The sequence below is a fragment of the Rutidosis leptorrhynchoides genome, chromosome 1 (assembly GCF_046630445.1).
Source record: "Rutidosis leptorrhynchoides isolate AG116_Rl617_1_P2 chromosome 1, CSIRO_AGI_Rlap_v1, whole genome shotgun sequence".
NCBI lineage: Eukaryota > Viridiplantae > Streptophyta > Magnoliopsida > Asterales > Asteraceae > Rutidosis > Rutidosis leptorrhynchoides.
Genome location: NC_092333.1, coordinates 482,149,637 through 482,221,725, shown reverse-complemented (window position 1 = coordinate 482,221,725; position 72,089 = coordinate 482,149,637). Strand labels below are relative to the sequence as shown.

At 33.5% G+C, this 72,089-nt stretch overlaps 2 protein-coding genes across 2 annotated transcripts; one reads left to right on the top strand and one right to left on the bottom strand.

Annotated features, from left to right (window-relative positions):
* Nucleotides 1-30,196: 30,196 nt before the first annotated feature.
* On the top strand, nt 30,197-33,153 carry LOC139875061 (uncharacterized). Its single transcript, XM_071862437.1, has 10 exons — nt 30,197-30,393; nt 30,512-30,658; nt 31,080-31,189; nt 31,472-31,540; nt 31,673-31,788; nt 31,872-31,926; nt 32,033-32,153; nt 32,258-32,305; nt 32,522-32,616; nt 32,865-33,153. Exons 2-10 carry the CDS (start codon nt 30,562-30,564, stop codon nt 32,967-32,969), a joined length of 816 nt encoding a protein of 271 aa, XP_071718538.1. The 5' UTR covers nt 30,197-30,393; nt 30,512-30,561; the 3' UTR covers nt 32,970-33,153.
* A 6,569-nt stretch (nt 33,154-39,722) lies between these two features.
* Nucleotides 39,723-40,646, bottom strand: LOC139840172 (uncharacterized). The gene has a single exon (XM_071830402.1). It carries the CDS (start codon nt 40,644-40,646, stop codon nt 39,723-39,725), a length of 924 nt encoding a protein of 307 aa, XP_071686503.1.
* Nucleotides 40,647-72,089: the final 31,443 nt, after the last annotated feature.

Sequence of the window (72,089 nt, the reverse complement as noted above, 5' to 3'; positions counted from 1 at the left end):
ATATATATATATATATTAGTTTAGTTTTATATTAGTTAGTTTAGGTAATGTAACGGTTATTTACGGGTTTTAAAGTCAAAGTTCTGTCCGTGTAACCCTACGCGATTAATAATCACTGTAAGCTATGTTCTTCCTTTTTAAATTAATGTCTCGTATTTAAGTTATTATTATGCTTATTTGAGCCGAAGTAATCGTGATGTTGGACTAAATATTAAGACGGGGTTATTGGACTTTGGACCATAATTGGGGTTTGGATAAAAGACCGACACTTGTGGAAATTGGACTATGGGTTATTAATGGACTTTATATTTGATTAATATAGAGATTTACAATTTGACGTATTTATAAATACGCACATACGCTCGATCGGGTACGATGGGCGGGATATTTATAAATACTAATAATTGTTCATTTGACCGGAGACGGGGATGAATTAATAGTAAATGGACTCATTAAAACAGGGGTGGATTACATTCAAGGGTAATTGGTGTAATTTTTAACAAAGTATTAAAACCTTGGATTACACGTAGTAGATAACCTGGTGTAATTATTAAACAAAGTATTAAAACCTTGTTACAGTTCAAATCCCTAATTAGTTGGAATATTTGACTTCGAGAATAAGGTTAATTTGTCGAGCATTTTATAATTATGACCGATGAACTATTATGGGAAAAAACCAGATAGGTATCAAATAATCCAGGACAAAGGACAATTAACCCAGGGTAATAAATTAAAATCAAAACGTCAGACATCATGATTACGAAAGTTTAAATAAGCATAATTATTTTATTTCATATTTTATTTTTCGCAATTTTATATATCGTCATTTAAATATCGTTATTTATTTTACGCTTTAAATTAAGTTATATATAATATTTTACATTAGGTTTTTATTGTGACTTAAATTTTAAAATCGACAAACCGGTCATTAAACGGTAAATCCCCTTTTATATTATTACTATATATAATTATATATATTTTATATATTTGTTTAAAATATAGTGTAAAATAAGTCGTCTCCCTGTGGAACGAACCGGACTTACTAAAAACTATACTACTCTACGATTAGGTACACTGCCTATAGTGTTGTAGCAGAGTTTAGGTATATCCCATTTGTAAATAAATAATTAAAACTTGTATAAATTGTATCGTATTTCGTAATATTAATAATAGTATTTCGTATACACCACTGCACACATCAATTTTTTGGCGCCGCTGTCGGGGACTCGGTGAAAAACGCTATATTTTGTTAAAACTATATTTTTGTAAAAATATATTATTTCTTATTTCGTAATAATATTTTGTATTTATAATAAGTGTTAAAAATAAAAGTTATAATTTTATTATTTAGTTGCGAAACATAAAGTACAATATATTAAAGCGTACGAAAAGACGTTCGAAAATCCAGAACCGAGACATAAACCGAGCATCAACGCGCGAGACAACGGACCTAAAATTACAAGTCTACTATGCACAAGAATATAATATAATATATATATATATATATATAATTATATAATTATATATATTATATTATATATTATATTTAAACTCAGCAGCCCACATTTTAATCAAGATAGGAGCTGGAAATGGCGGCCATGTGATCGCATGGCCAGCATGAGTAAAACTCATGCGATCGCATGAGCCCAGATATCTGGCCAAGTCTATAAATTGCAACGTTTTCTGGCCGAATTACACACACCAATTCAATATCTCTCTCCCTCTGTATAATAATATATATATATATATATATATATATATAGATATATATATATATATATATATATATATATATATATATATATATATATATATATATATATATATATATATATATATATTAGTTTAGTTTTATATTAGTTAGTTTAGGTAATGTAACGGTTATTTACAGGTTTTAAAGTCAAAGTTCTGTCCGTGTAACCCTACGCGATTAATAATCACTGTAAGCTATGTTCTTCCTTTTTAAATTAATGTCTCGTATTTAAGTTATTATTATGCTTATTTGAGCCGAAGTAATCGTAATGTTGGACTAAATATTAAGACGGGGTTATTGGACTTTGGACCATAATTGGGGTTTGGATAAAAGACCGACACTTGTGGAAATTTGACTATGGGTTATTAATGGACTTTATATTTGATTAATATAGAGATTTACAATTTGACGTATTTATAAATACGCACATACGCTCGATCGAGTACGATGTGCGGGATATTTATAAATACTAATAATTGTTCATTTGACCAGAGACGGGGATGAATTAATAGTAAATGGATTCATTAAAACAGGGGTGGATTACATTCAAGGGTAATTGGTGTAATTGTTAACAAAGTATTAAAACCTTGGATTACATGTAGTCGATAACCTGGTGTAATTATTAAACAATGTATTAAAACCTTGTTACAGTTCGAATCCCTAATTAGTTGGAATATTTGACTTCGGGAATAAGGTTAATTTGTCGAGCATTTTATAATTATGACTGATGAACTATTATGGGAAAAAACCAGATAGGTATCAAATAATCCAGGACAAAGGACAATTAACCCAGGGTAATAAATTAAAATCAAAACGTCAGACATAATGATTACGGAAGTTTAAATAAGCATAATTATTTTATTTCATATTTTATTTTTCGCAATTTTATATATCGTCATTTAAATATCGTTATTTATTTTACGCTTTAAATTAAGTTATATATAATATTTTGCATTAGGTTTTTATTGTGACTTAAGTTTTAAAATCGATAAACCGGTCATTAAACGGTAAACCCCCTTTTATATTATTACCATATATAATTATATATATTTTATATATTTGTTTAAAATATAGTGTAAAATAAGTCGTCTCCCTATGGAACGAACCGGACTTACTAAAAACTATACTATTCTACGATTAGGTACACTGCCTATAGTGTTGTAGCAGAGTTTAGGTATATCCCATTTGTAAATAAATAATTAAAACTTGTGTAAATTGTATCGTATTTCGTAATATTAATAATAGTATTTCGTATACACCACTGCACACATCAATTTTTTGGCGCCGCTATCGGGGACTTGGTAAAAAACGCTATATTTTGTTAAAACTATATTTTTGTAAAAATATATTATTTCTTATTTCGTAATAATATTTTGTATTTATAATAAGTGTTAAAAATAAAAGTTATAATTTTAATATTTAGTTTATAAAATTATTTCTATTTTAAGTTTTTAAAATATAAGTTATATAAATATTTTCTATAGATTAAAATCAGAAAATTAAAATCAAAAAAATAAAAAGAATTCGGGCCTGGTACTGTAGCAGCCCAACAATCAGATCCAAAATTCTGGGCCATGCAATCGCATGGCCATAACGCATCAAACTCATGCGGTCGCATGAGCTGATGTGACAGATCTGAATCATTTGACCAGCCGAATTAGGGTTGTAATTATATATAATTAATAATAATTAGGGTTTAATTTTTATATTATTTAGTTTTAAGTGTTTCATTATAATTTTTATTATTAAGTTTATTAATTTTATTAATTATATAAAATTAATACTTTTATACAAATAATATAAAAATAATATTTTTATAAAAATTGTATTTTTATAACTTTAGTTTTATTTTTATATTTTGTAGCTTTTATTTGTTTAAATCGTAATTTGTATATTTATCGTTCGTAATTTTTTTTTTTTGAACGGCAAGATTGCATCAGTCCGGACCGAAGCCTAGTCATCATTTGCACACACACGCGCGTTCGGGCAGGAAACCCGAACCATAATCATAGGGATCCGAACCCTTAAACCATCTCGAGGGGCAGGCGGGTCGGACCTTAGTCCCGGATCGAGTCGGTAAAACCTTCCCTTTGGGCTGACCTCAATGGAGCTGATGTGCGAAAAGTGGTATATGAATTATCGTATGGAAAATACCGGTTTTAGAGATTGCTACACACTAACGGGCAGTGTACCCGATCGTGTAGTAGTATAGTAACTGGTTTAGTTCCGTGTATCGTTCCAAGGACAGTTATATCAGTCAAACTAGAATTAGAAACTATATTATGATTAACTAAGTGAATGAAAGTTAAAAGTACAAGTTTTATGTTTTGGTGGCTATTTAACGATTTAGCCAAATCAAAGAAGGTTAAATGTAAAAACAATATTTTTGTCTTTTAAGTTTATGAAATGAGAATAAATGCAAATAAAGCAAGTAAGATAGTTTTGAATTAAATCAAAGAGATGAAATGTTTATCTAGATATTTTACCCTCGGTATTGGATGTATTTTTAGATATTAAGTCCTGATTGAATAATTATGTGTGTAGTTATCTAATAGGTTCACTAAGAGTTCTCTCGGATAAACACGCAAATACAATAACAAGATCAAGGGTTCCCTTTTCACTATGGTTCTTGTATTTGTAATCAAATAACTATAAGCATGCTAATCACCTAAATCGACTCGCCAAGAGTTCTCTTTAGCAAGTACTCAAACTAGAATTACTAAGCGAGGGTTCCCTATTACTTAGACCTTTTCGTTTGTGACTAGTTGATCAACAAGATCAAAGACTTGAATAACAATTGTCTTTGCGTTCGCTCTACACAATTCATTCCTATTTTGTTTAACCGTTTTAATCTAGTTTACCCCCTTGGTCCGGTTTAGCAAACAATCAATCTAAGACAAATTGATTGTAAATCAATATGATACATCAACAAGAGTTCTCTTTATCAACAACATATCAATTAACTAGATACAAATGATTTTAACAACAATAAGCATGGTTCTTAATTCAAGCTTCAATCTATCACGCATAATACATTCAATCAATAAGATTACATCCAATACCTTGGTTATTAATCTAGACAAACATTATAGAAACTAGCCAACAATCATGGTAACAGACAACAATACAATCAAATTATTAACTGAAATCATTGCTGAGAACAAGTAAATAACCTACAAGAACAAGAGTTCTTGGATGAAGAAGGTTTTGATGGATTATGCCTTGATGTTGAGCCTCTTCAAAGAGGTTGGAGTTCTCCAATTTGCTCCTGAAAATCGCCTCTAAACTCTCTGGTTCGTATTCTTTTGAAACAGTCCCAAAACTGATGTTTTAAAGTGGAGAAATTAGGTAAAAAGCAGAAAAAGTCGGGTACACCTACTTCGGGACGTCGTCCTAAAAGGCAGGACGGCGTCCCGGTATAAAGATCAAGACGGCGTCTCGAATGACCATGACGGCGTCCCACTTCAAAGGGCAGGACGGCGTCTAGCTATGTGGGACGGCGTCCTGCTGTACTATTTTTGACTCTTTCGTTTTCTTTTCAATATTATTTCATTTGGACGAAACCTATCATATCGGAAGCCTTGTTTTATTATTTTAGAGTGGTATTTTGACCCTAACTCGTATCGGGATCAACCAATGTCATAAATCATCGAAATTCTTTGCAAATCATTCTTCCGATACAAATTCGCGCATCTTGGCTTATCACTTGTAGATCACCTTCATTATCTTCGATTATAGAGCGTTTTAAGCGATATTGCGATAGATATATATGATGTAATTGAGCAATATCAAAACACCCCACACTTAAACCTTGCTTGTCCTCAAGCAATTCTTTCGTTACAAAGTAGAACAATATCAATCATAATCACACAATATAGATTACATACATTACATGAATCACTCGAAGCACACGAAACACACATGTTGATATAAAACACAACACACACTATATGAAACACACGCTTTAAGTAACACACTCACGCTATATACACAATGGAAACACACACACACATTTTTGGGAGATTTGAGCCAAGTATCCGAAAAATTTGATCCTAGGGAAATCAGGACCTTGATGAAAACGTTTTATGGTTTTGAAAATATCATGCTAGTTTTTAATACTAGACACGTTTTCCGATTTTGTCGGATTTTCTGAATTTTGAAAAATGAGTGCGGGTTTCCCGCTATTGGTCAAGCCAATCCCTCCCACGGTACCTAACATCGCGAGATGTCGGTAGAAAATAATGTGCTTAGGAGGATACACATTACGTCCGGATATCATTGATAATCATGAGGTAATCATCTAATCCGTTAAGTCAATCATAAAGATTGAAGTTCATCAGGCTTAAAAGCTGATATATTACCTTTCTGGAGGTTATCCTTCCGGGGATCTGATAAATCACTAACATTTTGTGTATACATGGTGCCCCCCCCGTTTTACTAGTTAATCCCCCTCATTGAGACAAACCTTGACTACCAGTTTCCCTGTTTGACGTTGAGGCCTGGTAGATTTCCAGTCGATGTTAGTAATGACTTTTCAAGAGTTTTTGTCACCCTACAACTGGTCTGGACTACATCTTCTGAATTGAATCAGTAAGTGTGTCATTCGGAAGACTTTACTTCCTTGAGGATGGAATAGATACATCCTATTGGTCATAATAGGTGGTCGGACACAACATTGTCCTTGTTAGGAGAAACAATGAGGATCGTCCTTAAGGTTTTCGATCTGGCGCGAGATCCGGTTTCCGACCACGCTATACAATCACCGCTCTCTCACGGTTTACACTCGTTTTGGTACAAATGACCTACAAGTTAGCTTAATAAACTAGTAGGATTTTCATTCAAATAATTGAATGATGGAGCAACTTCAAAGACTATTAATAATTTAAAATGTAAACCAACATTTATTTTCTAGATTTTAAGACCATAATGTGTATAACGTGGTTTTTGGGTTTTTAATCGTTTTTAAGGCTACTTGAAAATTTTAAAATTTTTTAAATAAGCTTATAATCAATTAAGTTTATAAAATATCTTTTAAAAATTTATATTTATAACGGAAATTCGGTTGTTAAACCTGATCTTAATCCGTCGATAAATTTTAAAATCAATTTTATAAAATTTAACCTTTTACAAGTTATGTTGCCTTGAACGCCTTAATTTTAGTAAAACGAGTTCCCGATAAATTTCTACTCCCCACCCCACACTTGAGATCATGCAAGGCCCTCATTGCATGAAATCAGAAAAAGGATTAAATTTAGAGGGCAAAGTGATAGGGTGATTGTAGAAATTTCCAATTTTGAACCTGTAAATCGTGGAACATGTAGACGGATGCCGCTGAACTTACTGCCAGCATAAGAGCATCGTCTAGTCCGCGATTATCATCATACACACATCATAATATCAAATGTCGCTGAACTTAATGCCAGTCTTTGAAGTTCAATCATGCTGCACAAATAAACAAACCACACAAAGCATATAAAAATAACGGTGTTTTTACAACCACATCCGTTTATCAAACCACACATTAGTATATTATTACAAACCGAAATTGTATCAAAATACATCACACAAATAAAATAGTCTAAAAACAAAGTACAAAATGATCAAATAGGTACGCAGGCCTAGTTACCGTATGGCCAGGAATAATTACCCGAACCATCTCTGTACGGGCGTCCCTGTGGATATTGCTGCTCAAATCTGTTCCGAGCATCCTGCAACGCAGCAGTATTATCATAAATCGGGTGAGGCGGAGGTGGGTTTTGAGGATCCGTGTAATATTGGGGTGTCAGACGTGTCGTCCCATAGTACTGCTCGGGGTTGGAATAAAACAACTCTGAGTTATGGTTATTCCAATCAATACCATAACTCATCCATCCCTGATCGTGCACTTGAGCAATCTGTCGTTGCTCCATTCGCTGCTGACTATCCCACATTCAATCGTTGTGCATCCTTTGTTCGTTCGGGCTCAACCTCATGTTATTAACACTACCCACCAAACTGTCCCAACTTGATTGGGACGGATGCCACGGAACCTGTTCACCAACATTAGTCTGTGCCTCCATTTCCGCCTCCTCTTCCTGCCACTGCTCTTGCTGAACACCACTGCCACTTGCGTCACCTGCACCAACTGCCACAAAAGGCACCAAATGCCCATTTCTATCTTTCATAATGATTTCAGCATTAATATAAAAAACCTTTTTTAATGGTTTCATTACGCTCGTGTACTCCTGTAATCTACTGAAATCAATGTTAAAATGTCGGGCAATTCGGGTGATGTAGTGGCCTCCCAGAAGTGGCTTCCGTAGCCGTGTCTCAGTCGCAATGGCAAGGAAATAATTACCGATTAGCCCAGGAATGTCGGTATAGGAACCCCGCTTGATTTGATCCATAATCCACAAATCTAATGTTTTCACCTTCTCATTACCCTCAATCCTCGCATTAAACGTGCATGCGATGAGTCGATGAAGCAGCCTATCATCCCGGGCTGCGATTTCGTTGTACCTGTGCTTGCTTGATCTAAAATGTGCAGGCGCAATATTTGGCTTACAAATTCTGCGCCAATAAGAGGTGTCATCAAAAACATGCCGGCCAACGTAATCAGAAGCCCGCAAATATTCACCTAACTGATTATCGGTGAATTCCTCAAAAATTCCCAGAACTCTACAAAGCTGTAAACTGCTTATACCCCTATCTTGGCCCCCGAGACAAAACTGTAGAAACTCATTCGATAAATAATCGCTGACATTGTTAAACCGCATGGTAGAGTAAAATTCTTTAAGCAGCACCGGATAGATTGGTTCATTGATGCTAAAAACCTGTTCCCAAACGTGGGTGACTACTCTACCGTAAGGAATGGCGAGTAAATTAGAAACATGTCGGCGCATGCCCGCCTCCTCCAATGGCCCCCAGATAAAATACCAAGTGGCATTAATCGGCCTGCGGTTAATTCTCTCAAAAGTTTCGGTGTAGTCTTCATCGTTCTGTACCTGTGTTAACCAAACTCGAGGATCATTGAGATCCTCCTCCTCTTCTTCTCCGGAAGAAGATGATGAATGATGTTGTTGTGGTGGTGGTGGTGGTGGTTGTCTTGGTGGAGCCAAACCTGATGGTCTTCCTCTTTTAGCTGGTCCTCCCCTGCTTGATTGTCCCTGCAAAACATTATACACAAAACCAAAAGAACATAGAAACCGTTGTGTTAATGTTAGCTAAAACATAACCGAGTAGCAGGAGAACTTAATCATTCAATTCCTAGTTCAAAAAGTTATTATGATTCATTTAAACAAAAGTGCATGTTACAAGTTTATACCAGAGTCAACCAAACTCGACTTGAATTCATTAACACACTTTCAAAAACGAAAATCACAACTTAACAAAGTAGCACAAACTTAGGACCTAAAGGATTCAAGTATGTTGTGTCATAGGTCATAGCATTTAACCTTGCATACTAATCATATTCATCACAAATCATAGTGCAATTTTCACAATTTTTTTTTATCTCAAATGACCATCTTAACACATACATTATCGCATTCCATTCCCTTATTTGATTCAACATGACCTTACAAATGAAAAACAAGCATACACATTTCATAAATTCATTATAATTCATCATATGCTTAGAAATTTACTAATATTAAAAAAAAAAAATGACCCGGCCAAATTGACATCAACATCACCAACACAATCAAATACTTCACAAGAATCATAAACATCATACATAAACTCAACATCATAAATTAAGCATCCCAAATTCGGATTTAATTTCTACAAACCCTAGAATCATGAACAAACCCTTAAAAACATGTAATCTTTGCAAAATAAACACATTAAGGGCAATTAAAACATCTAAGGCATGTTAATCTTAATAATAATCATGCAAATCAAACACCCCACACTTATCCTTCACCAATTTATAGATATAGACATACAATTCAAGTAATGGATAAAGAAAAGTGTAAAAATGGAGTATCCATACCAAAAAGTTCATGATTTAAAGCTTGAATTTGAAGAGGAAATCGCGAATTTGAAGTAGAAATTAGGGTTTTTGAGAATGGTTCGGGTTTTGGGAGAGAAAAATAGAGAAGAGTGTGTTTTGTGGATAAGAAATGAGTGGGTAAGTGTATAAAACGTATTTTTTTCTGACTCAGGGGGTCGGGACGTCGTCTCGGAATGGAGGACGGCGTCTCGGTTAGTACTTTGGGACGGCGTCGAGCTAATTGAGACGGCGTCTTGATCTTAAAAGTGGGACGGCGTCTAGCTAAATGGGACGGCGTCCCGTAACACTAAAACTCACTGATCTGATTTCTCGAGTCGTTCGCGTTTCGAGGTCATACGTTAATCATTTTGTACCAAACTAAAATTTATCGCGCACACAATACAAACCTAATTACAAATGTGAACCATTTTTTTTATGAGTCGTTCACCAAACTCGTCCCCGTTTTGATTTAGGCGTTTTTCTTGAAGTTTAGGCTAACCTCATCCTCAATTTCCAGGGGACCATCAACGTAGTGTTTGACCCGGTGGCCATTCACTTTAAAAATATCACCTTTCCAGTTTACCATTTCAATCGTTCCATAAGGGTACACCCTTCTCACCACAAATGGTCCCGTCCATCGGGACTTAAGCTTTTCGGGTGATAACTTGAAACGGGAGTTGTAAACAAGGACACGATCTCCTTCCATGAATTCGTTTGGATGTTTCAATCTCTTGTCGTGCCATTGTTTAGTTTTTTCCTTGTAAATTAGAGAGTTGTCATAGGCTTCAAGCCTCAACTCGTCTAATTCATTTAGTTGGGTCAAACGTAACCGACCCGCTTCTTGGTAATCCAAATTGCATGCCCTTAGCGCCCAATGTGCTTTATGTTCAATCTCCAACGGGAGATGGCATGCTTTTCCGTATACCATACGGAAAGGAGTTGTTCCAATCGGTGTTTTGTAGGCCGTGCGAAATGCCCACAATGCATCATATAACTTGTTTGACCACTCTTTTGGATTAGCACCAACGGTCTTTTCTAGTATGCGTTTTAATGACCGGTTGGTGTTTTCTACTTGCCCACTCGTCTGGGGATGATAGGATGTCGAAATTTTATGGATTACTCCATATCTTTTCAACACCTTTTCCATTTGCTTATTGCAAAAGTGGGTGCCCCGGTCACTTATAAGAGCTTTTGGCGTGCCAAACCTAGAGAAAAGCTCCATCAAAAAATTTACCACTACTCGGCCATCATTTGTTGGTAGAGGCTTTGCCTCCGCCCATTTAGAAACATAATCTATGGCCACAAGTATGTAGAGGTAAGAGTGAGATTTTGGAAAGGGGCCCATAAAGTCAATTCCCCAAACATCGAACACCTCGCATACTTGGATGCTTTGTTGAGGCATTTCATCCCGTTTAGTTATTTGACCGGTCCGTTGGCACGCGTCACAAGCCTTACAAACAGCGTAGGCATCTTTGAATATGGTAGGCCAATAGAAACCGGCCTCGTAAACTTTCTTCCCCGTGATTTGGGGACCAAAGTGCCCACCTGTTGGACCAAGGTGACAGTCAAGCAGAATTTCGGTGCATTCCTTCCCCGAAACACACCGACGGATTATCCTATCGGGACACTGTTTAAAGAGATATGGGTGTTCCCAAAAATAGTATTTTAAGTCACTAAAGAATTTCTTTCTTTTCTGGTGTGACATACCGGTTTCTAGGAATCCACCCGCAAGATAGTTGGCAATGTCTACAAACCATGGATCATTAATTTTCTCAACTCTCATGAGATTTTCATCAGGAAAATTATCTTGGATAACGGTCTCATGTAGAACCCCAAGATTCGGGTTCTCAAGTCGAGAAAGGTGATCGGCAGCTAGGTTTTCGGCACCCTTTTTATCTTTTATATCGATGTCGAATTCTTGCAAAAGCAAGACCCAACGTATTAAACGGGGTTTAGCATCTTGCTTAGAAAGCAAGTACTTTAATGCCGAGTGGTCTGTGTAGACAACCGTCTTTGCTAGCACTAAATAGGATCGGAATTTGTCAAACGAAAAGACGATTGCAAGGAGTTCCTTCTCGGTGGTAGTGTAATTAAGTTGGGCTCCTTGCAGTGTCTTACTAGCATAGTAAATGGGCTTGAAATGTTTTTCTATTCTTTGCCCCAAAACGGCACCAATAGCAAAGTCACTGGCGTCACACATAAGTTCGAATGGTATTGACCAATTCGGAGATATGAGAATCGGTGACTGCGTGAGCTTTGCTTTAAGAAGATTAAAGGCGGTAAGACACTCGTCCGTAAAGACAAATGGAGCGTCCTTCTCAAGAAGTTTGTTCATGGGAGTTGCAATTTTGGAAAAATCTTTAATGAACCGCCGGTAAAAACCGGCGTGCCCCAGAAAACTTCTAACACCTTTCACATTCATTGGTGGTGGTAATTTGGCTATTACTTCCACTTTAGCCCGATCCACCTCAAGACATGCACAAGAAATTTTATGACCCAATACAATTCCCTCTTTTACCATAAAATGGCATTTTTCCCAGTTTAGTACAAGATTTGATTCTTCACACCTAATCAACATACGCTCAAGATTTTTAAGACATGAGTTAAAAGAATCACCGAAGACTGAGAAGTCATCCATGAATACTTCCATAAAGTCTTCAATCATGTCATGAAAAATAGCTACCATGCACCTTTGGAAGGTAGCAGGAGCATTGCATAAGCCAAAAGGCATACGCCGATAGGAGAAAGTACCATAAGGACATGTAAAGGTCGTTTTCTCTTGGTCCTCGGGTGCTATAGGGATTTGGAAATATCCCGAGAAACCGTCAAGAAAACAATAAAAATTCTTTCCCGCTAATCTTTCCAACATTTGATCAATGTAAGGAAGGGGAAAATGGTCTTTTCGGGTAGCATCATTTAATTTCCTGTAGTCAATGCATACCCTCCAACCCGTGATAGTCCTGGTAGAAATTAATTGGTCGTCTTCATTTGTGACAACGGTCATGCCACCCTTTTTGGGCACGCATTGGACCGGACTCACCCAAGGACTATCCGAAATTGGATAAATAAGACCCGCATCTAGGAGTTTTACAATCTCCTTCTTAACAACTTCTTGCATATTGGGGTTGAGTCGCCTTTGTCTTTGTACACACGGCTTATAGTTATCTTCCATTAATATCTTATGTGTACAATAAGAGGGACTTATACCCTTGATGTCATGAATTTTCCATGCTAGAGCCGTTTTATGGGCTTTTAACATGGAAACAAGCTTAGATTTCTCACTTACAGAGAGTTCGGATGAAATGATCACCGGGAGAGTAGAACCTTCTTGTAGGTAAGCATATTCCAAGTGACTTGGAAGTGGCTTTAGTTCCAAAATGGGAGGTTCTTCAATCGATGTTTTACATCGGTATTCATTCCCTAAATCCAACTTTCTGTACTCTTCATCATTTGGCTCATACCCGTTAGCCATCAAAGTGGTCAACATCTCCACTTCTTCCACCATTGCTTCATCATCACCTTCCGCAAAAATGCATTCTCCTGTACCGTGCAATTCTGGAAATTCCTGCAATAACTCCGAATACGTGTCTACGGTTTGCAAATAATAACATTGATCATCAGTAGACTCGGGGTATTGCAAGGCATGGTCAACGAAAAAGGTAACCTTCATATCCTTAATACTAAGGGTCAATTTCTGCCCATGAACATCTATCATAGCTCTAGCGGTATTGAGGAAAGGTCGACCTAATATAAGAGGCACACGTGTGTCCTCTTCCATGCCTAGAATTACAAAATCAGCCGGAAATACTAGGGTACCGACTTTTACTAACATATTCTCTAAAATTCCACGAGGGAATTTAACAGAGCGGTCTGCTAGTTGGATTGCCATTCGAGTTGGTTTCAGTTCCCCGGGGTTTAGCTTAACATATAATGAATAAGGCATTAAATTTATGCTAGCCCCTAAATCCGCTAATGCTTTAATGCATTCCAAATCTCCCAGGAGACCTGGTATGGTAAAACTTCCAGGATCAGCTAACTTTTTCGGTATTTTGTTCATCAAAATTGCTGAACAATTTGCATTCACGGTGACAGATGAAAGTTCCTCCATTTTCTTCCGATTAGTAAGTAAGTCTTTTAAAAACTTAGCATACTTGGGCATACCTGAGATTACATCAATGAAAGGCATGTTTATGTTAATTTGTTTAAACATATCTAGGAATTTTGACCTTTCGGCCTCTAGCCTCTCTTGTTGTTGTTTTCTTGGGTATGGGAGCGGTGGTTGATATGGTTTCACTACGGGTTTTTCCCGTTCTTCCTTTTCAACCACTTTTTCCGGCTCCTTAACCGGTTCATCATTTTGGTTCAATGGAACCCTGAAATCAGAATTTTCGGGCATTTTTGGAGCATCGTATGCTAGACCACTCCGTGTGGTGATAACATTTGCGTGCTCGTTTCGTGGGTTTTTACTGGTATCGCCCGGTAAACTACCTGGTTTCCTCTCGCTCAGTAAATTGGCTAAACCACTCATTTGTTTTTCTAAATTTTGAATTGATGCTTGTTGGTTTCTAAATTGATGTTCGTTTTTCTCGTTGGTTTGGTTTATATTTGTGACAAGTTGAGTTTGTGATGTAATTAACTTTTCCAACATACTCTCTAAATTTGACTTTTTCTCTTCCTGTTGGGGTTTTTGGTAAAAACCCGGAGTTTGTTGTTGGAACCCACTACCTGACCCTTGTTGAAAATTGGAAGTTTGACCTTGAGGGTTGTAGGGGTTGTTAAAGTTCCGGTTAAATTGGGCTCTTCCCTGAAACTGGTTATTATTTCTTTGGCTTATGAAAGCCACTTCTTCTTTTTGAGCCATGGTTAACCCGGCATCACAATCTTTTCCTAAGTGGAGACCTCCACAGTATTCACAACCTACTTTCATACTATGGATTTCCTTGGTGATTTTGTCCATGTTTCGGACAACACCATCTATTTTTACACCTAGGGAGCTTAAGTCATCATAAGCACCGGCGCTTTGGACTTGAGCATTTCGAGTAATTGGGCGTTCTTGATGCCACTCGTGAGAATAATCGGCTAGTTTCTCGATTATCTCATAAGCCTCTTGCTCGGTTTTGTCCATAAGAGAACCACCGGCCGCTTGGTCAATTGAAATTCGGGTTGCTACATCACAACCTTTGTAAAAGATTTGGACCTTTTGAAAGGTATCCAAACCATGGTTTGGACAACCTCTTAGCATTTTGGAAAATCGATTCCATGCTTCGTACAGGGTTTCCATCGGCTTTTGACAGAATTGAGTAATTTTGTGTTGGAGTCTCGCGGACTTGGATGCTGGAAAATATTTCTTAAGAAATTTTTCCAACATACCATCCCACGTTTCTATCGTAGCCTCGGCCAATGAATCTAACCAACTTTGTGCTTCCCCTTGGAGTGTCCAAGGGAAAAGTCTTAATAATATGGCCTGGTCAGTTTCTGGTTTAAGTTTAAATAGAAGACATATCTCTTGAAAGAGACGAATATGTTCGTTTGCATCTTCATTCGGACCACCACCAAATTGACACCTGTTATTAATCATTTGAAGAATAGGTCCTTTTATTTCAAAAGTTACCTCACCAGTAGGTGGAGTAATAGCACTACCTTGTCCGGTCCGGGTTGCTTTCATCTTTGCTGCCATTGATTGTCGTGGTACCAACGGTCTTTCTCCTTCCATTTCAAAATTTGGGGGTTGAACGGGTTTACCAAAGTCTGAATATCGAGGCTTGGTCGTACTTGATTCTGAATCAAAGGTTTCTTGCTTTGATGAAGATTCAAAAATTTCAAGTACTTCTTTTGAAATCCTACCAAGCTTTCTATCAGGTTCTGTAAACGGTGTAAGTAATGGAGATTCTGAACTTCGGGTATGTGGCATATGCGACCTATAAACTGTCAATCACACAACTAACAAAAATTATTAAACATACCGATTCTATAAGTTTAAAAATCAAAGATTATTAAAAATTTAAAATAATTAAGAAACTACTTAATCACAAATCAGTTAATAATTCTATTTTGACACAAAACTGTCCCCGGCAGCGGCGCCAAAAACTTGATGTGCGAAAAGTGGTATATGAATTATCGTATGGAAAATACCGGTTTTAGAGATTGCTACACACTAACGGGCAGTGTACCCGATCGTGTAGTAGTATAGTAACTGGTTTAGTTCCGTGTATCGTTCCAAGGACAGTTATATCAGTCAAACTAGAATTAGAAACTATATTATGATTAACTAAGTGAATGAAAGTTAAAAGTACAAGTTTTATGTTTTGGTGGCTATTTAACGATTTAGCCAAATCAAAGAAGGTTAAATGTAAAAACAATATTTTTGTCTTTTAAGTTTATGAAATGAGAATAAATGCAAATAAAGCAAGTAAGATAGTTTTGAATTAAATCAAAGAGATGAAATGTTTATCTAGATATTTTACCCTCGGTATTGGATGTATTTTTAGATATTAAGTCCTGATTGAATAATTATGTGTGTAGTTATCTAATAGGTTCACTAAGAGTTCTCTCGGATAAACACGCAAATACAATAACAAGATCAAAGGTTCCCTTTTCACTATGGTTCTTGTATTTGTAATCAAATAACTATAAGCATGCTAATCACCTAAATCGACTCGCCAAGAGTTCTCTTTAGCAAGTACTCAAACTAGAATTACTAAGCGAGGGTTCCCTATTACTTAGACCTTTTCGTTTGTGACTAGTTGATCAACAAGATCAAAGACTTGAATAACAATTGTCTTTGCGTTCGCTCTACACAATTCATTCCTATTTTGTTTAACCGTTTTAATCTAGTTTACCCCCTTGGTCCGGTTTAGCAAACAATCAATCTAAGACAAATTGATTGTAAATCAATATGATACATCAACAAGAGTTCTCTTTATCAACAACATATCAATTAACTAGATACAAATGATTTTAACAACAATAAGCATGGTTCTTAATTCAAGCTTCAATCTATCACGCATAATACATTCAATCAATAAGATTACATCCAATACCTCGGTTATTAATCTAGACAAACATTATAGAAACTAGCCAACAATCATGGTAACAGACAACAATACAATCAAATTATTAACTGAAATCATTGCTGAGAACAAGTAAATAACCTACAAGAACAAGAGTTCTTGGATGAAGAAGGTTTTGATGGATGATGCCTTGATGTTGAGCCTCTTCAAAGAGGTTGGAGTTCTCCAATTTGCTCCTGAAAATCGCCTCTAAACTCTCTGGTCCGTATTCTTTTGAAACAGTCCCAAAACTGATGTTTTAAAGTGGAGAAATTAGGTAAAAAGCAGAAAAAGTCGGGTACACCTACTTCGGGACGTCGTCCTAAAAGGCAGGACGGCGTCCCGGTATAAAGATCAAGACGGCGTCTCGAATGACCATGACGGCGCCCCACTTCAAAGGGCATGACGGCGTCTAGCTATGTGGGACGGCGTCCTGCTGTACTATTTTTGACTCTTTCGTTTTCTTTTCAATATTATTTCATTTGGACGAAACCTATCATATCGGAAGCCTTGTTTTATTATTTTAGAGTGGTATTTTGACCCTAACTCGTATCGGGATCAACCAATGTCATAAATCATCGAAATTCTTTGCAAATCATTCTTCCGATACAAATTCGCGCATCTTGGCTTATCACTTGTAGATCACCTTCATTATCTTCGATTATAGAGCGTTTTAAGTGATATTGCGATAGATATATATGATGTAATTGAGCAATATCAGGAGCCTATTTCAGTCCATGTTTAATTTGGTCATTCAGAAGCCAGGTTCGAACCCTGGACCTCTTACCCGGCGAGGGTGTTAAACACCACCGCGATACCACTCAGGCAAATGCCTCGGTGGTATTTATCGTTCGTAATTAGTTTTGACTTAGTATTTTGCCGTAGTTTTTCTAGATCTTTAAGTTTTACGGTAAAATCCCTTAAGTACTTTTTCTTTAGATTTAGAATTTAGGCGCTTTAGAATTTTGCGACGCCGTTATAGTGTTTAATGCCTTTTAAGTAATTGTCTTTTTCAGAATAGAATTGCATTCAAGTTTTAATACCCTTTAGGCGCAATTTTTTAGATTTAATTTTTAGACTTTTAAGTTTCGATGTTTTTCTTTCTCATTTTTATTTGTCGACATTTTTCGACGCGCTTTTTCTTTTTCATTTCTACGTCTAGTTTTTAGGACATATAATTTTCTTTAAATTTCTTTAAATTTTGGCAAAAAATTAATGTAAGCGATTAAATTAATAGACATCCAAATTTTCTGGTTCGTAGTAATAGTTGAATTTGTTAGTGGCGAGTTGTGGATTTTTCGATTTAAAGGATCCTGGCTACCTGCTGCATCTATTGACTATTCAAAACGTGGGCAAAAACCAGATAGGTTTCAAATAATCCAGGGCAAAGGACAATTAACCAAGAATAATGAATTAAAATCAAAACGTCAAACATCATGATTACGGAAGTTTAAATAAGCATAATTCTTTTATTGTATTTCTCATCGTACTTTTATTTACTGTCATTTTATTTATTGTCATTTTATTTCTTATCGCAATTTTAATTATCGCAACTTTAATTATTGTCATTTATCTTTACGCTTTATTAAAAATCGACAAACCGGTCATTAAACGGTAAAACTCCCCTTTTATAATATTACTACCTATATATAATTATATTTATTTGTATAAATATAGTTGTTAAAAATATAGTACGTAATCACTAGCTCCCTGTGGAACGAACCGGAGTTACTAAAAACTACACTACTCTACGATTAGGTACACTGCCTATAAGTGTTGTAGCAAGATTTAGGTATATCCCATCTATATAAATAATTAAAACTTGTGTAAATTATACCGTATTTCGTATTAAAAATAATAGTATATTTCGTACACCTCCGCTGCATCATCAGTCGTCAAGTGTACTTTGACGGGTCGTTAAACACACACATACACACACACACACACACACAAAGCTACTATCAACAAAGCTCAATCCAAGTGAAGCGGAATTCAAGTTTGAATGACCTATACAACATACATACATATGCATATCACATATCACTTCCTACATCATTTGATCGATCAATACCATCTCATACATGTGCTTAACCCCTTTAACCCTCACAACCCAGTTTGGTGCTTAACCCCTTTAACCCACACAACCCAATTTGGTTAATCTTTAATCCTTTACACGCATTGTCTCACAAATTTCAATTTTAGACAGCCTGGATCACTTGTCAAACTTTGCAAGTTTGACCGATTTTTACTCTTAATAAACACATGAAACTAATCATTTTAAAAAATAAACTCGCGTAGCTTAATAAGGAGTACAACCTCATTAAAATCCCTCTTATGGTTGATTTTATACTACACCTTTTACATACTACCATTTTCAGGACAGTCAATAATATTCTGTTCATTTGATCCATTTACACTCAGTTTTAGGAAACAAGACCATATTCATTGGAAATGAGACACATAGAGATTTCTAATGAGTATTTACACACATCTAAATTAGACTTACGGTGTAGGAGTTATGACCGTTTGAATAGGACACATAAAATCTATCCAAAGTGTATATTACACTAAAACATCACCAACTCAAAAGAAAACAATTTCCAAGCCTTCCATTACTCAAAATGAAACGACCCTCAAATTGGTCCCAAGAGATGCATGAGCCGTGTTCTCATCACCACCCGAGAGACAATCGTCCATACAAGCTAAAGTAGTGGACTAACAGGGTATCTCTATGTATCAACTAAAAACCATGGTGGGAGATATTAATTAGCCACAACTATAAGCTTATAAGGGACTCACAATATATTTCCTAATTTGATGTGGGATGAGTTGTTACAAACTCTCCCACATAAATTCCAGACTTCCTCGTCAAGTCGAATCATAATCCCAAATGTCCGAGGTCAATATGGGATTCGCCTAAACTCATTGTCGTCGATGAGGGTTGCCCAACTATCCGAACGAAACATGAGTGGCTCTGATACCAACTTAAACGACCCTCAAATCGACCCCAAGAGATGCATGAGCAGCGTGGATATCACAACCCGAGAGACAATCACCCTTTACAAGCAAAAGACTAGACTAACCGGGTATCACCATGTATCAACTCAAAATCATGGTGGGAGATATTAATTAGTTAATACTATAAGATTATAAGGGACTCATAATATCTTTCCTAATTCGATGTTTAACTGGTTATTACAAACTCTTTCACTTAAATTCTTGACGTCCTCATCAGACCAAATCATAATCCCAAGATCACTCATGTTCGCAGTCGATGTGGAATTCACCTAAACTCATCGTCCTCGATGAGGTTTTCCAACCATACCGAATGACACATGAGTGGATCTGATACCAACTTAAACAGCCCTTAAATCGGACCAAGAGATACACAAGCCACATGCACGTCACAACCCAAGAGATAATTGTCCCTTACAAGCTAAAGCAGTAGACTAGCCGGATATCTCCAAGTTCAACTGAAAATCATGGTGGGAGATAATATTTAGTCACTACTATAAGCTTATAAATGACTCACAATATCTTTCCTAATCCTATGTGGGACGAGCTGTTACACAAAAATCTGTTTATAAAATGTATAAGGGACTAATTTAATTTATTTATCAATAATCATCATCATCAATAATTCATACTTAGGGATTTTCATCCAATGTGCTTGCATTCACACTTCCTTGCACAATCAAAATCCACATACAGCTTATAAGAGCTAACCCTTTCCCATATCAAGAATCAAATAATTAAATTTGCCATTTTGTAATATATATATATATATATACATATATATATATATATATATATATATATATATATATATATATATATATATATAATTAAATTCGCATTTGAAACTTACCACATATGTAGAAGAAGGACCCTACCAAAGGGCCCTTGACCTAGCGATATCGAGGAGCCCCACTGACCTTGAGGTCATGGGTTCAAGTCCTATTTAGGACATTATTCGTGTAAAATTATGCAGGGTGCGTGAGTTTGTAGTTCTAAAAAAGCACCGTAGCTTGTAGAATTCAAACACACAGAATGGGTCAAGTTTACATCTTCTTTCTTCATTCCTAATTCGCTTCAAGAACATACACAATTGGACCCGAAGTGTGGGTAAGTTTCTGAAAACAAAATGAGTGATTTTCAGCATTTCGGGAATTGAAAACGATGTCATGTATATTTACTCTTTATCCCTCTTAATTTCCAAACTTTCACTAAAAATATCCCAAACATCACACCTACTGTAAAAATACGACTAGGATCCGTAATTCTACGGTCCCCATAAATTACATGTCTTTCTCAATCATTTATTTTCGAGTTACGAATGTCTGAGCTTTTGAATCGCCCTCAATCCGAGTTCGTATAAGTGAGATACGTTCAAAATCGTAGAGAAACGCATAATGTGAGAACAGACTCCCAAATCCTTTACGTTTCTAACATGGTAAGAATTTTTTGCGATGTTACACCCTTACACCTCATTTTCCAAAGAAGGTAAATCTTATGAAAGAACAACCAGAGAACTATCACTCTTATCATTATCGTATACCTTAACCGGTGGTGGAGCATACCATTTTGGTATGTCTTTTAAGACTAACTTTCTAGGTGAGCAATCATTTTGGTTTGGATTATGCTTAGACATTGTTGAATATTGTAGAGATATTTTAGATTTTAGATGGAATTATAAAGAGGTTTAGGTATATATATATATATATATATATATATATATATATATATATATATATATATATATATATATATATATATATATATATATATATATTTGACAACTAGATACTTTTCAAGGGTCAAAAATGCCAACATCACCCAACCAATGAAGCTTAGAAACCTCACATTCATCAAGATTTACCCATGAACTTCTCATTACATGCGTTTGTAGAGCGTTTGTAATACTATCAAAACGTGGTTCATGCTACAAACAATGTGTTATTATGGTCTTAGAATAGATAGTTAGAGCATATTTTTTTAGAGATGAAAGTTATTTTTTTAAAGTTTGACAAAATAACTGAAGTTGAATGTTTATAGTTATAAATAATTTAAAAAAGATAATAAAATATATGATAGATACTTATATAGATAGTAGTTATGTAATTTATCATTTCATAAGTTGTGAATTTATTGTAAAAGATAGTGTAGTTAACTTCGTGTTATAGAGCTTATTCATTTTTTATAAACTCAAGAAATTTTATTTTTGACAACATTACTAGCTTGAGCTTTAAAAATAGGATGGTTGTGTTTTATAAAACCAGCTTGTAGCTAGAGCTGTAACCTTATAGTTAAGAAGTAACCTTATAGTTCGAGTTGTAACCTTATAGCTGGAGCTGATAACTAGAGCTCGTATTTTAATTTACATGTAGGAGCTTATATTATAAGCTATAAGTTTGAATATTATTTTAAAGGCCTTTAGCTGGAGCTTAAAGATGTAAAATAACATATACGGACGAAAAATAAATGATATTAGTGATATAAGGGGTAATTGTGTAATTTTCCATTTCATAAGATCTTACTTTTTTTAAAAAGAAAGCTATTTCATATGATTTATTTATCAAAGCTTATTTTTTCAATAAAATCTTAAAGTTTCGTCTGTCAAACAAAACTAGAAATTTGAGAAAGTTTATGTTTTTATTGTAACAACCCAACCCGTTAATCAACCGAAAACAGTACACAAATTATAATTTTTTTTATATACAGTGGAATGCGCGGCGCGCGACCCGCGTTGTGCGCGCACAACGCCTTTCAGCTTCTGTCCGGTTTTGCCATTTTTCGCTTAAAGATCTCCCACTTCCCGACACTTTTAGACGAAACGCTTTTCACATCACATTATAATAGTTAAAACTAACACGTTTCAATAATAAAACACGTTTTACGACACCGGGCCCACATATGGCCGAATTACGAGTTTCGTACAAAATACAAGTTTCGACCAATTTAGTTTAAATTCCAAATGACACTAGAGCATGATGTTTAGGGGTTAAACTACCCAAATTCTTGGCCAAACTTCAAAAGCTAAACGTCAAAAGCTCCTCCTAACATAACAAAGCGGGATCACTAGTCCAAACGAATACCCTTTTCCCTTGTCCACGCCGGAGCCTATAAAAAAGGTAAACAACGAGAAGGTAAGCAAAACGCTTAGTGAATGCAATAGTTATACACATACATATATAATGTACCTACTTGCAACCACTTACTCATATACCGCATACGTGCTAGCAATAATTAGCATACTAACTCCAAGTATAAAGCTAATAACCTCAAGTACCTCAACTAGCATACCCAATAGCATATACGCCAAACAATAATATGCTACACTACACTACAATACATACACAAGTTATATGGTTAACCATAACGCTATGGTGCTACCGGCTCGTGGTTCACACCATACGTAATGCTATGACGCTACCGGCTCCTTGGTTCACGCCACTACGCATTTGAGTCATACTCCTTTATAGTGCTACCGGCTCGTGGTTCACACTTTATTTTATAGTGCTACCGGCTCGTGGTTCACACTTTATTTTATAGTGCTACCGGCTCGTGGTTCACACTTTGATGCTACCGGCTCGTGGTTCACATCATGATACTCATCACATACATGTGTTCATACCATAACATTCACAAATAAATACACTATATACATACGTGCATAATTATTCCACTCATCTTAACGCCTTGATGAATGCGACCGAAAATCCGCAACACGTCAATAGGAAGTACCTATTCTATTATTACAACACAAACAACACAATTAGAGTGGATTTACAAACCAACCCAAGTGACACTTAGTGCAATTTCGACCCATTAGCACTTACCTCCAATTTGACTAAGTCAAATCTCGCCCAAAACACCCATAATCACAATCAACTGGTGATTATGTTCTATTACCACATTTTACTCAATGTTTCATCATCAAAGCACATTACTTGCATTATTTGACACAAAACCCATTTTGACCTAGTCTCAAGTCAAAACACCAATTTTGCAAGCTTATACAACTAATCACTTATAACCTAAGTTAACTAGTGATAATAACACCCGAACATGATTATCAACTAATCAATTTCATCATCCAACCCAAAACCCACCAATAATGGTCATCAACACCATTTACTAGCTCAATCACCCAATTATCAACTAGTGGGTTTACTCAAGAACACACAATTCAAAACCCCAATTATGAACACTAATCAACTATGAAAACTCGGAGTTAGAACTTACCAATACTAGCACAACGTAGCTAGGAGCGAGATAAACAACTTTAACACTCGAGCTTTTGATCGATTCGAGCTCCTTTTTCCCAAAATCTCCAAATCTCTCTCTATAAATCTCTCTCTCTCTCTCTAAGAATGAATGAGAGTGTTTGTGTGAATGTGAATATGATTCAAAATTGACTACAAGTCTGATAATAAGGCTACAAATCCGTCCCCAAATGAAAAGACACAAAAGCCCCTCATTTAACTCTAATTAAAACAAAACAGGAAATCTGTCGCAGGTGAGGTGCGCGGCGCGCACACCTGGCCTTGCGCGGCGCGCACAAAGGTCAGAACAGCCTGCCAGCTTCCAATTTGTTCCATGCTTCCCACGCTTTATGTACACCATAAATACTCTATGCACAATAAATATTTGGGTCTTACATTTATAAACTCCCATAACATACTCAGCCAAAAATATAAGTGTTTTGACAAAGTAACAGTTATTAGTTAATACCAATTTTTCTTTTCTTAATTTAAAATTATATGTGATACAATTGTGATTTCTATCCAAAACAATAAAAGTTTACTTTTATATGAGAAGCATTAATTGATATTTTCATTTTTCTTGGCCAAATGAAACTTTAATCTTAAGATGAAATAAACTCAAAAACAAATAACAAAATAGAGAGAGCAAAATCGCAACAAACCGAACAAAGCTAGCAACAAAAGAAACGCAAAACAATCAGACCGGAGAAAACTAAACAACTAAGCCGATATAATAACTAGAAAAACAAAATGAGAACAATCACTAGAAATCGAGCCCGTCTAAGAGCCCGTGGCGACGCCAACTCAAAAAAAATTGTCCATGCTCTTTTTGAACTTTCTCACTTCATCACTAACCTTCTTATCTTTAGTAATCAACCTGAAGAGATTACTATCCACTTTTCCAGTTTTTCGAAGCGAATAACTTTTCAATAATAGGAAAATTTGATTCTAAGAAAAGTATTTGATATTGAAAACTATTCAGGTTGTCATTATCAATTTCACGCCCTTTACTTTTTGATATTAGTTTAATTATTTTATTTTAGTTGATAAGAATTTAACTAGGGGTATAAATAAGCCGAGCTACTCGGGCTCGACTTGTTAAATTCTTGATTTGAGCTGAGTTTAAATTAGTTCGAGAGCTTGCACTTATTTTAAGGATCAATTATTAAAAGAGCTCGAGCTTCTTATATCGAACTCGAGCAAAATCCTAAGCCTAAACGAGCTTTTGTGTATATACATAATTTATATTTTGTCTAATAATATGCTAAATGTTGGTGATTTAGTGTAATTGAGGGAATTGGTTGTTTCACTTGGAAATGGGTTAGGAGGTAGGGAGTGTACACCCATCTAGTGAAAGACTTTCCGGACCCAAAAGCGATTTCGTAAATGGCTTAATTTTATTGACATTTACATAATTCATTTTAATGGCATAAGATTAATCTTGTGATTAAGTCTGTAACATATTTTGTTTAAGATTAATTAATATGAATTGATGACAACTAAATTAGTCTTTAACGTATAATGGTTAAGTGTCGTTAATGTCATATTAAGTTATCCATAATGAATGAGTCATGTAATCAACTTTCTTACGGTTTCATGACTGAGTATTTTCAATCGCTTCGAATAATTATGAAATATCTTAATGAGTGCTTAATTGGTCATTAAGTCTCATAATGTATTTCATATTCTTGGGTGCCTATATAAGGGAAAACAATTTTCAGGAGAAATGATAAGAAATACATCTAATACTCTCTAGCGAATTGTGCCAGAAGTTAGAACATAATCTCTGTCTTATCCCAAAGTGATATTCGTGTAACCTCGAAAATAAGGGTCGAATAATTACTTTCGGAAAGTGATACCACGATTCAGTGATATATCCGGTCATTGATTAATTTACCCTACACGAAGAATCGCCACCAACACTAAATAATTGCATAATAGTTATTATATTTTATAAAGTATAAAATAATAAAATATAATAAATGAGAGATGAGAGATGATTCTCACACACCACTTTTTTATCCATCAACACTTTTGTCTCATCAATTCACAGTTATACCCTTAGAAAGTTGGACTTATATTATTATTTTAAGTATAATTAAGGGCATAATAGTAAATTAGGTGTAGATTGATTAAAAAGTGGCGTGTAAGAATCACCGCCCATAATAAATACATCGTATTATATATGATTAAAAAGTATACATGAATAAGATAATAATATTAATAAAACAAGTTGTCTGTGCTTCCTTAAATTCAGATGAGCCGAACTCGAACTTTATATGCTAGGCACAAGCTAGCTCATCAAATTCTAAATGATCCGAAGCTTGTTTACACCCCTAAATCTAACTTATTATGATGCAGTGTATGATGTTACAATACAAGTAATAAAAGAACTGTTTAATTATTATGCTACGATTGAATGATTGAATATACTACTTCGTATATAGAGTTTTTTTTTTATCCAAATACGGAGTATAAATTTGATAATACTAATATCGCAGTGTATGATGGGATCGTCAGAATATTTGGGGTCTAAATAGAAAGATATTAATCCGTGTATATATTTTGGAATCGTGTATGGATGTGAGGATATCAGTTTTAAAAACAGTATTTCAACCCTTAATTACGCAGTAACTAATTTATCAATGCACTAAAATAGGCAACATAATACTAACTAAATTATTAGGAAGAGCTCAAGTTGGTAGGAAGAGTTTAAGAAGCCAGAACTTGTGGCTCTCATAAATGAGCTTATTAACCCCAAAATGCTAAGAAGTCACAAAGTGTTTAAAATTATCATATATTATAATTATAATGCAATAAACTTGAAAGCCCGATGTATCTTGCGAAAATCTTGTTTGGTGAGCTTCTATTCTTTGTTTGTGGTTCCATACATTCCTTGATCATTTGTCATCAGGGTGCTCATGTTCTTGAGATCTCGAAAGAAGTGAAGTTTTTCGTTGGAGTTTCAAATTTATCGAGCTTTTTAAGTGATGTAGGTTGGTTATTAAAACTTCTTGTGGCAGATTATCACAAGCTCTCACATTCAATTATTTTTCGGCATTTAGCTATTGTTGAAGCTAATCAGTCAAGATGTGCAATGATGTAGGTGTTTAAAAGTATTAATAACTTAGTTTGTTGTTGTTTCGAGACAAAATTACGCTCGTCGTCCCTGAACTTGTATCCAGCCTTCTCAGGTCATCCTTAAACTTTTTTTTTGCTGGCGTCGTCCCTGAACTTGTACTTTGTAACTCCGGTCGTCCCTCCGTCTACATTCCGTCCATTTTTTCTGTCAAGTTGAATCATGTGCATATCATGTTGGGGTACTTCAGTCTTTTTATCATTTTCTATAATAAATTAATTTAATTTTATCTTTTATCTTCTTTTCTATTTTTCCTTCACCTTTCAAAACCAGTATTTTCTTTCTCTTCCTTCTTTTTTTTTTTTTTCTTTTTTCAGATCCCCATTTCTCCTTCACCTTTCAAATTAAAATAGGCAAAGTTTAGATGTAATGAATGAATCAGTTTGCTATGTTCAATTCGTGATTTCAAATGTGCGAACAAACCATTTGCTCTGTTCAAATTGATATTTTTGTTCCTAAATCTGACCCAGCTGCTGATTCCGCTTCTGTATCCATCGATCTTGTTTCTCATTCTGATTCGGTAATTCTTCTTCTTTAAATTTGGCTTTTATTTTTATTTGTTTGTGGTGGTGTAAAGTTAGGGTTTTTTTTTTTTTAACTCATACTCTGTATTAAATTAGGGTTTACCTCATATTGTAAAATATTACTATTCTGGTTGTGAAATTGAATTTTTTCGTTGTTGTAAATTATTATTTCATGGATATTGTGTCTGCATCTGGAATCTGTTGGATATTGGTTGAAGAGTGTAGTTTTCCAGATTTAAGGTATGGAATTGAATGTTTTTTTCTTCTTAGTTTTCCAAATTGCAGTACAGATGTCACAAGATCGTAGGCCTAGTTACATGGAAGAAAAGATAAGGGTTGAGTCATTAGGTGGTTTTATCAAGGGCGGTTATGCATGAAATCACCTATTGGGTTTGAATCATCATCACCTTTGACTGCAAGACCATATGTTACAAACGGTTTTGACTGAAGATGATGAGTTTTTTGACTATCGGGTGTGACGGGATTTGGGAAGTGATGTCAAATCAAGAAGCAGTTGGGCTTGAAGGATGAAAAGGTAAGGTGGAAAAGAAAATAGGGTTAGGGTTTATGAAATTGGGGATGAAGATGAAGATGAAGAAAAGGGAAGAAAGGATAAAAAGACAAAAATACCCCAACATGATATGCACATGATTCAACTTGACAGAAAAAATGGACGGAATGTAGACGGAGGGACGACCGGAGTTACAAAGTACAAGTTCATGGACGACGCTAGCAAAAAAAAAAGTTTAAGGATGACCTGAGAAGGCTGGATACAATGTCAGGGACGACGAGCATAATTTTGTCTTGTTTCGAGTTAATTTCAATGGTGATATATATATATATATATATATATATATTTTCTAGTTCTATATGGTCTATTTAAATTGACGTTTAAACTTATTAAATTTTTTGAATCTATTTTAACTTTTTAAAGAAAAAAAATAACGCTAAAAAGAAAAAGCTAATGCAAACACCAGCAAGCTATTAAAAATTAGATCAATTTCGATATTATAAAATTAATCTAATATCTAATATTAAAATACTAGTATTACTGCCTTTTTAAAAAAAAAAAATTACAAAGAAATAAAGAATCCCATTATTGATCGAAACAAATCGAGACGAGCATTTTCTTCCATTTAAAGAGGCATTTGATCCCATCATCATTGACTTATGCCTCGTCAATCTATCTTGAGCAGGTCTTCGCCGAGAAATCAGATATGCAGAATATGCAATTGCTAGTCACAATCGTTATTACTTTCCGAGTCCGAGGTGAGCATATTTTATATAGTTATAAGATCGATAAGTTTTGTATTGACTAGATCTAAATAATTAGTGTAGGTTTGTTTCGAGCACTCCTGTCTCGGATAATCAAGCATCCCATGTGTTCAATTGTGGTGCGTCGACTAGTGTAGATGGTGTTGGGGTAACCTCTAATAAGAAAGGGTGCACTAAGAAGAAGACGGTTTCGAATGTTGGGGAATTTACTCTTCGGGATGAAGTCAAAGAGGGAGATGGGCAATTGAAAATGAAAGTTTTTTTTAAGGGTTAACAAGGAGTGATTTGGTTCCTCCGTCGGTGTCGGGAAAAATTCATTAGAAAGGATTATCAAACGTGATCTCTTATGAGTACAAGTCGCTGCCCGGAAACATAGAAGGAGAGATATCATAAACGATATGATGGTAAACAGGGAATCTATGTCGGTTGATTATAGGTGGTTTGTTTATTGTGTTAGTAGTCCGTTTTTTATATATCTTTACTTGTGTTTAGAGTTTAGTTGTTTGTTTTCTTTTTATGTTTCATTTAGCTCGACTCGTTAGTTGATATCGTCAGGGGCGTCCCGTCGATTTCAATTTTTCATATGGGCCCTGTTCAATCAATAAAAAATAGGCCTTTTGTATATACAAAAATTAATTAAGTTTTTCATAAGTAATACTTATTTTTGGATTATGGGCCTCTTGGAATTATGGGCCCTGTGCAAGCGCACGTGTTGCACGCCCTCAAATCCGTCCCTGGATATCGTGTGCGTGTTAGTGGTTAGACTAGTTGTGTTTTCTGGTTTTCTCGTTTCAAGCTTTGTCGCTTCGTTTGGTTGTATTATTGTTTGATTTTTTTTCATCTTTCGTTGAAAAACTGTAGTTATACTGTATACGTTTTTTTGATAAAAAAAAAAGAAAAGAAAAAACTGGATCAAAATAAATAAATTATAGTATCACTTGTTGAGTTGTATATTTGTGATCTCCGTACTTAAAAACCTTCGCCCACTCTCTGTATATCCATCATTTATTTATTACTATTTGAAATAATTTATTTATCTATACATATTTCATACAGATAATAGAGAAAAGCAGTACTCGTTCCTAACAGACGAGATGGCCACCAACAAACGAACAAACAACATGTTTAAATTTTTATAATTTTATTTATCTATATATTTTTATTATCTATATTTTATTTTATTATTATTCTCATTTTATTATTTATATTTATATTTATTTATTATATTATAGAAAACAAAAATCCTTTATTCTTCTTCTTCAATAGGTAATTGTAGAGAGAGAGAAACATAACTACCATCATCCTTCTTGTATATATTTCAAATATATTCATCAAATTCCAGCTTTCAATTTTGATTTTACAACATTATTAGATCCACTAAAACCCTAGCGAAGCACCTGCATTTTACTTCCCTCAGTAATCTCTTCTAATCCATTGCTTCTTTATATAATTTCCTTTTCAAACGATTATTGTTCATCGCCGATTAATTTCTTGATGTGAATTTAATAAATTAGGTTTTCCGTTAATTTGACAGTTTGTTGAACAAGCTGCTGGTAATGGTGAATTAGTACTTGTTCAATAGTCATGGAGGATAGAGGAGGAGGTGGCGGTGGATCATTTGTAGCAGTTAGAAGGATATCACATGGTCTTGATAGAAGCAATACTTGTAATACAACTTCAGGTATATTATTAATTATATTTATATATGTAGATTATTACTCATTGTTTAATTTTATTCTTATTTTAGCAATTGTATTAGTATGTTGTTCTGTTATGATTGTTAACTTGCCGATTTTCGGATCGGTTTCCTCTGCTTCTACTTCTGTTGATTGTTGATGTATGTGTTAATTTGAAATCGAAATATCAACTTGTAGTAATAATTTGACACAAAATTTTCAAATTGGTCCTATTGAAAGCAAGTTTGAGTTAATTTTAGATGGCTTATTGGCTGTAACATTGTTAGTCAAGGTGTAAAATGGCCAGTTTACAGCTTTATTGTTATGTTCTTGATTGTTTGAAATATCATGTAGTCGTATACTCAGTAAGTGATGTTGAGGAATTTACAGATTTGAGTTCGCTCAACGTTGTACTTTTATGTGTAGCTGAGGTTGTGGCAGGGTCAGCAGCGTGGCTTGGTAAAGGCCTCTCGTGCGTTTGTGTTCAAGGAAGAGAAGGTGATTCTCGCCCATCGTTTGATTTGACCCCTGCACAGGTAAAATGCATTAATCTAGTTAATGATTATTGATCTTTTGCAGCATGTCATACAAAACTACGCGTAGTATTTCATGGTGGTGCATATATATAATAACATAATATTATGATATAATGTTTCTTGCTTCCAATAGCATGCTCATAGTTAGTTTAGGCTTTTTTATAAGAATAAACATAACTATTTCTACTATTTCTTATACAAGTACATCAAATGTGCACGAATGTAAGTTATTTTGGTATATGCACAAGAATGTGACTTTTTGTATATGGTTGGTATTGCCAGGAACATTGCTTGCTAAGGCTGCAAAACCGTTTAGACATAGCCTATGATAGTTCAATTCCAGAACATCAGGTAAATTACATGTACATCTCTCCTTTTTAAAAGAAAAATGAGAAGAAACACACATACTGGATGTTATTGTGGTTTTGAAGTTGGAAATAGAGTGGTTAATCTCACCCTTTTGTAATTATATTGATGTTGTAGGAAGCGTTGAGGGCATTGTGGAAGGCATCCTTTCCTGAAGAACCACTTCGTGATTTAATCTCAGATCAGTGGAAAGAAATGGGTTGGCAAGGAAAAGATCCTTCAACTGATTTTCGGTACATCTCATTTTCATTTTGTTATTTGTGATCTTTTTTCAGAAATTACATATTTTTAAGAGCTGATTATATATATTTTATAGGGGTGGTGGGTTCATATCACTGGAGAACTTACTGTATTTTGCCAGAAATTTCCCGGTATATTCTCTCCCTACCTTTTATGTTATGATTACTTATTCAACAATATCATTTTCTTCACAATTTATGTTAATTGTTTTCGTTTAATGTACTATATCTTGTGTAGAAATCATACCAAGGACTTCTTCGAAAGCAGGAAGGTGTACGGGCAATGTGGGAATATCCTTTTGCTGTAGCTGGCGTGAACATCACATTCATGCTTATTCAGATGCTTGATCTTGAATCAGGTTTGACAATTTCATATGATTATAGATTTAAATTAATACGTGCACTGATAGTGATATTCTGGAAGTTAATTACTTATCTGAACTAATAAATTTCCTTACTGCAGTGAAACCACAAAGTTTTGTGGGGGCAACCTTCTTGAAGTTGCTTTCGGGTACTTTTTACCACTCTGTCTAATAATTATGTGTTTGTATGCACAGAATTAGTTGGCGCTTATAGTATTTATTTTGTATTTTATATGTCTATGTTTGGAGCTTATAATATTTATTAGTTGGCGCTTATAATCTTTATATATTTGTTGTGTATATGTCTATGGTTGGAGCTTATAATATTTATTATCTATGTCTTACTTTCTCCATTTACCTCACAGAAAATGAATCAGCGTTCGACCTACTTTATTGCATTACGTTCAAACTAATGGATCACCAATGGCTTGCGATGCACGCGTCTTACATGGATTTCAATGTATGTGATTTCTTTTGTTCCTTTTCTGTAAAGATTCAGAATGTATATAAAGTCTTATCCTAATGATCAAATGCCTAATAATACAAAACTAAATACTTGTGAATCTCACCTACATATCAAATATTGTTAATAGAAGATATGCAAAATCTGGGAAAAGTTTTTTTTTTTTTTTTTTTTTTTTTTGAATGCCTAATTGTTTAAATTAACTTCATATTGAGTGTAAGCGTGTTTTTTGATAACTATTGCAGGCTGTGATGAAGTCAACGCGTCGTCAGCTTGAAAGAGAACTTTTACAAGAAGACATAACACGAATTGAAGAGTTACCATCCTACAACCTACTTAGTCGATATTAACTGTTTGATTTGGCAAAAAATATTAGCTGATTTTCACTATTTACTATAGAAGCAAAGTGTTTACGACCACCAACTGCTTGATTTGATTAGATTTATTTCTTTAAATGTAATCAGTAATATTTTTCTGTCTGGTAGCTTGATTTGTTTGTCAAATGCACCTGAATGATAAACGTTGAACTTATTGTGGGCGATCTTATAATTATATGTTATCAATTGTTTTATCTTGTGACTTGCTTTTGCGTCTAGTTCTGTAACTTCTGTTGATCCAGAAGCCACCCAAGGCCGGGATCTTTGTAAAATAGTTTGGGTTGATCTCATAGATAATGATAATTGATTCTAACTGCTAAACCGTTAATCGTTTAGTACTCTAGTTAGGTTAGGTTTCTACATAACTTGGTAGCTTTCGGGTTTATGATTAACACATGATTACTCCTTAAGATGATGAATACTACCGACTTTTGGTTGCCAAAACATACATGTTCCATCATTATCATCAAGTACTAACATAACTAATATTCGCTGCCAAACAGATCAATAAATGTTCGCTCAAGGCGAATTCACTTACACCCCTAATATAAATTGATTTACATTCGTTATAGTTACAGCATTACTGCAAAGCTGTGTCGATTCACTTACAGCCCTAATATGATCTGATTTACTATGCGAACAATTAAAGACAGTACTTGAGACCAGTATATTAATTGTAGTTTATCAAAATCCTATCCTATTATTATTATCAGCGTAGGATAATTATTTCTATCTGCCCAAAGCTTCAAAGAAGCCGAAATTCAAATAACAAAATAAGCATGAAACATTCTATGTCCACCCCGCACCATATATGCTAACAAGAATAACAAAGTAGCCACTATTAGCCACTTCCTGATCTACAGGTGTCTTATCCTTCCTATGCCTTTGATACACCTTCCATATAGTGGGCTTGGGCCAAATAGCAATGGGCTGAAAATCCAACATCTGGGCTCTATCAATTGGCTCCGTTGTAGAAACAGGATTGCCCTCAAGTCCAAAATCGGGGTATTGACCGTGGAGGTTGAACTGGTCTTCCCGTGCAATCTGATGACTTTTAGAAACACATCCGCAAGGCTACAAGTTGTGAATGGTTGTTTTAGGGCGATGAAGTGACAACATTTCGATAAACGATCGACCACCACCATAATGGAATCGTACCCCTTCGATTTACGATGCCCGGTTAATCGGTTATATTGACTCCGACGGCAACGGTTGAAGGAGGCTGGTTGGGGCGAGAGTTGAAGCCTTACATTGTTGACACGTATCGCAGCCTTGGACGTACTGTTTAACTGACTTTACGATGCCAAACCAGTAAATATGAATAGCAATACGACTGTATGTGTGGTAGAACACGGAGTGTCCACCGCTCGGTTATTTGGCTATATATAGCCTCACTTATGTACTGATCACTAGTCATTGCTAGGTTATTTGGCTATATACAAGGTTGTAAAAGTCGCGAGTCGGGGACGCATCGGTCGAAACCTAAAAGGGACGCGTCGGCCGAGTCGGGGACGTATCGATCGTTGACCAACATTGACTTTATTGATAATTTCTTAAATATATATTTATATATGTATAAAATAGTTGATTCTGTACCATAAATTTCTTAAATAAGAACTTGAAATTAAATACAGTCAAACTTCAAACTTAATTAATTAATGTTACCGAGTACATAATCAGTAAGGACACAGAGAAAAGAGCGGCCCAAAAAATGAAAACGTACCCTAGTTTTAAAACATATCACATCTTGACAAAAATTTGTATGATTTTGACCGTTTTTGACCAACTTTGACCGTCTTTGACCGAACTTTTAGCTTTGACCGTCTTTTGAGTCGTTTTCAGAAAAAACAGGACGGAGAACCCGAAAAAAAGACGCATCATCCGACGCGTCGGCCAAGTCGGCCGACTTTTACAACACTGGCTATATATAGCTTTAGTTATGTACTACTACACATGAATGAAAAACATATCGATTATATAATTCAACATGGTATCATAGGGTTAAAACTAACCTATCGATCCCACATACTTTCATGACAAAATTACTGAAATAGTCCCTGTGGTTTGTACCAAAATGCTGGTTTAGTCCCTGTGCTTTTTTTTGATGGATTTGGTCCCCGATGGTTGGTAAAAGTTGCTGATTTAGTCCCTCTGACCGACGGCCGTCAAAAAGTGCCGTTAACTCCAGTCATGTGCCAGACATGTGAGGGTATTTTCGTCAGTTTCTTTCCTTTATTTACAATATTGCTAAAATGGTCCCTGTGGTTTGTAACAAAGTTGCTGGAATAGTCCCTGTGGTTTGTAAAAAAATTGCTGAAATCAATTTAGCTTATCTCCTTCCTCGCCTTAATCTTTATCCTCAAAAAAGATGAACAAACCCTAATTTATTAATTTTCTTCAAACACCCTAATTAACTTTATCAAAGCAATCAATTCATTCCATATCCGATCAAAAATACCCTCAATTGAATCATCGTTTTTACCTTGTACTAATTGCTATAACAACTCACAACTGTACTCTTACATACAGTCATCACCATCCCCCTTTTTTCTTTCCTTTAACCCTTAAAATTAAATCCCTAAAAAAATTGCAAGATACTTATCATCTGCAACACGACTTCATGAAGCTTCAAGTACTTATAATCTGTAAATTTGCAAGATAAGTTTATTCAAGATGAAAAAACAAGACTTCATGAAGCTTCAGGTACTCGTAAATCACTAAGACTCGTCAATCAAGATAAGTTTTCAGAAAAATTGCAATTAATAGATTCAATTCAAAGCCGGTGTTCCGATCTGACCTCCGTCGCTTCGATCTGGCCTCCGGTACTCCAATTTGTCTTTTAATTACTCCGATCTGACTCCCGTATCCAATCTGACCTACGGTACTCCGATTTGACCTACGGTACTCCGATCTGAACTACGGTGGTGGTGGCTACCGGAGTTACAAAGAATGAAACCACTTGTGGAGGTCGGTCTGAAAGCTCTGTGATGATGATTAATCCGGAGATGATATGAATCTGGCGGTTAGTAAAGCCTTTTGATTTTGTGAATTGATTTATGTTTTTGAAACTCTAATTATTATGATTATGATTATATAATTAGAATTTGGAGATTTTCCTTTTGCTGGAAGCCTTTTGATTAGAATTTAGATTTAATTAGAGTGTTTGAAGAAAAATAATAAATTAGGGTTTGTTCATCTTTTTTGAGGATAAAGATGAAGGCGAGGAAGGAGATAAGGTAAATTGATTTCAGCAATTTTTTTACAAATTACAGGGACTATTCCAGCAACTTTGTTACAAACCACAGGGACCATTTTAGCAATATTGTAAATAAAGGAAAGAAACTGACGAAAATACCCTCACATGTCTGGCACATGACTGGAGTTAACGGCATTTTTTGACGGCCGTCGGTCAGAGGGACTAAATCAGCAACTTTTACCAACCACCGGGACCAAATCCATCAAAAAAAAAAGCACAGGGACTAAACCAGCGTTTTGGTACAAACCACAGGGACTATTTCAGCAATTTTGTCTACTTTCATCTTCCTTTTTTTTCTGTCGTTCTTCCAAACAATCGGCAACCATAATTGCATTATTGTTCTAAATCCCAACTTGTTATTTCTTTTCTTTCTTCTTTACGTTTCTTCCCCTAATATTGACCATCAATATTCAACCGACCACCAAATCGGCCGAAGTTATCCTATTACAAAGTGCAACCTTTATTTTATTTTTAGATCCTCTCACAAATAAATACATAATACATGTGCTTCTCATAGCCTCCACAGATCAATCTATTATCAAGTATCTATCTATCTATCTATCTATCTATCTATCTATCTATCTACAGTGCTATCAAAATTCTATAAAGATAATGTCATTATTAGGCTAATTTCTTTATTAAAAAAAATCAAAAATATAAAGAAAAAAATTTAAAACATCTTGATGATGTCATTAATATTAATTAAATATTTTATTTATTTATTTAAGTTAATTAAAATTCACTTAGCTATATGTAAAGATTTCGCATATGTAGCAATTAATAATAAAGATTTATTGTTATCCATAATTTAATTTGATGTTATATTGTTAGTTAACGATTAATGCCTATAAATTTGGCAACACTTTAAATATTATCATAAAACGATATGGACTAGCTTTAAAAAAATATAAAGTGATTCTCATTAATTAGTTTATAGAATTCACGAGGGCATATAATACTAATGATTTTAAAGGCATTAGCGATGGTTACATTTACATATAAATTGAATTTAATAATTATTTAAAGAATCGTTACATTTAACTCTTATTCAATTGTATGTATAAAATCTATTTTATAGTATAATATAAATCTCTAAAATGATAATATCATTAATAAGGATTATTCAAGTTTAAAAAAAATTACAAAGAAAGAAAAAATTTATAAGCCCCTCATGATGATGTCTTTCAAATAATTAATTATTTTTAATAAAAATATTAACATGTTAATTGTATAATATATGAAGCATTATGTAACCTTATGATAAAATAACTTATGATCATATGTACAATATTTGAAGCATTATGTACAACCTTATGGTGAAACACCCCATGACCATATGTACAAACATTAAAGCAAATTGTACAATCTTTTACAAAACACACCATGAACACATGTACAAATTTTGAAGCATATTGTACAACCTTCATATAATAATTACATTATAGTTTTTTAAAAAAATTAAAGAGGCATTTGTTATTACTAATAATAATTATTAAAAATATAAATACTCAATTTTAGAGCAATTTTTTTTACGGAGTATTATTATGTTATTATTATTCAAATATAGGTTTTCTTTACGGGATTAATTACGTTACATATGTATGCGAAATACATGTCTCAATAAAATGTTTTAATGTAGCTTTTATGATAAGAAAAATAATAATTGTGATGAAAATTGGAAGAAAGTAATGGGAGAATAAATATAGTTTATTTATTCTAACTAAGTTAAGTATATCAATATGTTTGTAAAAACAACGACAAGTTTCTTAGTTGGAATATGTGGTTCCACGGGTCATTTAACTAAATGACTTTAGCATTCACGTTCACTTAATACCTAAAACATATCATTAAATTTTTTCTTTCAAACAAACCAGTGATTTCACGGATCATTTCACTAGTTATTATTATTATTCTTTGAAATTTTTTCCTTTTTTATGCCGAACAATCCATCAACAAATTAAATAATTCCGCAATATGTAATTCATTCAGCGTGCCATGATTCCTGTTTTGCAGACTCAATCTCACGAACACATAATACTACAGCTGTCAATTGCTATTTTGTTAAGTATCATATTAGAAAGTCGTTTTTGGGGGAGCAACTCTCAAATCAAAGAGTTATTATCACTCTCACAAACCAAGGCCCAATATACCTATTATTCACAAGGGATTGCTAGCAACTTGCTAGCAACCCTAAAGCACAACTCTTAAACTTTATCCAAGCCCAGCAACAATTATTAACACATTATGGATTAGTCCAGGCTCAACAGAAGGTCCACAGCAGGTCCAATACTTTTACACAGTCCAGCCCGCTTCTTTTAGGCCCTTTATGGTCGATCCACAAACGCAGACTCAGTGCAATGACTCCTCAAGATTACGGTGCTACCGGGTGCCACATGGACACGGGTGCGTCTTCGCATCTTACTTCCTGTATTGAAAATCTTAGTACTATTTTTAATAATTGCAAATATTCATTAGTAGCCGTTGGTAACGGGAACACCATTCCCATCACTAACACCAGCCATATCTTGTTATTCAATGTCCACCGACCGTTACATTAGATGTACTTGTAACCCCTACCATCGTTAAAAACCTCATATCTGTTCGTCAATTTACCCGTAATAATCTAGTTTCTGTTGAATTTTATCCTTTTGGTTTTTCTGTGAAAGATTATTCGACGCGACGTCTGCTTCTCCGATGTGATAGCACGAGGATCTCTACCTACTTACATCACCCACATCTCACTCTTCCCAACAGGCTCTTCTCACCAGTCTGGTTACATGGCATCAGCGTCTCGGACATCTGGGACATGATGTTTTTCTAAGACTTCTTTCTAATAAAGATATTATTTGTAATAAATCGTCGTCCCTTGTTCTTTGTCATGCCTGTCAGCTTGGAAAACATGTTCGAATCCCTTTTTCCATTTCTAGCTCTAATGTTAGTGCTACTTTGATATTATCCATTCCGATTTATGGACATCTCCTATTTTTAGTCTTAGTGGTTTAAAATATTATATTATATTTCTTGATCATTTTTCACATTATGTATGGGTTTTTCTAGTTACGCAATAAATCTAACGCTCTTGCCACATTCATACAGTTTCGTACATTTGTTCGCACTCAATCTAACCAAGAATCAAAATATATTAAAACACCGACCCTCTAGAAAGCATCTAGAGAGGCCACAACCAAACAATTACAACGGGTTCATGAGTCAAGCGGCCCAAGAAATATTACATTTACCTCTATATCTAATCCAATTATATATAAAAAAATACAAATAGAATCAAAGAATTCGGACTTTTTCACCGTGGAATTGTTAAAAACAACTCCATTCCTATGTCTCCAAAGAAACCAAAAACACGCAGCAGCGAGTGCATATATCTTGTTCTTGACTTTTTCTGAACTGCCCCAATGCATGAACCAAAGCATCCAATCTGACCAAGTGTTGAACACCAGCATGTTGCAATGAACTCATCTTCTAATTTTAAACCAAACGTGATCCGTCACTTCACCACAAAAGAATATATGATCTTGCGATTCAACATTACTCGAGCAAACTGGACAACTAATAGAATTAATCTCCAATCCACGCACTGATAGGTTTAATCTCGTAGGCAACCTATCCACACCCAAACGCCACATTGAAACGTTCACTTTTTGAGGTATCACTTTGCACCAAAACATTGCAGGGGATAACGACGGAAGCATCACATTATCTACATGCGATATTGTCGAATTTACTGCAAAACTTCCATCAGAAGCGATGGACCAATACCAAATATCATATTGATCTCCCAATGAAACATTCGATAGCTCAGTTAGCATGGTGCTAAAGCTAGCTGTATTACAACTTCCCAACTCATTACGAATCCAATCCCATGACCATGACCCGTTAATGAATCGATCACAGACTAAAAAATCCGTATTAGTATCCAAGTGAGCAAGACAATTGAATCTATCCGATAATCGGGCCTCTCCAATCCAATTATCCTTCCAAAATTTCGTTGTATTACCATTTCTAACTCGCTTACGTAAAGTAAGTAGCGGGATAATATTCTTACTATGCATATCACGGATTGAAGTAGTAATATTAGTCCACACACTTTTTCCTCTTGAAGATTGATTGAAAACTCCACCATCAGACCCATAAATTGAGGATACAACTGGTGCCCATAAGCTATCTGAAGCGATATTTAACCTCCATCTCCATTTTTGAATAAGAGAAATATTAAACGCCTTAATACTTCCAACGTTTAACCCTCCTTTTTCCAAAGAAGCCATCAAATTCAACCATTTAATCCATACCCTTTTCTTATTCGTTTCATTGCTTCCCCAAACAAAAGCAGCCCGTATGGATTCGAGATTTTTCAGAACACCTTCTAGACATTTAAACATTGAAAGATTGTAATTACCGAGGCTCCCCAAAACCGATTTTACCAATGTCAACCTCCCTCCAATGGAGAGAAGATTAGTCTAATGACCCGTCTTAATCCATCTGGACGAATACATTACATTTGGTTACATCGCGAGGCACTTGACCTCTATATGATACATTTTACAAACATTACATTCGTTTTTAAAAGACAATCTTTCATCACATCGAAAGTTGACGGCATGCATACCATTTTATAATATATCCAACTATAATTGACTTAATAATAATCTTGATGAACTCAACGACTCGAATGCAACGTCTTTTGAAATATGTCATGAATGACTCCAAGTAATATCTCTAAAATGAGCAAATGCACAGCGGAAGACTTCTTTCATACCTGAGAATAAACATGCTTTCAAGTGTCAACCAAAAGGTTGGTGAGTTCATTAGTTTATCATCAATAATCATTCCATTATTTTAATAGACCACAAGATTTCCTTTATCCAATAATCATACACTCGCAAGTGTTTAAAAATTATTCATATGGATTGAACACCTGGTAACCGACATTAACATCATGCATATAGAATATCCCCAAAACAGAAATTCATCTGTATAATATAAACTCGAAGTACTAAAGCATACCATTTTCCAGTATGGGGGGATTTAGTGCCCGTAGATCTACCTTTAGGATTCGCGTCAATTAGGGTGTCTGTTCCCTAATTCTTAGGCTACCAAGCTAAAAGGGGTGATATTCGATTCGATAATCCAACCATAGAATGTAGTTTCGATTACTTGTGTCTATTTCGTAAAACATTTATAAAAGCAGCGCATGTATTCTCAGTCCCAAAAATATATATTGCAAAAGCATTTAAAAAGGGAGTAATGAAACTCAATGTACTGTATTTTGTAGTAAAAATACATATGACGACATTTGAACAATGCAGGGTTGGCCTCGGATTCACGAACCTATATCATCTGTATATTCATCAATATACATAGTTGAAATCGAGCAAGTTTATATATTTTATTATTGATAATATACTTGTTATATTATGTTATTTAATATGTTTAATTTATATATTTTATATAACTACTAATTATATCATCCATTATAACATATTAAAATTTATATTAAGGTCTATATTAAAAATATATTTTCTATATTTGATGATATCTTTTATATATAGTTTATTTAATATCATTTTAATAACAGATATATAGTGATATGTGATATTCATATTATTGTAATGTATATTTTTATATAAAAATATCTAATTGTACTAGAACTGATAATGATAAGAATGATAGTAATAATATTAGTAATTGTAGTAATAATGAAAATGTTAATTTTAATAATAATAAAGATAATAACTTTACTAATAATGTAAAATTCTTTGATAAAAGTAATAGTTCTGGTAAAATGATAACTTTGAAAGTTTTTAGTCAAAATGACACTTCTAATAGAAATGATAATAATAATAATAATAATAATAATAATAATAATAATAATAATAATAATAATAATAATAATAAGTTCAATAATGATAATAATAACGATATTAATAATAATAATAATAATAATACTCATAATAATAATGATAATGATATTAACAGTAGTTTTTAAGTAAAATGGAAAGTTTATTAATAATGTTAATGAAAATAATATTTTTGATAATAATACTTAATAATAATAATAATAATAATAATAATAATAATAATAATAATAATAATAATAATAATAATAATAATAATAATAATAATAATAATAATAATCATAATCCTAATTATGATTATAATACATGTACTAATAGTAATGATAATGATAATATTCTTAATTTGATTTATGATAATGATACTCCTAAATATTAAGGGTAATAACAATTATCATGGTAATAATAACAATTACTAATAATAATAATAATAATAATAATAATAATAATAATAATAATAATAATAATAATAATAATAATAATAATAATAATAATAATAATAATAATAATAAAAATGATGATAATAATAATAATAATAATAATAATAATAATAATAATAATAATAATAATAATAATAATAAAAGACTACCTTTAAATGTTTTTCCTCAAAAAAAAAAGAATGCCCATGACTTGGCTCGAACCCGAGACCCCTCGCTTACACACAAACACCTTAACCATCAGCTCTATCACGTTTTTCTGATTATAACCATAACTAATTTTTATTTAACATTCTGTTTCTGTTCCTCCCTTTTCTTCTTCCTCAAAAGCAGTCGACCAGAGTAAGATTTAGATTAATAACTAACTTTCGTTTTGGGTTAAGATTTGCAATGAACTACTTTCATAAACGTATTGTGATTTTAAATTAATCAAACGCAAAAATAAAAAAAATAAAACACAACATCAACAGCAGTCGCTGTTTGCGAAGAACAAAAATAAAGAACATGAAATTGATTTTTGACATAGAGACCGATTTAGTTCATGATTCCTACATGGAATAGGTAGGAAATCCTTCCTAGAAACTTCGTAAATTATCAATTTCAACTAAAACAACAATTAAAACTTAAATTCGATCTTAGAACATTTGTTGACTTTTAAAATTTGAAAGTTTGACTTTTAAAATTACTCCTTGATTTCGAGAATTGAGACTTAAAAATTTACAGATAGTTTGGTTTGATTACTCCTAACAACACTGCATTTATACTTTTTGAAAATCTTTTCGAATTCGAGATATGGTAGAAATTGGCAAGAACAGGGGTCGAGTGGTTTCAGCAAAAATTTTCTGTTTCAAAAATTAAATTAATGTGTACAGATGCAATTGATATTTGATATTGAAGATGTGTAGTGGTTGAATGTGTTAATGACTGAGTAATTTAATTGTTTATATCACAATTGAAGTCGTGTGCCAGCAATTAAAACAGAAAAAAATAGAAAAAAATAAAGTTTGAAATCGATGTTTAATAAAATTTTTGGATTGATCCTGTGATTGTCTCTGATTTGTACGAGTTTTGTGATGGAAGGACAAATCAAACACAGTTGGATAGCTACCTGAAACAGATTTGATTCTAATTTTTATGTATATACGTGTTTATATAATTAATTGATATTAATAATATTCCATTAACAAAATAAAAATACTGAAATAATAAGATCATAATAATAAAGATAATAATTATCATAATAATATTTAGGATAATAATACTAATAGTTATAATAATGTTTGTAATGATATTATTAATAATACTATTAATAATTTGTATTATTTGTATTATAATAATAATAATGATAATAATAATAATGAATAATCATAGTAACTTAAAATTTTGATTTTTACTACTAATTATAATGACATATCAATTTAGATGTATCACTTCTATATATTATATTAAATAATAATATACTAGTATTATTATTAATACATATATTACTATTAATAATGTAAATAATTAATATAACATTTATAGTTTACCTTGTAATTAAATATTAACATTACAATTTAGTAATCATGTAATATTTAATAATTATATGTTACATATATAATATTTAATATTTATACCATACAATATAATAATTATTTATAGATTCCATATATATATATATATATATATAGATTCATATCTTTTGACGTATAATAATTATTTATACCATACGATTTGTCATATCTTTTGACGTAGATAGGATTGATTTCCAGAGTTCAAGGAATTTAGAGGAAATCTTTGAAATCTAAAAGATTTGTTTCTTCAGCAAATAAGGAAATTAAGATCTCTATAAATAAATACGGTGATCTGCCTAGATTACTCTGTCTAATATTCCCATTATAAATTAAACTTTTTTCGTTCCATTATTTTCACCATTCCTATACTTTCTTTCTTAGTTCATACATCCAAAAGATTGTGAAAATGCTTAATCCCTTTCTAATCCTTGATATTTTTCTAATTATCATTTCTGTCATCCTTCTTTTCAATCTTCCACCAGAAAAATCTGTTTACTTCTACTATTACCTTGGGGTGGTATTATTCTCAATTATACCGTGTCTTTATATTGCTATTCGTATTAATATCCATGGTTTGTAACCTCTGTTTGGTTATTGGGTTTTACATTTTCTCTTATATTTTGAAGTTCTTTGCCTTTTTATTCTCTTCACGACCTCTAGTAAAGCGGGTTATGGTCCAGAATTCGTAAGTATGGAGTTTCGAATGAACTTAATGTTCTAAACAAGAAAGAACGTAATAGCACGATTTGATTTGTCAAATTACCAGAATCACTGAGAATAGAACTATCAAGAATATATTTTCTTGATATGTTCAGAAGTTAATCAGAATGAAAGAGTTATGTAACATGACACATGATGACGTTATAATCTGTGACTCATCATGTTCCATTTAGAAACTCAGCATGACTTACTGTAATATAATCACGTTGATCAAGTGTCATTATAATATACTAACTCATGCATCAGTTCCCCACATTACTTCAATAACATTCATATTTTAAGCTCGAAAGTTTACAGAACATAGAAACTAAAAGTTTCTATATGATGTAACACTGATAGCACGAAGAGATTAATGATTTCAGATAAGAATAGTTATGAAAATATCTTCAGAAATATGGAAGATATTTATAATGAAAGATACGATGATATCTTGGAATTTCTAATATCGAAGGATGGTGAAGAAAATTTGTTCGCAAGAGTTTGGAGTCAGAAGCAAGGTATTCGCTAAAGATTTCATCAGAAACAGAATTATTAGGATTCTTAATGTACCAGTTTAGTCCTTGTGATTTGTTCAGAGACTCCTTCGTAGTTTGCTCAATCAGTTTTTCAGTTTCAAACTTTTTATGAGCTTTGCCAACATATAATTCTTTACCATCAACTTTTAGCTGTTGAAGTCGTTTACAGTTTTTGTTGCTTCATTCAACTTTTTAAAATTCAGAGTATTAATTCGCAGACTGGGTGCTTTTCAGAATTTCAGAATGGAAGATCATAGTTCTAAGAGATAAATGTTATATGGATACATATAACTGTTGATGTGGAAATGTTGCGAGACTCACAATACAGATTAGCTGATTCCCGGTAATTTGTTATGGCAATTCTTGTTACAAGATGCGGATAAGTACATGATGAGACTTCAATAGATAAATATAGTGATTTGTCGGAGAGATTTAAACCAAGGAACGACGAGGTTGCTGGTACATCTGCTGGTAATATGGTGGAATATAAAAGGTTCCCCGTTAACAATAAAAGAGCACTCATATATAAGGCTAGTCCGACTAAAAAGTCAAAGTTGACTTGCTGGAGCTGTGACAAATTTGGCTAATTTGGAAAGAGGTTGCAAAGTTATTTTTGATAATAACAATGCCAAGGAATTATAAGTTCATTTTAAACTTCTACTTAGCTTCCAAGAGTTTTTCAGGTGCATGCCCATATGCATAAGTTCTTCCTTTCATAGGTATCGTGTGGTTGGATCATCCTCTCGATTGAGGTGTTTTCAAGAGTCATGAAAGTTTGAACGCAGATTGTAATCATCAAGATACAAGTGAGGTTCGAGATGAAATCAAGTGGCAAACTTGAAGAATTGTTTAGTTTCATATGTTATAATCAATATTTTAATTCATTTTAATTGTCCAATCTTGGTAGTCCACAGTTAGCAGTCCACAGTCACTAACTCAATAATTCATATATAGTTTATAATATTCGAATTAATTAATACGTCTCGTGACCCATGTACATGTCTCAGACTTGATCACAACTCAAATTATATATATTATTATAGAATCAACCTCAACCCTGTATAGCTAACTCAAGCATTACTGCATATAGAGTGTCTATGGTGATTCCAAATAATATATATAGATGCGTCGATATGATATGTCAAAACTTTGTATACGTGTCCCGATATTTAAAGTGCGTAAAATAAATAACAGAAATTAAATGACAATAAATAAAATTGCGAGAATATAAATTGCGATAAATAAATTACGATAAATAAATGTAATAAGAAATTAACAGTTAGCTAGGAACAGTTAGCTAGGATTTTTGTTAGCGTGGATTCTTAACAAAATTTTCTCATGGTTAATTTGTTTGTTTCTAACAAATTTTATTTTTTGTCCAATGTTTTCTTCATTATGCCACTTGTTGGATTCTGATAGATCAAAATCCAAATATGAAATTGAATGAAAAGGGTTATTCTGCGGTGAACGGATACGTATATCGGTGGTTGTAAATAGGATAGTAAATGACTGTTGAATTAGATTTGAAAGAATGTACAGTGTACTTATTAATGTGAAATCTAAATATTCCTCGAGTATTACCTACCCGTTAAAATATTTTCACCATTAACAGTTTGTACGAAAGAATTTTTAATTACAATCTTTATGAAAAAATATATATACATATATATTTTCTTCAGATGTAATCATGGATTTAATGAGTCAATATGATATTAAACTCATTTGATTTACCGTTAGATCAAGAATATATAATTTCTAAAACATTAAAGATTATATAATCGCCATGTCGAACGAAGATAAATAATGTAGAATGATTCGTAGAACGATGATTATGCTCGAGGTACAGAATGAGATATTGGGGCATGTGATGTTGAAACTTGTGTTGTTGGTGGTACTATTGATGCTTGCAAATTATGTACCGTGCTCTCTAAAGTTAAAACTCGAGCTCGGAGTTCTTTAACTTCTTCTACTAACCCTGGTTGGTTATCAGTGTGAGGTAGAGGTCGGATATCTTCTCTAGTTCCGTTAATGGTAGCCTCAAGACGAAAAATTCTTGAAAAAAGGGTATAAACGGTGTTGCGAACAGGTTCGCCGGTGAGCAGGTCGAGTACTCCAAGGTTAGGTGGTAGATTCGGTTCATGATATGGAGTACTTTCTTCCCTTTTCCATAGGGTGAGTATGTCGCGAACCTACCCCTATTTTATCCTGTAATCACGGTAGTTGATTGGTTGGTGTGCTCCTGTCACGCTGTCTTCGGAGTCAGAGGAACGTGGTCGATTCGTAGAGGCCATCTTACGCGATCACAGAAAAGATTTTTGGTATGAAGAGTTTAGTGACAGCAATTGATAGTTGGATGTATTCTCATGCATAATATGCATAGATATATATAGTACCAGGATCCCTTAAATTACGGAGAAATTTATGAGAGATATCAGGCAAGGTCTACAGTAACAGATACGCTAAGATATGAATTGTCAGATACGCTAAGATATGAATTTTGTCTATACACTATTCATGCATTCAATGCAGTAAAACGTGTCTAGACTAAGAATTATGAGCAGGTAATTTCCTAAGGATGATAAGCAGATGATTTTCGACAAAAATGATAAGCAAAACTTTGGACATGCAGACACGGTCGAAGTCCAGACTCACTAATGCATCCTAACGACTATCAGTTAGATACACTAATGCAAGACCTGGTTCGCTAAGACCACCACTCTGATACCAACTCTAATGACCCGTCCTAATCCATCTGGACGAATACATTACATTTGGTTACATCGCGAGGTACTTGACCTCTGTATGATACATTTTACAAACATTGCATTCGTTATTAAAAGACAATCTTTCATCACATCGAAAGTTGATGGCATACATACCATTTCATAATATATCCAACTATAATTGACTTAATAATAATCTTGATGAACTCAACGACTCGAATGCAACGTCTTTTGAAATATGTCATGAATGACTCCAAATAATATCTCTAAAATGAGCAAATGCACAGCGGAAGACTTCTTTCATACCTGAGAATAAACATGCTTTCAAGTGTCAACCAAAAGGTTGGTGAGTTCATTAGTTTATCATCAATAATCATTCCATTATTTTAATAGACCACAAGATTTCCTTAATTCAATAATCATACACTCGCAAGTGTTTAAAAATCATTCATATGAATTGAACACCTGGTAACCGACATTAACATCATGCATATAGAATATCTCTAAAATAGAAATCCATCTGTATAATATAAACTCGAAGTACTAAAGCATACCATTTTCCAGTATGGGGGGAGTTAGTGCCCGTAGATCTACCTTTAGGATTCACGCCAATTAGGGTGTCTGTTCCCTAATTCTTAGGCTACCAAGCTAAAAGGAGTGATATTCGATTCGATAATCCAACCATAGAATGTAGTTTCAATTACTTGTGTCTATTTCGTAAAACATTTATAAAAGCAGCACATGTATTCTCAGTCTCAAAAATATATATTGCAAAAGCATTTAAAAAGGGAGTAATGAAACTCACTGTACTGTATTTTGTAGTAAAAATACATATGATGACATTTGAACAATGCAGGGTTGACCTCGGATTCACGAACCTATATCATTTGTATATTTATCAATATACATAGTTGAAATCGAGCAAGTTTATATATTTTATTATTAATAATATACTTGTTATATTATGTTATTTAATATGTTTAATTTATATATTTTATATAACTACTAATTATATCATCCATTATAACATATTAAAATTTATATTAAGGTCTATATTAAAAATATATTTTATATATTAATTGATATCTTTTATATATAGTTTATTTAATATCATTTTAATAACAGATATATAGTGATATTCATATTATTGTAATGTATATTTTTATAAAAAAATATCTAATTGTACTAGAACTGATAATGATAAGAATGATAGTAATAATATTAGTAATTGTAGTAATAATGAAAATGTTAATTTTAATAATAATAAAGATAATAACTTTACTAATAATGTAAAATTCTTTGATAAAAGTAATAGTTCTGGTAAAATGATAACTTTGAAAGTTTTTAGTCAAAATGACACTTCTAATAGAAATGATAATAATAATAATAATAATAAGTTCAATAATGATAATAATAACGATATTAATAATAATAATAATACTCATAATAATAATGATAATGATATTAACAGTAGTTTTTAAGTAAAACGGAAAGTTTATTAATAATGTTAATAAAAATAATATTTTTGATAATAATACTTAATACATAATAATAATAATAATAATAATAATAATAATAATAATAATAATAATAATAATAATAATAATAATAATAATAATAATAATAATAATAATAATAATAATAATAATCCTAATTATGATTACAATACATGTACTAATAGTAATGATAATGATAATATTCTTAATTTGATTTATGATAATGATACTCCTAAATATTAAGGGTAATAACAATTATCATGGTAATAATAACAATAACTAATAATAATAATAATGATAACAATAATAATAATAATAATAATAATAATAATAATAATAATAATAATAATAATAATAATAATAATAATAATAATAATAATAATAATAATAATAATAATAATAATAATAATAATAATAATAATAATAATAAAAGACTGCCTTTAAATGTTTTTCCTCAAAAAAAAAAGAATGCCCATGACTGGGCTCGAACCCGAGACCCCTCGCTTACACACAAACGCCTTAACCATCATCTCTATCATGTTTTTCTGATTATAACCATAACTAATTTTTATTTAACATTCTGTTTCTGTTCCTCCCTTTTCTTCTTCCTCAAAAGCAGTCGACCAGAGTAAGATTTAGATTAATAACTAACTTTCGTTTTGGGTTAAGATTTACAATGAACTACTTTCATAAACGTATTGTGATTTTAAATTAATCAAACGCAAAAAAAAAAAAACACAACATCAACAGCAGTCGCTGTTTGCGAAGAACAAAAATAAAGAACATGAAATTGATTTTTGACATAGAGACCGATTTAGTTCATGATTCCTACATGGAATAGGTAGGAAATCCTTCCTAGAAACTTCGTAAATTATCAATTTCAACTGAAACAACAATTAGAACTTAAATTCGATCTAAGAACATTTGTTAACTTTTAAAATTACTCCTTGATTTCGAGAATTGAGACTTAAAAATTTATAGATAGTTTGGTTTGATTACTCCTAACAACACTGCATTTATACTTTTTGAAAATCTTTTCGAATTCGAGATATGGTAGAAATTGGCAAGAACAGGGGTCGAGTGGTTTCAGCAAAAATTTTCTGTTTCAAAAATTAAATTAATGTGTACAGATGCAATTGATATTTGATATTGAAGATGTGTAGTGGTTTAATGTGTTAATGACTGAGTAATTCAATTGTTTATATCACAATTGAAGTCGTGTGCCAGCAATTAAAACAGAAAAAAATAGAAAAAATAAAGTTTGAAACCGATGTTTAACAAAATTTTTGGATTGATCCTGTGATTGTCTCTGATTTTACGAGTTTTTTGATGGAAGGACAAATCAAACACAGTTGGATAGCTACCTGAAACAGATTTGATTCTAATTGTTATGTATATACGTTTTTATATAATTAATTGATATTAATAATATTCCATTAACAAAATAAAAATACTGAAATAATAAGATCATAATAATACAGATAATAATTATCATAATAATATTTAGGATAATAATACTAATAGTTATAATAATGTTTGTAATGATATTATTAATTATACTATTAATAATTTGTATTATTTGTATAATAATAATAATAATGATAATAATAATAATAATGAATAATCATAGTAACTTAAAATTTTGATTTTTACTACTAATTATAATGACATATCAATTTAGATGTATCACTTCTATGTATTATATTAAATAATAATATACTAGTATTATTATTATTAACACATATATTACTATTAATAATGTAAATAATTAATATAACATTTATAGTTTACCTTGTAATTAAATATTAACATTACAATTTAGTAATCATGTAATATTTAATAATTATATGTTACATATATAATATTTAATATTTATACCATACAATATAATAATTATTTATAGATTCCATATATATATATATATATATATATATATATATATATATATATATATATATATATATATATATATATATATATATATATATATATATTCATAATAATATTATATATATATATTTGTATATATTCATATATAATGGTAATTTAATTATTCTATTTATTATTTTACATTTTTTAAATGATTAAGTATACTTTATTAATTTCAAAATATTATATATACTTATATTTATATAAATATTCATATATATATATATATATATATATATATACACACAATTGTTCGTGAATCGTCGGGAATAATCATTGGTTAAATGCCTTCATGAAAAAAAATAGTTCCAACATTTTGAGACTCGGTTTAATAGACTTTGCTTATCGTGTCGAATATTAAATAAAGATTAAGTTTAAATTTGATCGGAAATTTCCGGGTCGTCACAGTTAGCCTTCCAAGTAGCCAAGCGTTTTTTAAACCAATCTATCAACGTACTCCAATTACTAATAATTTTCAAATTGTAGCCCATAGGTAAACCAAGATAATAAAATTGAGAGCTACCCGGCATGCAGCCTGCACTACGAGCCATGAAAGAAACGTCATGTTCAGGAACCTCAACTCCACGAATGCTTGATTTTGCAACATTGAGTTTAAGACCTGAAGCTACAAAAAAATGAAACACCCGCAATATATTCTCCATATCTGATGTACTCCAGTCGGTAGTAATTATCACATCGTCCGCATAAAATAAATACGAGATATTTATGTCCGAATGACCAATCCTCGTACCCCGAATCAAGCACGAATAGACAACATTCTTTAATAATAAGTGCAATCCCTCCATGAAAATCATAAATAAAAATGGACTTAGAGGGTCTCCTTGTCTTAACCCTCCCTTTATAGGAAATTCCTTCGTTGGGCTCCCGTTAATGAGCACCGATGATCTAGACGAATTGAGACACATCTTAATCCAATTTCGCCACTTTTGACCAAAACCCAATAAATCTAACATATAATCAAGGAAATTCCAACTAACTGAGTCATACGACTTCTCAAAGTCGACTTTAAATATCAATAATTTTTTCTTTCTTTTTTATACCATGACATTATCTCACTCAACATCATAGCCCTATCCAAAATTTGTCTACCGGCAATAAATTCTGACTGCTCCTGGCTTATTAACTTATCAATAACCTTTGTTAAATGATTCGCTAACAGTTTAGCAATAATCTTATATTGTAACCTGATAAGCGATATGGGTCTATAATCTTTGATCCCGATAGGATTCGAAATCTTTGGGATTAAAGTAATAAACGCTGAGCCCACACCATACGGTAACATACTCGAATCCAACGTGTCTCGAATGAAAACAAACACCTCATTTTTCATCATCTCCCAATTCAAGTCAAGAAAATGAAACGAAAAACCGTCCGGACCCGGGGCCTTAGAACTTCCACATGACCAAACCGCCCGTTTTATTTCTTCAATGGTAACATTTGATTCTGGAATCAAACTGTCCAACTCACATAACCTCTTGATCACTGTTAGATTTGGAATATCACATTCTTCATCTTGCTGACTAAAATTTGATTTATAAAATTTTCAGAATTCGAATTTAATTCGATCTGGACCTAGTAACAACCTTCTATCATGGTCATCTAAGCGGCAACTCACGCCCTCTCGCTCTAGTGCAGAAGCAGAGTATCGTGGGTTGCCAATGCAATCGCCAAGACTTGTTAAATTCGTAACCTTCTACGCAAGCTTCACTGTCCTCTCACCGCAGCTACTCTGGTATATTGTGATAATGTCAGCTCAGATTACCTCTCTACTAATCCAGTTCAGCACCAGTAGACCAAGCATTTTGAGATCCTCATTCACTTTTTTCGTGATCTAATTGCTCGGGAATAGGTAGGGGTCCTCCATGTTCCGTCCAGATATCAGTTTTCTGACATCTTCACCAAAAGGCTCCTGTTTGCCTTGTTTGACGAGTTTTGCTCCAGTTTGAGCATTTAGCGTACTCCGGCTCCAACTGCGGGGGACGTTGACATATTATTTATCCATATTACTTTAGCCCATGTATTATGCTTGTTAGGCTTAGCCCACTAGTCATTGATAGGAGTTGCTTATTTTTAAGTGTAGCAATACACATTTTTTTCAATGGATTTGGAGAGTTCATTAAGTACCTTATTGATTGACTGTACATAGGCTGTCAGATCGTCAACCTTCGATGATAGCTGAGCGATTTGTTCATCATGACTGTTCGATGCGAGCTTGAAGACACTAGTGATGAGGGTTGTTCAGGGTGAACTATTATGGAGAACAAGGGTAAGTGTGGAACCAATTGATAGAAAGATGATATAACAAACTGAATAACACAATTATAAAGGATGAAAGTAGGATGTTTTTAGCAGGGGTGGACCTATTATAGGTTGAGTTGTAGCACATGACACCAATAAAATATGCGATGTAATGAATTTTCTTTGGACTTTTAACTAGTATCACCAACAGATAGTGTACACTTTTTGAGTGGCACCATTGAAATAATCCATGTTGAATAATAAAAACCCCGTAAGATGTATTGTATTATTACATTACTATCTATATTTATGGATTAGAAATGAACCGTAATATCTAAACAACCCTAATAGACTAAGCCCACTATACAATCAGGTTGAACCAAACCTAAATATAATACATTTAGATTTTCTAATAGATAGATCATATAAATATTATATTAGAAAAATATATAAATAATAAAGGCAAATGGCCCGAAAAGGTGACCTATAATGTCAAATTTGACAATCAAGGTAACTCCCAATTCACTGAAGCCCGAAAAGGATTCTGATTAAAAAAACTTTAAAGAAAAGGTAACATCGTCAAATTCATTAACGATCGTTAGTTAACAATACACGATTGGTCTTGAAATTTATTAAAAAATTCTCCAAAAATCCTCTTCATCATCTTTGTTAATATCTACTCATCACAAATACATCTCCCATCTCTTCACGTTCAGATTTATCTTTACCTAAATATCATCATCATCTCTATAAAAACATTCATCGATCTACAAACATTCATCTTCATTTTCGTGTTCTTCATCTTCAAACCTAGAAATTAGGCTTTTCTGATTTCGAAGTTACAACATCAAATTGAGATATGATTCACGATCCTAATCAAAAACTAACCTTCGTTCATCATTAGTTCGGATTTACAACAACAATATCGTAGAGATTCAAGTCGAGTTCTTCGTAAACTGAAACAACAAACGGATTTGGTCTCTGGAGCAATTTTAAACGATTTGGCAAAAACTATAAGTGTAGATTTGTTCATCATCATTGTGTGAACGTGTCTGCAAAATTTGAGGTTCTAATTCACAGATTTGATCACCAATTCGTGAGTCAAAGGTACGAATTAAAAAGTCAACTGAAGCTTCCTTGATCAAATTCAAATTGTGAAAGCAGATTCAAGTTATGATCGTTTAATCGAATTTAATTGTTATTTAGTTTGCTGTTGTATGTTGTAATCAAAGTGTATGTGCAAACTTATTTAGTTTGTTGTTAAAATCGTGACAATATTACAAAATGAGAAACAAAGAATATGAGAAGCAAAATTGAATAACAAACCATAGACAAGCTGCTTAGAGGATGATGTTTCTGGTAACTGATGGCAATAAATAATTAGAGGATTATGGGTGAAATTTTTAAGAAACTTCAGGGATCAAATGTGTATTTTTGTCTAACGATTAACCGTTAATGAATTTGACGATGATTACCTTAATTTTAAAATTATTGAACACGTAATCCTTTTCTTGCGAAAAATAAAATTAAAATCATTTTTGGGCTTAGTCAAATTGTTATCTTGATTGTCAAATTAGATAACTTATGTTACCTTTTCGGGCCATTTACCCAAATAATAATAATAATGCTTCAGATTGTTATAATTCAGTAGGCTTATAACTACCTTTAGTGGTTTGATTCTTGATGTTATAATTCAGTAGGCTTATAACTACCTTTAGTGATTTGATTCTTGATTAAGAATACTAATAATGAAGTGTAAGAACAAAGATGATAATGGAGAGAAAGAAAGAAACACTTTATAAGTGTGAGAAATGGTGCAAGTTTAATGCTTGCATTCATGGCTATTTATAGCAAAAATATCACAAGTTTAGGTAATACAATAATATTACTTTTGTGTATCAATAATTGACTATCCATTTATATATATATATTTATATATTATAACACTCCCCCTTGGATAGCAATTTTGTTTGTTGAAGATCAACTGTAAGTTACTGCCTCGTTAAAAACCTTGCTAAAGAAAACCCAGTGGGAAAAACTTTAGCTAAGGGAAAAAGAGTGCAGCATGGAGTTGACTCCCCCTCAAGTAGACATCGCTTCGGTTGTTACATCTTTTGAACATGTCTCATGCCAATGTTATGAACGTGTGTTCTGAAAATAGCAGTTGGAAGTGCTTTCGTGAAAAGATCAGCAGAGTTTTTGCTGGATTGAACATATCTCATTTCAATCTCGTTGTCCTTAATGAGATTTTGAGTGTATGAGAAGAATCTAGGAGGTATGTGTTTGGTTCGGTCACTTTTGATATACCCTTCTTTCATCTGTGCTATGCAAGCTGCATTATCTTCATAGATAATTGTTGGACTTTTATCGCGTTCTAGTCCACAAGATTCAGTAATGATTTGTGTCATTGATCTCAACCAAAAACATTCCCGAGTAGCTTCATGTAATGCAATCACTTCGGCATGATTTGATGATGTAGCAACAAGTGTTTGTTTTTGAGAACGCCATGATATTGCAGTACCTCCATTTGGGAATACATATCCAGTTTGAGATTTAGCTTTATGTGGATCAGATAAATAACCTGCATCAGCATAACCAACCAAATCTTGTTTTGATTCGTTAGAATAAAATAATCCTAAATCAGTAGTTCCTCGAAGGTATCGAAATATGTGTTTGATCCCATTCCAGTGTCTTTTGGTAGGAGCAGAGCTGAACCTTGCCAACAAATTAACTGCAAAAGAAATGTCAGGTCTTGTACAATTTGTAAGATACATAAGAGCTCCAATTGCACTAAGATATGGTACTTCTGGTCCAAGAATATCTTCATGATCTTCACATGGACGAAATGGATCAGTTTCAACATTGAGTGATCTAACAACCATAGGAGTACTTAATGGTTTTGCCTTGTCCATATTGAAACGTTTCAAAAACTTTTCAGTATATATTGTTTGATGTACAAGTAAACCATTAGGCATATGCTCAATTTGTAAACCAAGGCAATACTTGGTTTTTCCGAGATCTTTCATTTCAAATTCTTTCTTTAGAAGTTGAATGGCTTCATAGATCTCTTTATTTGTACCTATGATGTTAAGATCATCAACATAAACCGCTATGATCACATATCCGGATGTTGTTTTCTTAATGAAAACACAAGGGCAAGTAAGGTTATTTGTATACCCTTTGCTTATCAAGTAATCACTTAATCGGTTATACCACATACGTCCCGATTGTTTTAACCCATATAAAGATCTTTGTAATTTAATCGAATACATTTCTTTGGGTTTTGCATTTGATGCATCTGGTACCTTAAATCCTTCAGGTATCTTCATATATATATCACTATCAAGTGATCCATATAGGTAAGCAGTCACAACATCCATGAGATGCATTTCTAAATTTTTAGAAACTGCCAGGCTGATTAAGTACCTAAAAGTAATTGCATCCATAACAGGAGAATAAGTTTCTTCATAATCAATTCCCGGTCTTTGAGAAAAACCTTGAGCTACAAGTCTAGCTTTATACCTTGTAACTTCATTTTTCTCATTTCTTTTTCGGACAAAAATCCATCTGTATCCTACAGGTTTCACATCTTTAGGAGTGAGAATGATGGATCCGAAAACTTTTCTTTTATTGAGTGATTCTAATTCAGCTCGTATTGCTTCTTTCCATTGAGCCCAATCATGTCTATTTTGACATTCAACCATAGATGTTGGTTCTGGATCATCATCATTATTCATGATGTCATATGCAACATTAAATGAAAATTTCTCATCAAGATTTTTCATTTCATTTCGGTTCCATAATATTTTTGAATATGCATAATTGATTGCAATTTCTGTATTGACATCATCAATCTCCTCTGCAGTAGGAGTACTGATTTGTGGTTCTTCTTGAACACTTTCTTTTACTTCATTATCAGCTGATTTTCTTTTTCGAGGATTTTTATCCTTTGAACCAATTGGTCTTCCACGTTTCTGACGTGGCAAAGATTCATGAGTGACGTTATTGCCAGCTTTTGGAATTTCAATTCGAGCTGGAGTATTTACTGCTGGTATATATGATTTTGTCACCGTTTTTGTATCTGTAAATGCATCAGGCAATTGATTTGCAAGTTCTTGTATATGCATTATCTTTTGAACTTCTGTCTCGCATTCTTTTGTGCGAGAATCAAGATACTTTAATTGAGGTTCACACCATGAAACATCATTTTCTTTATTTTTCATTTCTCCCCCTAATCTAGGGAACAATTTTCATTAAAATGACAATCAGCAAAACGTGCTGTAAAAACGTCACCTGTCATAGGTTCAATATACCTTAATATTGAAGATGTTTCATATCCAACATATATTCCCAACCTCCTTTGAGGACCCATTTTTGTACGTTGTGGTGTCGCAATTGGAACATACACTGCACAACCAAATGTTCTAAGATGGGAAATATTTGGCTCTTGACCAAAAGCAAGTTGTAGGGGGGAATATTTATGACTTGCACTTGGTCTGATGCGAATCAATGCAGCAGCATGTAAAATTGCATGACCCCATATAGATACAGGGAGTTTTGTTCTCATTATCAATGGTCTAGCGATTAACTGTATACGTTTAATCAATGACTCGGCTAAACCATTTTGTGTATGCACATGAGCAACAGAATGTTCAACAACAATTCCTATAGACATGCAATAGTCATTAAATGCTTGAGATGTAAATTCACCAGCATTATCAAGTCTCACCCTTTTAATGGTGTAATCAGGAAAATGAGCTCTCAATTTAATAATTTGGGCAAGAAATTTTGCAAATGCCACATTACGGCTTGATAACAGACAAACATGAGACCATCTGCTAGATGCGTCTATTAGAACCATGAAATATCTAAATGGTCCACATGGTGGATGAATTGGTCCACATATATCTGAAGGTATTTCATATGCCCGAGAGACATATTAAATTAACGTGGCTAATATGTTTTGATCCAAGTCGGGTCATACCCAATAACAGGCTTACCGACACCTTTATTCGTATTTGATTTTAACGATTGGTTCATTGATCAAATACGCAACACTTGAACTTTAGGAAAGATGGTTTTCTTAAATATTACTTGATGTGTATATATATATATATATATAAATTATGGAATAATTTATATATATTGGATTTAATTATTTATAGGTAAATAATTAATAAGTTTATGTTACATTTTATATAAATGGACTTTATATATTAAAAATGTACATAAAATTATATGGAAGTTTTATAAATTAGATTTTATAAAATCTAACTTTTATAAAAACTAATTCTTTTATAAAACATATTCTATATTACTTGTTGAGTGAGTGGCATTGGAGTCTCAAATATGCATGCATTTGACTAGCATTTTGAGTGGCTACTTGAAGGATTCCCATGTGCATATGTACTTGGACTTCTTGGAGACTCAACACACATTCATACACATCAAAAGTAATCAAAAAAAAAACTGCATTTTTCTCCTCCCATTCTGCTGTAAAAACCGTGGGGTATTAGGGGAGAAAAGGGGTTCTTAATTTGGTTTTTGGAAGCTAAATTCAAGTGTCAATAAATCCTAACCAAAGTACAAGGTGTTGGTGATAAGCTTGGGGTATAACAACTTGAGGTTTCATCCATTTGAAGCTCCATTCAACATCATCATCTTCATCACTTTCAACTAGCTTGGAATAGGTATAACATCTTATTCTTGCTTGTAGTTTGTAAGCTTATTTCTCAACTTGATCCTAATTGGGATTTAACTTTAATTGGTTAAAGATTAACATGTTCTAAAATGGTAATTACATGCTTCCGCTTTTAATTGATTCTTAAATGGTTTTAAGTATCATGAAACTTGTTAAATCCCAACAATGGTATCTAGAGCCGAAGTTGTTGAAATATGCTTCGAGATGGTTTTTGAACTCACCATAACTTTGCATTTTATGTACATGCATGATAATAAAATGCAAAAATTATTGGTTTTGGGTGGTTTGATGTCTTGGCCAAATTTGGAAGCTCCAAAAATTGGGTTTGGTTCTTCCATTTTGGTCATTTTGTTGTATGTTGAAGTTCACAATCAAGCCTTGGCCTTTTGTTTGAATGGTTGCATGTTTGGTTGAATTAATTCATTCATTTGGTATGTAATATTAATTCATTCATGTGGTTGTAATATTCATGCAATTTGGTTTGTAATATTATTCATTTGGTTATGTAATTTATTTTATATTTGGTATGTAAAATAGATTAGGTTGTATTTTCATTTTCTAGACAAAATGTATTAGGATATATTTTGTAAAATGATGAAGATGATGAAGAATTGAAGAACACATGAAGAAGCATTTGGATGCAAGATTAAGTGGGAGGTTAAAACCTCCTACTTTGTGTTATAACCCCTTAACCGGTGGCATTTGTTTTCGGCTAAACAAATGTCTACCAAAAATGGCTTGATTGTGAACATATGATTTTGCATGCGTGGTTGTTTTGTATGATTATGTGGATTGTATGTTTGTATGCTACAAGTTAATCACACAAGTTAACAACAAACTAAAATGGCAATTTAAATTGGTTAAAATTGACATTATTAACGACATGCAAAACGTCAAATTTAAATGGTTAAATTAAAAACGGCTAAAAGGACATTAATAATCGGTTATTAAGAACATGATAAGGATCATACATATAAAATGGTTTATATCAAAGTAATAAAATTGGCTTTATTACATAACATGAAAATGAATTTTCAAATAAACCATACACTAAATGCATGTTGGTGTATGGTGCAAAAGTTTTCTCAAACTAGAATTAATGAAAACTTAAAATCCCTTATTAACAAGGCAAACAAGTTAAACGCCATCCTTTTGTGAAAACACTTAGACGTATTAGGAAACTCTTGATGGGATAAAGGTCACCTAACCGTCATGAGCAAACTAATATGATTAAGGTAAATTTTGCATGCTTGTGGGATAAAGGTCACCTAACCACATGTATGTTAAATTCACAAGTCTATACAAGTAGGACGACTTGATTTAGGAATCATGAACTTAGGGTCACCGAAGCATGATGAACAAATAGGCGTTGATGGGATAAATATGCCATGCAAAAGGATTGCATGATCCCATAACTTAGAAGTTGCAAAAGGATTGCAATTGTCATATAATGACTACCTAGCTAAATCAAATAACGGGATAAAGGTCACCTAACCGAAATTTGATTTACCGTTGGATTCTAATATTTAATAAGTCAATTAAAATTTAAAAGGGTATTGAATGTTAAATTAAAATCGATACTTAAACGAACTTTGTTAATTTTGTAGATGGCCGCCAATAACAACAACAACATTCCAAACGCACCACTTAACCTAAACCACCTATCATTAAGGTCTCTCTTAGAGAAAGACAAACTCAACCATACCAACTTTATGGATTGGTTCCGCAATCTTCGGATTGTCCTCAAACAAGAGGATAAAATGTATGTACTTGAGGACCCCATTCCCGATCAACCGGATGAGAATGATGTGGAGGCAATGGCCTCTTACGATAAGTATTGCCACGACTCCCTTCAAGTCTCATGCTTAATGCTTGGGACTATGATACCCGAACTCCAAAAGGATTTCGAGCATCATAGTGCATACGACATGATAACGCAATTGAAGGAGATGTTCCTTCAACAAGCGCGTGTCGAGCGATTCGAAACGGTTCGGGCGCTACATGCTTGTCGTATGGACGATACCCAATCGGTTTCATCTTATGTACTTAAGATGAAAAGCCTTATCGATCGTGCTAACCGTCTTAACCTAAACATTTCCAATGAGTTAGCCACCGATCTTATCCTTAACTCCCTATCAAAAAGGTTTGATCAATTTGTAATTAATTACAATATGAATGGGATGGATAAGAGCATAGGTGAGCTTCACGGTATGCTTAGAACGGCGGAAACTAGCATGGGTAAAAGGGCTTTACCCGTGTTAGCAATCGATCAAGGTGGATCCAAAGGTAACACCTCTAAGCCAAAGGTGGCTAAGAGGAAAGGACCCGCCCATCAAGGCAAAGGGAAGGGGAAGATGGTTACCCCAACCAAGAACAAGGCTAAGAAGCAAAAGGTAGCCGAGAAGGCAAACCCCAAGGAAGACCCATGTTTCGGTTGCGGTGAGATGGGTCATTGGAAACGAAACTGTCCGGTTTATCTTAAGGAGTTGAAGGACAAGAGGGATGCAGGGCAAACCTCAGGTAATATATATATGGTATATATAGAGCTTAGTATTACTTCTTCTAATACATGGGTATTAGACACGGGATGTGGAACTCACATTTGCAATTCATTGCAGGGGTTCAAAAGAAGTAGCAAGCAAACGGGAACATCAAGTCTCTACATGGGTAATGGAGCCAAAGTGCAAGTGAAGGCTCAAGGAGACTTTGTGTTAAAACTTCCAAGTGGCTTGGAACTTATTTTGAAAGATGTTTTGTATGCACCCGATTTATGTCGAAACATTATTTCCATTTCCCGTTTGAAACAATGTGGTTTTAATCTTAATTTTGTTAATGACGATATCCATATTTATTTAGATAATGTATTCTATTTCAAGGCTTCACCTTCAAATGGAATTTATGAATTGGTTCATGATGACACATCATCTAGTAGCTCAATGTACCATACAAGCACCAAGAAACTCAAAAGGGATTTGAGTGATTCCTACTTATGGCATTGTCGCCTTGGTCACATAAACAAGAACCGAATACATACACTTCAAAAGAATGGACTTTTGAAATCAAATGAAATGGATTCGTTTGAAGTATGTGAATCTTGTTTACAAGGCAAGATGACTAAAGCACCTTTCAAAGGGACCTATGAAAGGGCTAAAGATTTATTGGGATTAATACATTCGGATGTATGTGGACCCTTTAAACCCATGACTAGGAATGGTGAAAGACACTTTGTTACTTTCATTGATGACTTTAGTCGTTTCGGATATGTCTACTTATTAAGACACAAGGACGAAACGTTTGAAGCATTCAAAGAATATCAAAACGAAGTACAAAATCAACTCAATAGGACAATTAAGGTACTTCGTACCGATAGAGGAGGTGAATACCTAAGCGATGCCTTCCAAGATCATCTTAGGAGTTGTGGGATTATCTCACAACTTACTCCACCCGGAACACCCCAACTTAATGGAGTTTCCGAAAGGAGGAACCGAACCCTAATGGATATGGTTCGATCTATGATGGCAAGAAGCTCGTTACCTCTATCATTTTGGGGTTATTGTCTAAGCTCCGCGGCTCGTATTTTAAATATGGCCCCAACCAAGAAAGTGGAACGAACTCCTCACGAGATGTGGTTTGGAAAACCTCCATCTCTATCATACTTAAAGGTATGGGGATGTGAAGCTTATCCTAAGCGTTACGTCCCTAATAAGCTACATGCTCGATCCACAAAGTGTATCTTCATAGGATATCCCAAAAATGACATGGGATATTACTTCTATGATCCATCCGAGCAGAATGTATTTGTTGCTCGGAAAGCGGAATTCCTAGAAACCAAATTCCTTATGGAAGGTGATGGTGAAAGGAAGGTAGATCTTGTAGAGGTACAAGATCAAGCCGATGATACACAATTGGTTGGCACTAGTACTCAACATGAGGATGTTGAAAGTGATCAAGTGGATGATCAAGGTACACAAGACGTTCGAAGATCTAGTAGGATTAGTAATCCTCCCGAGAGATATGGGTTTCTCGTGGATGGTTGCTATACGGTTGATTTGGATGAACCGACAAACTATGAAGATGCTTTATCAAGGATTGATAAAGATAAATGGCAGGATGCCATGAACGCCGAGATGCAATCCATGTATGAAAACCAAGTGTGGGAACTTGCTGAGCAACCTCCTGGCTCTAAGCTAGTTGATTGCAAATGGCTTTTCAAGAAGAAAACCGACATACATGGAAACTTGGATACATATAAAGCTAGACTTGTTGCAAAAGGTTTCACTCAAACTCAAGGGGTTGATTATGATGAAACTTTCTCGCCTGTGGCAATGCTAAAGTCTATTAGGATATTATTTGCCATTGCTGCTCACTACGACTATGAAATATGGCAAATGGATGTCAAAACCGCTTTCCTAAATGGATATCTTATGGAAGATGTCTATATGGTCCAGCCTGAAGGTTTTGTTGATCCAAAATATCCTAAAAGTGTATGCAAGTTAAAGAAGTCAATCTACGGATTGAAACAAGCATCGAGAATGTGGAATCATCGTTTTAATGAGGAAGCCGAGAAATTTGGCTTCATTAAAAATGGTGATGAAGCTTGTGTATATAAGAAAGCTAGTGGGAGCACTATCATATTCCTTGTACTATATGTGGATGATATATTATTATTTGGGAATGATATTACCACAATGCAAGGAGTCAAAACTTGGCTAAAGAGTTGCTTCTCCATTAAGGATCTTGGAGATGCACAATACATATTGGGGATAGGGATCTATAGGAATAGATCCAAGAGATTGATAGGTTTAAGTCAAAGTACATACATTGATAAAATCTTGAAAAGGTTCAAGATGGAAAACTCTAAGAGAGGTTTGGTACCTATTCAAAAGGGAACCGTTCTCAGTTCATCTCAGTGTCCTACCACGAAAGATGAACAAGAGAGAATGAAGAAAGTCCCATACGCATCTGCTATTGGGTCTATCATGTATGCAATGATATGTACTAGACCGGATGTGTCATGCGCTCTAAGCTTGACAAGTAGATACCAGAACAACCCAGGAAACAGTCATTGGATTGCTGTTAAAAGTATATTGAAATACCTTAGGAGAACTAAGGATATGTTTCTAATATATGGGTCTGGTGAGGAGGAACTCGCTGTAAAAGGTTACGTGGACGCGAGTTTCCAAACTGATCGAGATGACTCTCGATCACAATCCGGTTATGTCTTCATGTTAAATGGTGGTGCGGTCTCTTGGAAGAGCTCGAAACAGGAGGTTGTTGCGTTATCCACTACAGAGTCAGAGTACATTGCCGCCTCACTGGCAGCTCAAGAAGCTGCATGGATGAAGAAATTCATCGACGACTTAGGAGTGGTCCCTTCCATTCAGGACCCTCTTGAGATCTTTTGTGACAACGAGGGTGCGATTGCTCAAATCAAGGAACCTCGTGCCCATCAAAAGACTCGTCACATTGAGCGGAGATTCAACTACATAAGGGATGAAGTTGAAAAAGGAAAGATATGTATTCGCAAAGTTCATACAGATCATAATGTTGCGGATCCACTCACGAAGCTTTTACATGGGCCAAAACATGAGGGACATGTTTGTGCATTAGGGCTTCGATATTCTAGTGATTGGAATTGATCTATTTTATGTATTGTAACGGAACGAATTAGTTCAAACTCATTAATATAATTGTGGTATTAATTTATTTATGAGTCATGTTCCAATTTTGCATATTTTATCCATGAATAAACTATTATTCTAAATTCCGTAGTTGATCACATTTATGGGAACAAGTGTGAGGTCTAGACTATTATGAACTTGGATTGGTTAACATTCAAATGGTGAATGTGGGGCAAGGTTGCTACCAAGGTTCATAGATATTTGTGGGACACAAATATTGGAAGACCCGCTCTCAAGAATTACTGTATAGAGCCTTTGTGGTTGATCACATGTAATCTTGAGTAAAGGCGAATATCATTGTATCCTCTGACCTGAGATACATATTGGGTTCGGATATTCACCAAGTACTGTGCCTTGATTCTTTCCTTCACTATTCTGAAACATGGTAGTACATAAGGAAGAACTCAGGTATATTACAAAGTGTATATCTAGGTGAGACGACCCGACCCAATCCATAGGGACGAATACAATAACATATGATAACATTGCGAGATACTTGACCTCTATATGATACATTTTACAAACGTTGCATTTATTCTTAAAAGGCAAACTATCATTACATCAATATTTGACATTTTCGTCTAACATTTCATAATATCCAAATGACCTAATCTGTCATTTACTTATTTATATTCTCTATTGAACTCCAATGACTCGAATGCAACGTCTTTGTATCATGGCTTAAAAGGTCCCAAGTAGTATCCTTAACATGAGCTAATGCACAGCGGAAGACTTAATTCATACCTGAGAATAACATGCTTTAAAACGTCAACATAAAGTTGGTGAGATATATAGGTTTGATGCTAGCAGCGTTATAACAATGGAACACAAGATTTCATATATAAACATTTTAATAAAAATATTCTAAGTGGTTGAGCACTTGGTAACCATACTTAACATTTAATCACGTCGCATATTCCCTTTATTATGAAATCTTACTACACCGTACCAAGGTGTAGTCACGAAACGAAGTACTGTGCAACCGTTGAATACTGGTCGTCCAGTCCGGTTGGGGTTGTCAGGCCCGATAGATCTATCAACAGGATTCGCGTTTACAATACCGCTGTAAATAACAGTTACCAAGCTACAGGGAAGTATGCCAGTGGTACAACTCAACGTAGAATATATTTTTCAGTTACTTGTGTCCATATCGTAAAACATAAAATACATGTATTCTCATCCCGAAATATTTAGAGTTTAAAAGTGGGACTATATACTCACTTTTGTCTTGAAGATATGTAATTTCGACTTGGTCTCCGATTGATATCACGAACCTATCCATATATAATATATCAATACCTTTTCTTTTTAAACAATCGTCACATATATATACTTATAATACTTTTAATACTTTTAATAATTCCTTTGTCCGTAGTTAGCAGTCCGATGTTAGTAATTCAATTTTAATGGTTCATATTTAGTTGTTTAATAAACCCCCAATGAAATAAATAAAACCCCCATCGTATATGTATTGGTCGAGATTAATCTTGACCCATGGTACCGGTGTTGTCAAATGACGTGTTGCGTACATAAAGTACCGGTGTTGTCAAATGACGTGTTGCGTACAATCATGGGATCTTATGATTAATCTTCTCGTATTGTTTACGGGTGATCCTGAACCATATAAAATTAAATTATGAGTACATATGTATAAAATATCATGTTACTTTAGGAAGATGTGATTTATTTAATTTTCTCCAATTATTTTCGTGGCTAAACTATTCTTGGATATCCGATTTTGTTTTGGTCATAATTTCTTCGTTACAACTCCGTTTTCGTTGATTCAACTTTCCACTTCCTTGGATCGAGTCCCTCTTTAAGAATATGAACTGTAAATACCTTAGTTTGTATTCGAAATCATAGGTCATAGGTCAAATTTTGGTGAAACTTATGAAGTTAATCATTTTTGTTACAAAAACATCATTTAATGACCATTTTTCTAAAAATACTTATACTATGAATTAAATCATGAAATTTTTATGTGTTAACATATTCATAAGAAATATCATTTTTCCAGAATATAAACCTCCAATTCAAAGTTCAAGATGGTTTTTAATTATCCAACCCAAAACAGCCCCCGGTTGCACTCCGACGTCATAAAAACAGTTTTTTTAAGGTATTCTTTGAAAAACCAAGTTATACCTTGTTAAATTAGCATATATTTAAGTTATATTACAGGTCTTGAAGTATTTTAAAAGTTAAGTTAGAAGGATCTATTTAGTTTGCAAACAAGTTTGAAATCATTCAAACTATGTTTTTGTTGTTAAAATTGTATACCATACAATAAGATAGCTATATATATATGAATCGAATAAGGTTATGAACAAAGTTACTACCTCAAGTTACTTGGACAAGATTGCTGTAAAAGAGGATTAAAAACCTAGAACCAAAAGAGTGATGAAATTGGATGAAAGATTGGAAGCAACTTAAGACATAAACTTGAATTGAAAGTTGTATTTTTGTAGTGTTTTTGTTGATCTTTTTATGGTGGTGTTTAAGGTGATTCTTGAGAGGATTTTTGCTGGAGTTCTTAGAGAGACATGAGGCTAGTAAGTGTGTGTGTTTAGCTAGAGAAATGATGTTCCAAAAATTGAAAATGGATGCATGTATTTATGGTGGTGTAAAAGGTGTATAAATTTGTAATTTTGTGAAAAGATCTTTTAATCATGTGAAATTGTCATACTAAATAACAAAAGTAGTTACCTTATACATAAGGCATGAACAAGGGCTGGTTGGTGGTGATTTGATGTGTATATACCAATAGTAAATACGTATAGAAGCTAGGTATGATACGAGTACATATACTCTAGATATACGTATAGAAATCTTGTGAAAAATGGAATGAGGATTCAAATATAGCTATCTTTTGTGAATATACTTATATTGTTTTATGTATTTAAGTCTTTAAAAGTGATTAAATACATTATATATACGATATATGTATAAACATTATAGGTCGTAAGTATTTATGTCAAATAACGTTACGTATAGTTATCGTTTTGAAAGCTTAAGTTAGTAGTTTCAAAATATACTTATAACTTATTGTTATTAATACAAAATGAGATATTTAAACATCCTTAAATCATGTTAAATATGTATATATACATATATATACACAAACGTATAATTAACATATATTGTATAGTTCGTGATATCATCGGTCAAACTAGACGGTTAAACGTTATGTAAAACTCTTTTCAAAATCATAAATCTCAACAATTTAGATTGCTTATCATGTTGGTAAGTTTTAATTTATGTAAATATTAATCTTATAAGTGTAAAACGATCGGAAAAATCCGGGTCGTTACAGTACCCACCCGTTAAAGAAATTTCGTCCCGAAATTTGGTAGAGGTTGTCATAAATAACAATAGGAATGTTTTCATGACGAATATGAGGTATTAATAGAGTTTTATCATTATTGGAAGATATGGATAAAACGATTCGGTCATGTGAAGCGCACGAGTGAAGCTATCACAAAAGAATGAAATGAGTGAATATAGAATTGTTTTAACCGATGTCGAGATTAGGATTGATTTCCAGAATTTAAGGGATTTAAAGAAAATCTTATGTAATAAGATTTGGTTCTTCGATGATTTAGAAAACAGGATCTCCTTTGATTTAATGCGATAATCTGTTTCGATTTCTTTGTCGGATATTTCACTATAAATCCACCTCCTTCCCTTTCTTACTTCCATACCTCACATCTCTTACTCTTCCTCCTCTAATTCATACCTTAAGGTATCCTTTAAAATGCTTCATCCCGTTCTGATTTTTGTTATACTTCTAACTTTCATATCTTTCATTCTTCTCTTTCATCTACCGCTAGAAGAATCTATTCACTTTTATGATTTTCTTGGAATTATAATGTTTCTAATTCTCTCGTGTCTTTACGTCGCCATACGTATTGATACACACGGTTTGTAGTTTCTGGGTGGTTATTGGGTTTGATATCTTTCCTTATATTTCGATGCTCCTGCTTCTGTTTTCCATAATCATTGTCATCCATAGTTAATACTCTCTCCTATTTGCTGTAATCTATACCCCAATTTCTATTTTGGGACTTTGTCCCTTCGTTTCTTCTTCCCGTCCTTGAGTCAAGCGATCAATAGTTCGAAATTCGTAGGTATAAAATTCGGAATGAACATAGCTAATGCTCTAAGAAAGGAATGGTAATGGCACGATTTTGATTTGTCAAATTACCAGAATATCCAGGAAAATAGAACTATCAAGATGATTTGTTCTTAATATGTTTCGGAATTGGATAGAATGTAAAAGTCGTGTAACATGGCACATGATGACGGTACTGTGAATCATCATATTCCATTAGAAACTTAACATGACTTACTGTAATATAATGAAGTTGATCAAGTTTCATTATATTATACTAGTTCATGCATCAGTTCCCAACACTGCTTCAGAACATTCCTATTTTAAACTTGAAGGATTTAGAAACTAACACAGTTTCCTTTATATTGTAACGCAGATATTACAGAGAGATAACTGATTTCAGATAAGGATAGTGGTGAAAATATCTTCAGAAATATTGAGGATATTTATAATGAAAGATATGATAATATCTTGGAATTTCTAATGTCGAAGGATGATGATGAAGATTGACCCGTAAGGGTTTAGATTCAGAAGCAAGGTGTTTGCTACAGAATCGTCATAATTCTTTATGTACAAGTTTAGTCCTTGTAACTTGTTCAGAGTCTCCTTCATGGTTTGTTCAATCCGGTTTTCAGTACCAATTTTCTATCGAGTGTTCCTAACACTTCCTTCTTTTATCATCAACATTTGGTCATTAAGACCTTCTACAACATGCTGCTTCGTCAGTATTTTCAAAGTTATCGGATCTGGGTCTTTGGTTATCAAACCAAGATGGTTTAAGGAGAATTGTATTTTTAGATGATTAAACGCTGATGGTAATATGATGGAATATAAAAGGTTCTCCGGTAACGATGGCGAAAGAACAACGTATATATATATATCGAGATTGTAATAAGAGTAGTCTTACTGAGATATCGAAGTGGAGCTGTGACAAAATTAGTTAATTGAAAAGGAATCGCGTGATTGTTTTTGCTAATGGATGATAAGGAATTCGATGCGGATACGTTTTAACTATAACTTCGAGTTCAAAAATTTTTAGGTGCATAACTGTATGCATAAATCTTTATTCCGTAGACGAGGTGCGGCTGGTTGAACTTCTCGATCGAGATGTTTTCAAGAATCATGAAAAGTTGTGAATGCGAATTGTAATCGTCAAGATACAAATGAGGTTTAAAATAGAATCAAGTGGCAAACTTGAAGGATTGTTTAGTTTCATATGTAATAATCATCATTTTAACTCATTTTTAATTGTCCAAAGTTAGCAGTCCAATAGTCCGATTGTCCAATGGTTCAATAAATTCATATATGAACTAAATATATAATATTCGAATTACTTAATACGTATCGTGACCCGTGTACTGGTCTCGGTGTCGATCACAACTCAAAGTATATATATATTTTGGAATCAACTCCGACCCTGTATAGCCAACTCCCACCTTCACATATAGAGTGTCTATGGTTGTTCCGAAATATATATATAGATGGATCAATATGATAAGTCGAAACCTTGTATACGTGTCCCGTTATTTAAAATGCGTAAAATAAATAAATATATATCATGACCCATTATACAACGTGTTATCTCAGAATTAATCCGACGTGTTGTTGTACATGTGTCCCAACGGTATGTAAAGTACAGAAATTAAAATTGCAAGAATGTAAATTGCGATAAATTAAATATTAATCAGTTAGCTGGGAACAGTTAGCCGGAACAGTTAGCGTGTAATCCTATCACAATTTCAATTAATTAATTCATCTGTTTCTAACAATTTTTATTTTGCCAATGTTTCTTCATTATGCCACTTGTTGGATTCGGATAGGTAAAAATCCAAATATGAAATTTAAATGGAAATGGTTAATCTGGAGTGAACGGATATGTATATCGGTAATTGTAAGTAGGATAATAAATGATCGTTGAATCAGATTCGAAGAATGTACAGTGTAACTTGTTAATGTGAATTCTAAATATTCCTTGGGTACTACCCACCCGTTAAAATATTTTCATCATTAACAGTTTGTACGAATGAAATTTTTAATTACAATCTTTATGAAAATATATTTTCATATATATTTTCTTCGGAGGTAACTATGAATTTAATGAGTCAATAAAATATTCAACTCATTTGATTTATCGTTGTTACTAGATTACATAATCTCCAAAACATTAGAGATTACATAATCGTCATGTCGAACGAAGAACGATACGTAAAGAAGAGGTAATCGGTGTAGAATGATATGTAGAACAAAGATCATATTCGAAGTTCAGATGATGATGTTGAGGTACGTGGTGCGGATGTGATTGTTGGTGGTGGTAATGATACGGTTGGTGTTGATGCTGATGATGTCGTTGACGTCGATGATGCTACTGGTACTAAAGATTGCGAGGTTGATGTTGTTAACGGTACTGGTTATGCTGCTGGTGCTGCTGCTGGTGTTTGTAACCTTCGCACCGTGTTCTCCAAAGCCGTCACACGAGCGCGAAGTTCGTTAATTTCTGCTAGTACACCAGGATGATTGGCGGTTGGAGTGAGCGAATGAACAAGATCCGAAATATGGGATAGGATATAATCGTGACGAGATACTCGAGAAATGAGAGAGAAAATGGTTTCTCGAACAGGTTCGCCGGTAAGTGCTTCAGGTTCGTCGCCAATGGGGCAATTCGGTGGGTGAAAGGGATCACCTTCTTCTTGTCTCCAATAATTTAGTATACTATGAACCCATCCCCAATTCATCCAGAATAGATGATGAGAAATTGGTTGATCCATTCCAGTGACGCTGCCTTCGGAGCCCGAATGGAAATCCATATCAGCGTAGCTGTCGGAGTCGGAGGAATTCGAACTGGACGCGG

Coding starts and splice junctions, on each gene's coding strand:
- LOC139875061 (XM_071862437.1), top strand. CDS start 30,562: ATGGAGGATAGAGGAGGAGGTGGCGGTGGATCATTTGTAGCAGTTAGA. Junction 31,190..31,471: donor TTGATTTGACCCCTGCACAG/GTAAAATGCATT, acceptor TGGTATTGCCAG/GAACATTGCTTGCTAAGGCT. Junction 31,927..32,032: donor ATTTTGCCAGAAATTTCCCG/GTATATTCTCTC, acceptor TATCTTGTGTAG/AAATCATACCAAGGACTTCT.
- LOC139840172 (XM_071830402.1), bottom strand. CDS start 40,646: ATGTTTAAATGTCTAGAAGGTGTTCTGAAAAATCTCGAATCCATACGG.